At 41.5% G+C, this 72,089-nt stretch overlaps 1 protein-coding gene across 4 annotated transcripts; it reads left to right on the top strand.

Moving 5' to 3' along the window:
- The first annotated feature begins 14,058 nt into the window (after positions 1–14,058).
- DAPP1 (dual adaptor of phosphotyrosine and 3-phosphoinositides 1) lies at positions 14,059–71,808 on the top strand. 4 transcript variants are annotated; one of them, XM_055434663.2, is made up of 9 exons: positions 14,059–14,325; positions 37,240–37,362; positions 39,744–39,877; positions 57,072–57,202; positions 62,162–62,209; positions 64,281–64,343; positions 65,029–65,114; positions 69,211–69,280; positions 71,056–71,808. In XM_055434663.2, exons 1-9 carry the CDS (start codon positions 14,225–14,227, stop codon positions 71,122–71,124), a joined length of 825 nt encoding a protein of 274 aa, XP_055290638.1. In that variant the 5' UTR covers positions 14,059–14,224; the 3' UTR covers positions 71,125–71,808. The 4 variants fall into 4 exon arrangements, with proteins under 4 accessions (XP_055290638.1, XP_055290639.1, XP_055290636.1 ...); XM_055434664.2 differs by having other exon boundaries at positions 14,061–14,325; positions 71,236–71,808; XM_055434661.2 differs by having other exon boundaries at positions 14,062–14,325; positions 69,193–69,280.
- The last annotated feature ends 281 nt before the right edge of the window (positions 71,809–72,089 follow it).

The raw sequence follows: 72,089 nt of genomic DNA, 5'->3' as shown, positions 1-72,089 counted from the left end.
GGATCACCTAGGAAACAGTTACACTGAGTATCCCTGGGCCCTTCCTTCCAGGACACAAAGGGGCAGGAGAGTGAGAGAGATTAGGTTGAGCTGAGGCCAGGAAACACCACTGCTACCTGCCTGCATCTACCCTTGAGGACCCCCTTTCTTACCCCCTGAAATTCAACTTCTGCCCCTGTCAGGCACGTGTGTGTCTGAACCCTAAGTCCGCATAAAGTTCAAATTCCTTTTCATGGGTCTTTCAGTTCAGTTCAGTTCAGTCGCTCAGTTGTGTCCGACTCTTAGCGACCCCATGAATCACAGCACGCCAGGCCTCCCTGTCCATCACCAACTCCCGGAGTTCACTCAAACTCATGTCCATCAAGTCGATGATGCCATCCAGCCATCTCATTCTCTGCCGTCCCCGTCTCCTCCTACCCCCAATCCCTCCTAGCATCAGAGTCTTTTCCAGTGAGTCAACTTGTCGCATGAGGTGGCCAAAGTATTGCAGTTTCAGCTTTAGCATCAGTCCTTCCAATGAACACCCAGGATTGATCTCCTTTAGAATGGACTGGTTGGATCTCCTTGCAGTCCAAGGGACTCTCAAGAGTCTTCTCCAGCACCACAGTTCAAAAGCATCAATTCTTCGATGCTCAGCTTTCTTCACAGTCCAACTCTCCCATCCATACATGACCACGGGAAAAACCATAGCCTTGACTAGATGGACCTTGGTTGGCAAAGTAATGTCTCTGCTTTTTAATATGCTATCTAGGCTGGTCATAACTTTCCTTCCAAGGAGTAAGCGTCTTTTAATTTCCTGGCTGCAATCAGCATCCGAAGTGATTTTGGGCCCCAGAATTATCAGTGACGAACCCCTGACCCACAGGAAGGCTTGGAGCACACAGGGAAGATCTCCATGGGGAGGCACCTGCAGAATTCAGCTGCGCTACGGCCAAGAGACCTGGGCACAAGAGACCTCGGGTTCATGTTAGCTGCCTCCAAGAAAACAGGACTGGCCTTTTCTGTTTCTGGAGGTTCTCCTTTCTCCTCATCCCCAGCTCACTGCCAGCCAGTACAAACAGATGTCTCCAGGGAAAGACTGAGCCTTCCTTGGTGCAGAGTGTTGACCCATGTAAACACGAACAGGAGATTAGGTCACACCATGGCCAGCTTCTTTGGCTCAGGCTTATGGCATGCATCCTTTACCCAGAAGTCCCCAAATCTCTTGCCATATCACTCTTGGTCTGCAGGCTTGTGCATCATCTCCAAGTGTCCTCGACATTTGGAGGGCACATGAATCACCGGGGGTGACAGTCGAGGATGCAGGTTCTGGGCCCTGGGTGTAGTGGGGGTTCTGAGGCTGTGGACACCGTGGGAGAAGCCCAGCTCTAGCGCTTGATCTTGGTTATCCAGTGTGCGAGCACCAAGCTCTCCACCCTCGAGGGTCTTCTGGAAGGAGCCATTCAGTTTTCCTTCTACATGGTCTTTGGCTCCTTAAATCCCCTCCAGGTTCCTCCCTTTTGCTTCTGGTATTTTATTGTTTGGGGCTTCCCTGGTGGCTCAGTGGTAGAGAATTGGTCTGCTAATGCAGGAGACACAGGTTCAATCCCGGGATGGGGGAAGATCCCCTAGAGAAGGGAACAGCAACCCATTCCGGTATTCTTGCCTGGAGAATCCCATGGACAGAGGAGCCTGGCAGGTACCGTCCACAGGGTCACAAAGAGTTGGACGCGACTGAACGACTAAACTTTATTTCATCAGCTTAGCCAGGGCCCTCTTCTTTAGTTTCCCTGATTCTTTCATTTTTTTCCCCTAAAGCTCTCTTCTAGTTCCTCATAATTCCGCCCTTCCTCCTGCTTCCTCTCTCCACTTAACCTTCTAGAAAAAATTCATCTTCATAATAGTCCCCTTAATATAGACCAAAAAAGCCAAAAAACCAAAATAACACAAAACACAAACATTTTAAAGCAAACTTCTCTTTGTTATCATTATAATTTTTAAAACACCAAAAACTCCATATTTATATGATTAACTTATGGGCCGATGGAGCAGTGACACACAATCCAATTCAGAACTGTTGCTGACCCAATCAAAAAATGGGCCAAAGAACTAAACAGACATTTCTCCAAAGAAGACATAAAGATGGCTAACAAACACATGAAAAAATGCTCAACATCCCTCATAATCAGAGAAATGCAAATCAAAACCACGATGAGATACCATTTCACACCAGTCAGAATGGCTGCTATCCAAAAGTCTACATGCAATAAATGCTGGAGAGGGTGTGGAGAGAAGGGAACCCTCTTACACTGTTGGTGGGAATGCAAACTAGTACAGCCACTATGGAGAACAGTGTGGAGATTCCTCAAAAAACTGGAAATAGAACTGCTATATGATCCAGCAATCGCACTTCTGGGCATACACACCGAGGAAACCAGAATTGAAAGAGACACATGTACTCCAATGTTCATTGCAGCACTGTCTATAATAGCCAGGACATGGAAGCAACCTAGATGTCCATCTGCAGACGAATGGATAAGAAAGCTTTGGTACATAAACACAATGGAGTATTACTCAGCCATTAAAAAGAATGCATTTGAATCAGTTCTAATGAGGTGGATGAAACTGGAGCCTATTATACAGAGTGAAGTAAGACAGAAAGAAATGCACCAATACAGTATACTAACACATATATATGGAATTTAGAAAGATGGAAATATAAGCCTGTATACAAGACAGCAAAAGAGACACAGTTGTATCGAACAGTCTTTGGGACTTTGTGGGAGAGGGTGAGGGTGGGATGATTTGAGGGAATGACATTGAAACATGTATGTTGTCATATGTGAAACAAATCAGCAGTTCAGGGTCAATGCATGTTGCAGGATACTAGGGGCTGGTGTGCGGGGATGACCCAGAGGGAGGATAAAGGAAGGAGGGAGGTGAGAGGGGGGTTCAGGAGGGGGAACTCATGTACATCTGGGGCGAATTCATGTCAATGTATGGCAAAACCAACCAATATAATATTGTAAAATAAAAAAATAAATAAATAAAAAAACACTGTTGCTGTGGCCAAACCATGTTCTGTCAAGGCGGTGGGCGGTTGTGGTGGGGGGCGGTGGGGGGGACTTCTCTCAAATTGCTCTCATTGTGAGACTAAGAATCTTAAAGGTGTTGTCACTGTTCTCAGTTACTGATGGTGACTGGAAATGAAATGAGATTTCACTCAGTGAAGAAAGGAAATGTTTTGAAGATTTATATTTACAAATAAAATTTCATTCAGTGAAAGGATTCTGCTCTAGTAGTTTTAACAGTTAACATGTAGTAAAAAAAAAAAAAAAAGATTTCTGCTTTAGCAATTTGTCACCTACATGCTTTATTTTAAATGAAAAATGAAATGTTTTGAAGATTTATATTTTCTAAATGAGGGGGGAAGTAAGTTCTTAAAATATTTTGTAATCGCAGGGACAAAAATCATTTTGAGATAAAAACTGAAATTTTAGATTCAAATCACTTTCTACTCATTCAAATCCTTTTGGTAAAGGTCAGAAATCTTTAAAGGAAAGGAGGGCAGAATTACGAATTAGAATTAAAGCTTGATGAGACACACAGTGAACGATACTTGAATCATTTAACGGTTTTTAATAATCTTCTACAAATGAGGTGTTGGGTAGTAGTCCTTAAATTCGGCTTCTTTAATAAAGACCTATACTTGCTTTTTCTACTTTCTTTCTTTATACCTGCTTTTATAGATGAAGGAAAGCAATGGAGCTAATCTCCGCTCTGGATAAAGTAGCAGAGCCCCTTAACTGGAGCTTCCCTGGTGGCTCAGATGGTAAAGCATCTGCCCGCAATGAGGGAGACCCGGGTTTGACCCCTGGATCGGGAAGATCACCTGGAAAAGGAAATGGCAACCCATTCCAGTACTCTCGCCTGGAAAATTCCATGGACCGAGGAGCCTGGTAGGCTGCAGTCCATGGGGTCGCAAAGTGTCGGACACGACTAAGCGACTCGCTTTCCTTTCCTTAACCAGTGCAGTATGACTGCCACCTAGTGGCAGAATATCCTCATCACAGGCGTCCTGTCAAGCAGACGGCGAGGAGTTGGGTGCTGAAAGCTCCCCGACTGAAGGGCTGATCTGCAAGCTAAAAGCATCAGAAGACTACAGTAAAGTTAAACTTTATACCATGTCAACTCTTTCAGCTTCTATTTTAAGGTCTATTTTAAGCAATACGTCTTTATTGATATCGTTTTAAAGGGAGTTATGTAAGGACATGTAAACCTTGATTTTCACTCTTAGGGAGTTTATCTTATTTCATACAGGCTCCAAATGGACAAACAATATATATCATATATATATGTGTGTATAATATATACATTTATAAAGGTGGCTCAGAGGTTAAAGCATCTGCCTCCAATGCGGGAGACCCGGGTTCGATCCCTGGGTCGGGAAGATCCCCTGGAGAAGGAAACGATAACCCACTCCAGTCTTCTTGCCTGGAGAATCCCATGGACAGAGAAGCCTGGTAGGCTACAGTCCAGGGGGTCGCAAAGAATCGGACACGACTGAGCGACGGAACGGAACGGAACGGATAAAATATAAATCCCTATGAATTTAATTGTAGCCCAGAAGGCACTTTGTGACTTTAAAAAAGCCCTGAAGTTTGCTGACTTTTGTGTCCCTGGAATGGGTAAGGAGAGAACTATGAACTAAGTCAGATCCACTCAGCTCCACCACTGACCTCAGGCTGGACTGAGGCAAGACTGCTCAGGTCCAACTGCTGGACCTCAGGCAAGAACTTTATGATGTGCCAACCCACTTGCTCAGCCTGTTAAACAGGGGAGTTGAAATCGACTCTCTCCTAAGATGCTCTCCATGAAGTTTCTAAGACCTCTCATGTTGATTCATTTCCTCCTGAAGTGGGACCAAACGTTTTGAAATTTTAGCTGACCTGCTTCATTCCCTCTGCATGCTCCACCCCCATCTTATTATGGGTGATTTCAAGGCTGACCCATTTTCATAACCTAGTTCTATCCTGGAACCTCCAGGGAAACAAGAATATTTCAGAAATATCTCAGCTGGCCAGGTAGTTCAACATTTTTTCCTCTTTACTTTTTAAACCTATTGGTTCATATAGCAATCTTTTCAGGTAAACTCAGACCAAGAAGACAAAAAGGATTAAAATAAAGCCCACAAGAGTTGAAGGTGTGTAACCTGACATGGATTCATTTTGTTGAGTTAGCAGCTAATTTTGCAACTGAAAAACAAAAGCTGGTATGTTCAAGGTTTCATTTCAGTCGTGCTTTCACTATTCAGCAATGAATGGAAAGAAAATTAAGCATGACCTTTCTGTACAGATGGCACCACCCTTCACAAGCAAATAGCACCATCACATTAACCCTCAAATGCAGATATTTGCTTATTTTTGAGACTTTAATAAGGTACAGTGAGTGCTGAAGTAAAGGCATTGCAGAAGAAAGCTTAATATCATTTAATCTGCCTGTATCACTTGTGAAAAAGATTGCACTGCAGTTCTAGGAAATCAGGAGACACGCAAAACAAAGCACTATTCTTAAACCACACGGACATGTGTTTCTTCAGATTATTACAGACACCGCTCTATCTGAAGGTATGTTGATCCCTGTGATAAGCAGTGTTTGGTTCAATGCAATGGTCCCCGACTTCAATGCAAAGCATGATATGTACTGTGCGTGGGCAGGAGAGCTTCAGCAACTCTGTGGGACTGTGGGAAAGTCAGAAAATCTCAAAGTTCAAAGGAATCTTAAAAGCAATTTCCTCCAAACATTAAGAATCGTTTTATCAGTAGCTACAAAGTCAGAGTAAAGGAGAGCGTGAGAGCGATCTAACCCCAAGGATAAGAATTGAGGAACAGTGATAAACCCGAGTGAGAGACTTTATTTTGAGGGCTTCAAAATCACTGCAGACAGTGACTGCAGCCATGAAATTAAAAGACGCTTGCTCCTTGGAAGAAAAGCTGTGACCAACCTAGACAGCATGTTAAAAAGCAGAAACATTACTTTGCCCACAAGGTTTGTCTAGTCAAGGCTATGGTTTCTCCAGTAATCATGTATGGATGTGAGAGTTGGACCATAAAGAAAGCTGAGCACCAAAGAATTGATGCTTTTGAACTGTGGTGCTGACGAGATCCAACCAGTCAATCCCAAAGGAAATCAGTCCTGAATATTCATTGAAGGACTGATGCTGAAGCTGAAACTCCAGTACTTTGGCTACCTGATGCAATTAGAATTGACTCCCTGGAAAAGACCCTAGTGCTGGGAAAGATTGAAGGCAGGAGGAGAAGGGGACGACAGAGGATGAGATAGTTGGATGGCTTCACTGACTAGATGGACAGAAGTTTGAGCAAGCTTCAGGAATTGGTGATGGACAGGGAAGCCTGGCGTATTGCAGTTCTTGGGGTCGCAGAGAGTCAGACACGACTGAGTGACTGAACTGAACTGAAGAGGGCATGCGTGCCTGCTCAGTCACTAAGTCATCTGACTACTTGCGACCCCATGGAGTGTAGCCCACTAGGTGCCTCTGTCCATGGAATTCTTCAGGAAAGAATACTGGCGTGGGTTGATACTTCCTTCTCCAGTGAATCTTCCTGACCCAGCGGTGGAACCTCTGCCTCCTGCTTGGCAGGAGGATTCTTCACCCCTGAGCCACCAGGGAAGTCCGACTAAGAGCACACTTCCTTCTAATTTTTTTAAAATGGGTTCTCAACTTCCTATCTCCTAATTATTAAAGTGGTATTTTATATCTTAGAAGATATACAAATAATATTAAGAAGGATTTAAGAAATTGTATATAATTTCACATATTCATAGCTGTTTCCAGCCTACCTTTTGGAAAATTTCCTACATTTCCTTCTATCAAGTTTTTCTTTAAATGATTAGTATTATTTGTATATCTATTCTAAAGACTCCCTGGAAAACTGTATTTTTAAAGAGTATATAAAAATTCACTCTATGGCTGGGCGATACATTTCTTAACTATTCTCTCAATAATAGGCATTTAGGCTCTTTCCAGCCTGTCAGTCATGAACATTCCGTTCCGTTCCGTCGCTCAGTCGTGTCCGACTCTTTGCGACCCCGTGGACTGTAAGCCTACCAGGCTTCTCCGTCCATGGGATTCTCCAGGCAAGAATACTGGAGTGGGTTACCGTTTCCTTCTCCAGGGGATCTTCCCGACCCAGGGATCGAACCCGGGTCTCCCGCCTTGGAGGCAGACGCTTTAATCTCTGAGCCACTGTATTATTATTGTATTTGTCCATTTTGGGTTGAACCAAATTTTCAACCATTATTTGGGTTGAAATTCCTAGAAATGGAAATACTAGGTCAAAGATCATTAAGAAATTTTTACAAAACTTCCCCGATGGCTTCCCCAATGGCTCAGTGGTTAATGAATCTGGCTGCAAGGACTTCACTGGTGGACCCAGGGGTTGAGAACCCACCTTGTAATGCAGACGATGCCTGTTGGATCCCTGGTTGGGGAACTAAGATCCCACATGCTGCAGAGCAGCTAAGCCCTCTCGCCGCAACTACTGAGTCTGCGCGCCACAACTAGAGCGGCCATGTGCCACAGCGAGAGATCCTGCATGACCCGATGAAGATACTGCGAGCCACAGCTAACACCCGACACAGTCAAATAAATAGATATTCAGCTCAGTTCAGTCACTAACAATAACAACAAAAAGGAATCCACATGTAATTCAGGAGACACAGGAGCCCTGGGTTCGATCCCTGAGTTGGGAAGATCCCCTGAAGAAGGAAATGGCAGCCCACTCCAGTTTTCTTGCCTGGAGAATCCCATGGACAGAGGAGCCTGGTGGGCTACAGTCCCTGAGGTCACAGAGAGTCTGGCATAGCTGAGCGACTAAGCATGCACACACAGACTGTAGCCCGCCAGGCTCCTCCGTCCTTGGGATTCTCCAGGCAAGAATATCGGAGTGGGTTGCCATGCTCTCCTCCAGGGAATCTTCCCAACCCAGTGGTTGAACCCAGGTCTCCCGCATTGCAGGTGGATTCTTTATCGTCTGAGCCACCAGGGAAGCCCAAGAATACTGGACTGGGTGACCTCTGCCTTCTCCAGGGGATCTTCCCGACCCAGGAATCGAACCAGGGTCTCCTGTGTTGCAGGCAGATTCTTTACCAGCTGAGCTTGGAAATTAAAAATAAACTGCTAAATGGCCATTTTTCATACCCAGAGCAGTGCATAAAAATGTTCCTTTATACCAGACCTCACTGACATTGAACGTTGGCTTCCTGTGACCATGCAGAGCTGATGAAACACCAGGAATGGGCTTGGGCACAGAACACATGGTAGACACGAAGGACGAGTGACTGTAGTGTCCCGGGTTAGTGCTCCCTGACGTCTGCTCACGTCTAATCACTCACTCAGGCTCTTCCTAGAAGAGGCGGGGCCTTAGCCTCTATCCCTCACATCCTCCACAGTTACTTCCCACTTTTCAGAAACGTAGGCTAACATGTACAAAACCAAGTCTCCTGCTCTACTCTTGGTGCCAAGGGTTTTGCCAAAGCCCTTTAGCCCTCGTCCTCCTTAAGGCTGCTCTGTGTAGCACAGGACTCCACCTGCTCCCCAGAACACTACTTTTGGCTAAGCCAATCTGGCTCCTTGGAGGCAGTTAGTAAAGTGGACAGAAGCAGGTGAGAAGGGCTGGCTTTTGGGGGCATTTCAGCTCTCTTGTTAGGTAAGTGACTTTGCATAACTACCTTCAGTGGATCTGTGGTATCATTGTTTATAGGATACTCTTGGTGTGAGAAAAAAATGAGCTTGCGGTAGACCAGATGGACCCTTTTGGTGTTTTGGTAAGACAACACTTTGTTGTGTGGTGTGTGTGTGTGTTGGGGGAGGGGGTCTCATGCACTGATGCTCACTAGATGCCAGTAGCTCCCCAAGTTGTGAAACCAAACTGTCTTTAGATTCTGCCAAACTGGATGGCAATATTGCCCCTGTTGAGAACCATGGTTTTACAGCCTATGGACACTGTATTAGGATTCTCCGGAGAAACAGGGTCAATAGCATATGTATGTATATATCTATGTATCTGTCTATATCTGTATCTATTTATCTATCTACCTATCCATATATATAAAGAGATTTATTTTAAGGAGTTGGCTCACCTGATATTGGATGCTGGAAATCAGAAGTCTGTAGGATGAGCTGGTAGGCTGGAGACTCAGGAAAATTGACGTTCCAGTTTGAGTTTGAAGATTGTCTGCTGTGGAATCAGGGATAATGATGTTATGCATGAAGTCTGAGGGCAGTCTGCTGGAGAATTGTCTTACTTTTGTTCTGTGCAGAACTTCAACTGATGAGATGAGCCCTGCCAAATTCTGAAAAGCATTTTATTTTACTCAAAATCCACCAATTTAAATGTTAATCTCACTAAAAATTCACTCACTAAAATACTCAGAATAATATTTGACCAAATATCTGAACAACTTGTTGCCCAGTCATGCTGACACATGAAATTAACCATCATATACATATAGCTCACATGCATATGAAGACAGAGATCACATTCTGGGCGGTGACCAAGAGGGTAAACAAGTGTTTCAGTTATTGATCAGTGGGTAGCACACTACCCCAAACTCGGTGGCTTAAAACATCAGCCATCTTATCATGTGTGTGTGTTCCTTAGATCTGAAATTCAAACAGGGAGTATAGGGGAGGATTTATCTCTGCTCTTCAGTGTCTGGGACTCAGTTAGCAAGACACGGATCCCTGGGACTGACAGCTGGATGGAGGCTGGGGTCATCTGGAGGTTCTTCAGTACTGTTTGGAACTGGGACTGAGATAACTTGAGCTGGGTCTCCTGGGGCTGTAAACAGAGCACAGTCAGGAAGCATTTGGGCTTCCTGACTCAGGTTTGTCCCAGTGTTACTGCTGGGTTCCACAAGGGCACACTCTGGAAGGAGTGTCTGGAGAATGGGTGTTCGAAGAGATCAGGCTGAAGCTGCAACACTTCTGATGACCTCCCCTCGAAAGTCATGCAGTGTCACCCCCACCACATGTCTCGCTGACATCTTCACTTGTCTGTTTTGTAATTCTCAACCACTAAAATTTATCTCTATGTAATATTTCCTAAGCAACTTGGAGCCCACACCATGGGTCTGCCGGTGTTATTTTTTCAGAATTTTAAGTTACCCAGGAAACCATGTTTTCTCTAGGTGTGCACTAGGAAAGTAAAATCCAATGTGTTTATATTCTCCCTTTCCCTTTCAAGAGAAAGCTCCTTTTATTTGTTTCCAGTTTCCTGCTCTCCTGAGAAAGGAAAGGGATAGAGTGAATTTTATACCTTGATGTTGGTGAGTTATGGCCACATGTGTGTGTATGTGTCTGACTCTTTGTGATCCCATGGACTATAGCCTGCCAGGCTCCTATGTCCATGGAGATTCTCCAGGCAAGGCTACTGTATGAGGTTGTCATGCCTTCTTCCAGAGGAATCTTCCTGACCCAGGGATTGAACCCACGTCTCCTATGCCTCATGCATTGAAGTGGTGCTGAGCCAGCAGGGAAGCCTGAGATATAGCCACTTACAGACAGCTTTATCCAACAAAGAATCTAGTACTGCTTATCTAGACAAGAGAAGAAAATGAAAGGGTCCCAGTTAATTCACATGACCTTTGATATTGCATTAAGTGATCACACAATTGTGCAGAGAACACAGAGATGGTGGCTTGAAATAAAACTCCAACTGACATAGTTTTAAAAGCAATATGGCAGCTCTGAGCTTGCCACAGGGATAGAAAGACAGTGAGAAGCCTTCCTTTTGGAAAGCTGGCCTGCAGCCGAACAACAGTGGTTAGTTCTTTCTTCCTCTACTGCTCCTCTCTTCCAATTTTATATGAAATGATACTTTCTTCTTTTTCATGAGTGGGAAGAACAGCCAGTAAGAAATAGAGTTAGGGTCCCTCAAGCCCAAGCTACGGTAACCTCAGTCCATGGTAATTCCATATATTGTCTCCTTTTCCAGAACGTGTTATTTATTTCCCACCAACATAAATGATGGAAAAGAAGAGATCATGCTTATGTAACAGTTAATCAACCAAAGGAACCAAAGGACGATTCCCCTTGCCCTCTGAAGAGCATGGGTAGAGTTGCCATTGCTAGGTAACCAGGTGCAAGGCAGCATTGTGACATTTGAGCTTTCTGTAGAGAAAATAGAAAATAGATTAGGAAAAGATTTAAAAATTTCTTCAACCACATGGAGTTGTTTCTTTTAAAAAACTTCCTAGAGTAGTCCCAAATGTTAAAAACCTATTTTTATAGTAAATAAATTCAAATCTGGACAAAATAACTCTCTCTGAATCCTCTTAATGAGAATATTGATGATTAAAATGTGATAGTCATCCCGACGAAGGGTGATAAAGAAAATAATTTTCCGTCAAAGAATAAGATGTTCCAAAATTGTCAAAACAGCTCAAGACTGTTTATGCCCATTTCTATGTCCAATATAGTGTGGAAAGAATTCAGTTCTATGAACCAGCATCACTGAAAAGAGAATAATGAAATCAATATGAAGTGAGCTATGTGCTTTTAAAAATTATTCTTTGTGCCTGTTTGGGAGGTGTTTGAAAGCAAAGGTTACAGTTTCTTTAATAAATATATATGCATGTTGTTGCTATTATTTAGTTCCTAAATTGTATCTAACTCTTTTGTGACCCCATGGACTGTAGCCCGTCAGCCCCCCTTGTCCATGGGATTTCCCAGGCAAGAAGTGGGTTGTCATTTTCTTCTCCAGGAGATCTTCCCAACCCAGGGAGTGAGCCCATGTCTCCTGCATTGGCAGGCTGATTCTTTACCACTGAGCTACCAGGGATGCCCAAATATATATTATATAAAAAATTACAAAGATTTTATGACTGTTTAGGATTTGGTTGAAACCATCTAGTGATGATGTGGGAACTGGTCTCCCTACAATGCTTAATGCCAACTCAGTGGAGCATGGGGATGGTAGGGATGAGAGGGGTCCTGGAGAACACGGGATACGTGACCAAAAAAAGTATGACATCAAAGGCAAGAGCAGCGGATGGGACAGCAAGATGAGAAAAGGAGAGGGGAAGGAAGAGTGAAAAGGGGAAGACAGTCATCATAGTGAATGCTGCTACTTTCCTAAAAATTAAAAGGAAAAAAAAAAGGTTAGGGAAAGGAAAACCAGAATTTGCTAAAATGGGATCAGAATAGATACTCAAACCCTGGACAGAGAGCAGTAGGAATGGAACAGCAACTCTGCCCGACTGTCCACCATCTCTGCAACGCTCACATTCAGCACCTCCCTGGCCAGGACTGGCCTCTGTTCCGAGTGGACACTGTGCTTCTCTCTGAACGAACTGTAGCTGAAAGAATTTAAAATGTGGATGTAGCGCTCATTCCTGTGTGTTATCAGAGCTTAGTCTCCCCAGGCCACCTCTAGACACACAGCAATCCCTCCCCAGCAGGCAGGGTAAGTCAAGATCTCAGACAACGGGGATGAGTACAGGCCAGAGGGAAGGCCCGGGGGGAAAGCTAGAGTAATGTCAGGCCCAGGCTGACCTCTCCTTGCTGATGGTGGATTAGTCACTCAGGTGTGTCTGGCTCTTTACGACTCATGGACTGTATGTAGCCTTTCACGCTCCTCTGTCCATGGAATTTTCCAGGAAAGAATACTGAAGTGGGTTGTCATGCCCTTCTCCAGGGGATCTTTTCAGCCCAGGGATGGAACCGTGGTCTCCTGCATTGCAGGCAGATTCTTTTTTTTAATAATTTAATTAATTTATTTACGGCTGTGCAGGGTCTTCGTGGCTGCGTGGGCTTTCTCTAGTGGTAGCGAGTGGGGCTACTCTGGTTGTGCTGCACTGGCTTCTCGCGGAGGTGGCTTCTCTTGTGCAGCAAAGGCTGTAGGATGCTAGGGCTTCGGTAGTTGCGGGGCATGAGCTTAGTTATTCTGCAGCATGTGGGATTTTCCTGAATCAGGGATTGAACCTGCGTCTCCTACATTGGCAAGTGGGTTCTTTACCAACTGAGCCATGAGGGAAGCCCTTCCTGCTATCTTGGTTTCCTATAAAGCAGTCTCCTCAAACTTTAAGGCACTCCAGAGTCAGCTTAGGGAAATTGTTCAAATGTAGATGTTGGTTCGGAAGTGCTGGGATGAACCCAAATGCTACATTCTAACAAGCTTCTGGGGATGCTGCTGGTCTTCAGACAGCACTGGGAGGAGTGATTTATAGAGCACTGTGGCGAACCCTGATTGAGCTGGGTGTCACAGGAGGAAGGGAGAGAATAAGAGAGAGACTCTTTCCTGCAGGTTCCTATAGAGAGTATGCGGGAAGCAACCTATGTTCTTTGTTCCTTTATTACAGTACTTTGTCCACTTCCCCAGGATTCAGAGTGATGACAGTTTCCCTTTAGAACTTTTAGGCAGCTGGCATTCTCTTCCCATGAGACTGGACACAGAGCAATACCAGATGTGAGTCACCCAGGGAAGGAAGCCGAACTCAGAGATTCTGGGAGCTCTAACCTGCCCTCTTAGCTGGGCACCTGGCTGGCCCCCTGAAGCTTTTCTACTTCGTTCTCACTTAATCCTTCTTCCATGGAGGAGCAATAATTATCTCTGAATCACGTTCAACCTGAACATCAAATGTATGTTGGAAAGCTTGAATGATGGAAACAGAAATATTGAGAAAGTGATAAAAATCAGACTTTAGGACAGAAGCTAGTGGTTCAAGTCTGATTTCTTTACCCCCTTGAAAGATGTTTCTGACCTAGAAGCTACCTCCGTGTTTCTTGTGTGTGAGACAGAAGGCAGGGGTGATGGAATGCATCCCCTACAAACCAGAGGCAAACAGCTTTAAGAAAAATGATGGTTTGGCCTCGCGAGGAGAGTCGGAGTTACCAGTCAATCTCAGTTGGAGTACTTCCATCTTTATCTCCTTTGACAGTAACCGCGTGTTGCGTGCAGCAGTGTGGGCGTCCTCAGGGGTGTCTACCTAACTTTGCATGTTTCCTGACTGACACAACACTCCTGCCAGTGTCTCAGGGCCGGGGTGGTGAGTGTCAGTGGGAGGAGTAACAAGTTTCACTTCCTTGCTGGCTGGAGACTTGCAGCTACAGCCGGCTTGGGTCTCACCAAGGAGGGGAGACTGTGAGGAACAGCAGAGCCCTCCCTCTCTGCCTCTTACCCAGAGCAGCTTGGCAGGGGCTTCGTGGACGTGAGGGGCGTGAATGGGCAGAGCAGAATCTCTAGAAGGGAAGATGAGCACCCAGGATCCTTCAGATCTGTGGAGCAGGTCGGATGGAGATGTGGAGCTGCTCCAGGACTTGGGGTAAGAGGGCAGGTCCCCTTCTCCAAGCGCTTCTTGGGGGAACCTTAACTCACTGCTCCCACCTGAATGCTCAGCTTGATGAGTGATTATCCTTAGTACTGTCTCTCTCTGCCTCCCCAATCTGCTATCTTTTTACTTAAAGGACAGTACATAGTCACCTCTGTGTGGGGCCAATTCCACTGTGAAAGCATGTATCATCTTTGCAGATCTAAAAAATAAGTAGGTGAAGAAAATGGGACAAAAATAAAATATTGGACATTCTTTGAGATTACGGACAGAATTGGGGTGTGGTCACTGATGTTGCTGGGTTTCCTTCTTGTTATTGATCTGGTTTATAAATAAACATGCTGTTCAACAGTTCTGAGCTCCAAGCTGTGAAATAAACAGAAAGCCTAGACCCTGCTGAAAGGGAGAGGGACTTTTTCAAAAGAGAAAGAATGAGGAAGTGTGTGCAGCCGTGTCCCGTATGTGTCTCTTTCTCCCGGCGCTGCACTTGTGACCTGTTGTATGCATGCATGTCTGGAAGGGCAACTTTGAGCCTTTCAGATACTAACCATTCAGGAAGGGGATAAACTTTCTGCTCCAAACAGGCTGTACATTTAGGTAGGTTAAGTCATCATAGTCCTGTCTTTAGAAATGGACCAGATGAGACAGTTCATCAGGATACTTAATAAAAGAAGCAAGTATTGCACAAGAGAAGGGTGGGGGATTTCCTAGAGAAACTGCTCCTTTCCCCGGATGCACCAGGAATAGACTGGCGAGGCTGGTTTTGACACCTGTGATTCGAAGCAAGCCCTGCACCTGCTGTCCTGCTAAACAGCTCTGATCTTCACAAACACCCAGGGCAGAGGACCTTTACTCATCTCCATCTTACAAAGGAAGGGAACAACACCAAAGGGACTGAAGCAGTTCCAGTGGCCACCCATCAATTACGAGTCAGGTTTCCAATCTGCCAGGTCTGTGTTCTTAATCAGAGAAAAACTAAAGTAGGGATGAACTCTCTCTCCATGAAGACTGCAGAGATTGTATCTTTTGGAGTTGTATTACTATAAGAGTTCTCAGCAAGTCCTGTCTTTATTACTAGATTTTAAACTTGAGGCTTCAGAATTGAACTCTACCTTCATGAGGTAAGTCAGACATAACAGCTAGACTTTTCAATAAAGGAAACTCCCATTATGGGGAGCGGAGTCAGAGCTCCAGGACACTTCTAGCCTCCTGGACCAAATCCCCAAACAGCATAGGTAAAATTCCCCCTGAGCATCCAAAATAGTCATCACAAAGCCGAGGCACGAAAGTGGGAAGCTGGGCTCTCACTTAGATCTTTATTAATTTATTAAACTATCATTCTTTATGCGATGGGTTGTCTAGATTCCCAGCCCACAATTGGTAGGAAGCCCCAAAGGAGAAGAAACAAAAGAAATACTCAGCTCTGCTCCCTTAATTCAACAATCCTTGAACCTAGACTCTGTGATTGAGTACCCTTGGCACTTGATGACAAAGATGAGCTAATGCTGTCTCTTCTCCCCACCTTAGAGCCCATAGCAGGAAATGACTACAGGTAAAACCCACAAGGAAACAGGTGTCTTTCCTCTACATGTGGAGATGGACATCCACTGCAACTCACAGTTACCCCCAAAAGGTGCTTTTATGTCCAGACCTCTATATTTCAGGAGGCCTGGAAATGCCTTAAACATTGGAGGCTGGTTTCTGTAACAACAAGCCAGCTACAGTTGTCTAGGGAAATTGCTCTCCAGTTCTGTTTCTTGACCTTGGCCATGAACTAGAATAACCTAAGGAGTTTAAAAAAATTCCCTGCCCAGGCCACCCACCAGACAAATGGCATCAGTGTCTTGGGAGGTAAGCATTTTCTTTGTAAAGTTTCCAAGTGATTCCAGAGGGAGACTGAAGTTGAGAATCCCTGCACAGAACAGAAATCCGGCAGAAGCACTGAGTCAGTGTGCCCTTGTTTTTCATTTGTTGAGTATGTACATGAGGAATCTTAAAGCCATGAATAAATAGATACTGACATTTCATTTGTGGGTTTGGGAGCATTTGTTTACCAGTTTTTTACAGATCTATTTAACAGATCATAGAATTCACTCATTTCTAGTGTACAGTTCAATAATTTGCAGTGGCTTTAAAGAGTGCTACAACCATCACCATAAACCAATTTTATAACATTTTCATCATCCTGATAAGAAACCACAAGAGCATTTTTTGTTTTTTTAATACTCAGTGTTGGGTTAATATATCACCTGGCTGACAGATGGCCCTGTTTCCCAGGTATAAATACTCTGACCATGGGCATTTTCAAGCTGCCAAAAGTTTAACAACAAGCTTACAAAATTCCTGAGAATTTAATAATGGACTTGAGCTCTTGTCCCTCTAGGACAATCCTGATTCACTTCTCGTAGGTCATAGGATCTGAGAAAAGTTGAAAATGACTTGTCTCTGGCGGAATTCTGAATAAAGTGAAACTTCTTTGAACCCAAAAGCTACTGGTTAGGTAGAATCTACCCACAAGTGGGATGTAGAGGCTCAGTGATGTCTCACTCTTTGCAACTCCATGGATTGTAGTCCACCAGACTCTTCTGTCCTTGGAATTTTCTAGGCAAGAATACTGGAGTGGGTTGCCATATATTACTCCAAGCGATCTTCATGACTCAAGGATCGATCTAACCTGTGTCTCTTGCGTCACCTACATTGGCAGGCAGATTCTTTACTACTGTGCCACCTCAGAATCCAGCTACCCCTAAATTCTAATTAATTCAGTTTTTCAAATGCTCCCTAAAAACAAAATGATTTAATGCAGTTGGTAGATAAAAAGGGGCTGATTTTATTGCCTTCATTTTAAAGTTGTTTTTAAAGAATTATTTGAGAAGTTAGGTAGATTCTTAACATTTGTATTTTTGATACAGACAAACAGATAAGGTGATGGTTAAATTGAAGACATGTCATGAATTTTTGTTCTTTGGTCCCTATTTTCCTCTGGGCTCTGGAATCTGTCAGCTATGTAAATTAAACCCTGAATTGCAGCAGCTCCATCCCCTGCCTTTCTAGGACACACATGATTTGCACAGAAGACGCGTTTATTCTCTCTAAAGTACCTAAATCAAGCAACTTGGATGCAGTTCTGCGTCTCATTTTGAGTGTCAGCCTAAAAACATTTTTTTCTTCATCCTAAACATATTCACGCAGCTAGAAGCAAAGGGGAAATAACACAATCTGCAGTGGTTGCTCAGCTTCACTTACACACCAGCTGAATGGGGTGTGGGGAGGTGGGAAGGGAGGGGCAGTGGAGGATAGTCCGTGTGAAGGAGAAGGTGGACAGGGAACAGAGTGCAGGCTGTGTGAGGCTTTCAAAATTAAGTGATGGAGAAAGGAAACAAATAATGACTATTTGAGACACCACCTAGGGAACAAACTAGGCTAGAATTGCTAATCAGTTTCGTGTTGTCCAACTCTTTGGGACCCCATGGACTGTAGGCCCACCAGGCACCTCTGTCTGTGGAATTTTCCAGGCAAGAATACTGGAGTGAGTATTCCCTTCTCCAGGGGATCGTCCCCATTTAAGGGCTTCCCTGGTGGCCCAGACAGTAAAGAATCTGCCTTCAATGCCTGAAACCCAAGATTGATCCCTGGGTCAGGAAGATTCCCTGGAGAAGGGAATCGCAGCCCACTCCAATATTCTTGCCTGGAGAATTCCAAGGACAGAGGAGGAGCCTGGTGGACTGCAGTCTGTGGGGTCTGAAATGAGTCAGACAAACAAAGCAATTAACAGTTTCACTTTCATTTCAACCATTTAAAATTCCCACAATGCTTTTATTATAACAGAAGTTCCTACAAAACAACGGAGGAATGGTGAGGGTGTGTAGTTTGTTTAAGGATGCTCCCTTGTAAACAGTATAACTATAGACACAAAAGGGATACGGTGAAATAAAAATATTTTAGGGTATTTTAAAACTAAATATTCATGGGGACTTCCCTGGTGGTCCAGAGATTACAAGGGACGTGGGTTCAATCCCTGGTTGCAGAACTAGGATCCCACATGCTGTGGGGCCAAAATGTGAAAAGAAAATAAAAAATTATTCAAATTATCTAGTCATACATATTCCTTCAAGTGAGAAATATAGTAAATATTCCTTTACAAAATATTCTTTTGTTACATATATATACTTTCCCAAGTTTCAAATTTGATAAGAAAGTATCTGTGTTTGGCTGTGTTGGTCAAAGTCAAGAAAGTAGAGTCTAAGCTCTGGATATTAAAATAAATTCATTAAAAGGTCTCTCACTTCTCACCTCTAAGAGAAGGTTAGACCAGATGAAGGGTCAGCAAACCTTTTTGTCAAAACCCAGGTTATAAATATTTTAGACTTTGCAGGCTTTGTGACTTATGCTTCAGCTACTCACATCTGCCCCTGCGGGGTAAAAACAGCCATAGATAACACAAAAACAAATGACTGTGATGGTGTGCAAACACGATGTTATTTAAGGACCTACCCTAAAATTTAAATTTCATATAATTTTCATGAGTCACAAAATATTCTTTTTTTTTTCTCCCCTAACTGTTTAAGCATAAAACTCCCCTTGGCTCACAGTTGAAACAAAAGCTTGTACCTTGGCAGGAACTGGCCCTCAGATGGTGACTTACTGACCTAGGGAGTGAGTAATGACAACTAAAGCAAGTGCTCACCGCAAGCAGGCGTTTTGCATGCACTCACTCTGTACGATACTGATGTTCCAGCTCCGCATCCAAGGAGACTCATCAGCAGAGCAATCAGACTGCCTGGCAGCCTAGAGAGTCTGGGTCCCCAGTCCATGCTTATCCCATGGAACCAGGTTGTTCTCCTGTTCTGAGAGTCACGTGCCAGCCCCAGGCCACTCATACCATTTAACCTTCACAATATCACCATCAGAACAGTGTGATAATGCTCATTTCATAAATGTAGGAGGTGACTTCAAGTCAGTCAAGTGAACTGTTTCTAGGTCACAGACCTCGATGTTGGTGCCCTGACAGTGCGTAGGAACTTGCTCCAAAGCTGCTACTCCTTCCACGAGATGAAAGAAGGCAAATGTTCTAAGATGGCAAGTAGTCATTGCTGGATGCTCACCATATACCAGGCATTATTTTAAGCCTTTTGCTTGTGTGACTTATTAAATTAACACATCAATGTGGGATAGATACTACCACTTGCGTCATTCTTATTTGCAAACGAGGAAATGAAGGACAGAGCTTTTATTAATATCACATGCCCGAGTTTACAAGCTCACAAAACTTCGAATCCAGGAGTATGGCTCCAGAGCACACATTTTTCTCCACTAATATAACTTCCTAATTTCTGTCAAACTTCTCTCTTTTTACCTGCACTATTACTGCTAGTGAGAACTGAGGGGAAAAAAAAGTTCTGTGATGACTACCACCAAAACATTTTTTTTTTTTTTTACTAAAAGACATTATTCTCTCACATTCTTCATATAATAAATATGCACACAAAGTCAGATTAATACGTTAATTCATCAGAACTTTTAAAACTTGAGGGTAGATTCCTTTCTTCTAGGCTAGACAGATTGAGTAGGCTAAAAAAAACATGGTAGAGTCAAAGCTTTAAAGGAACCTGTTTACTTGATGCCACGTAGAGCAATGAAGCTTGTTCCTCTTCTGGCACAATTCTGTAATCTTGGACTCTAAACATGAGGGTGATCCTGTTGTGGCTGAGCAAGAGTATGTCACTTGTAGTGCAGTTTGACCTCTGCTTGAAGCAACCGCATTTCCTCTTTGCTTGTTGTGTTTCTGTTCCTCTGTGGGTAACGTTGCCTTCCTCCTACTTACATGCGGGAGTCTGGCCGCACAGGTTCTCCACACTGAGTGGGGTCACTTTGTCTGATTCATTCTCCCTTCTGTCCCTTCACAGAGCCGTCTGTGGAATGATGACATTATGCAAGGCGGTGTGGGAGAGGCTGGCAGTAAGGCCATCCCCTGGAGGAGCTAGAGTGCAGAGGCCAGGGAGTGCCGGTGTGGGTGGGCTTAGAAGGCAGGGTAGAGGGGCCGGGGCTTATCACTGTGTCGACGCAGGGCACACGGCAGATGGCCGCAAGGAAGGCGAGCCATCGGATTTCTGTCAGTGGCAGGCAGAGAGAGGGGCATTTTCTAAAGAGAAAATGGCTTGAAGAACACAGTAGAAGTGGAAAAACATGTGGATATTCAGAAAATGAAACCATCCACATGGGCTCGGACCCTCCCAGACCTGGGACCCAGTCATTACTCAGCGCTCAGCCTGACTCTGGTCTCCACCTCTGAGAGGTGCACTCCATGAGAACACTGCCACCTGGCTGTCCTCGTCTGGTTTCTAGTGTCATAACCTTACCCTTTTTTCAAACCTCGGTTAATTTCTTGTTCCCACCAACTCCCTCCCCACAACTGTCCCATCAGCTAGGATAAATTCCTGATCTGAGCCCACACACTCTGGCTCCTGCTCCCTGATGTGGGCCCGTATCTGAACCCTACCACAGCCGGGTAGCTGAGTCTTAGCTGTCGCTTGGTCACCTCCAGGCTCCCTGTAGTCCTGTGCCCCCAGCTCCCTGCCCACTAGTGTCTGCTCCCATTGTCTCTTGTTAGAATTGCTTTGTTTAAAAATCTTTAAAGTTTAAAAAGCATAAAGGCAAGAGTTCAATTTGTTTTGAGAAAAATATAGCTATGTCAGACAAGGTTACTTTTTGGAGGCATGTGCCGAATTACTTAAGATTAAAGTGCTGTGATATCTGTAATTTACTTTTAAATGTTCACCCAAATACATAGGAAGAAAATACGGCAAAAAGTTAAAAATTATTTTACCTAACATATGGGTATTATTTAAATATGTGGGTGTTATTTATACTCTTTTTCTACTTTCTTATATATCTGATATTATCCATCACAGTTTGAAATAATAATAAATGCATTAATAATTGAAAATTTGGGGAACAAAGAAAAGCACCCAAAATGACATATTAGTCACCTTCTCTCCAGTCTTTCAAAAGCGGTTTTCTGTAAACACACACAGATGGAATTGCGGTCATACCATGTATATAATTTTGCTCTGGCTTTCTGGTACCGTATATCTTCTTCATCTACTTTTGGTTCTTTCTCAAAGTGGATTCTGGCTCTGGTCTTTCCTCAGGCAGCCTGTTTCTCTATTTTAAAATCTGAATATTTAGACTGGTCCAAATTCCAGAAAGCCTTATAATAGATTAGGAGTTTGGACTTCGGTCAAACTTCATTTGACAGTATGGAAATATTGAACATTTACAGGAACATGGAATTGTGTGGCCACCATGCTTTGTTTTGGGATAGATTAATCTGGGAGTTGAGCATGATGCATAGCATTGAGTTCAGAGCCAAGAAAGCTAACGAGTGAGGGAGTTTACAGATCTGTGAAAAAGAAACTAGAGTGAGGACTTGGGAATAGTAAGGAAGGAACAGGGGTGAAGCCAGTAATTCCTCTGAGCTAAAAACAAGGGATTCATATCCAAATAAGAATGAGTTCTGCTTTTGTATAGTTTTTCAAAATGACATCAAAATTTTTTTGGCAGTCTTAATGTCATGAATGTCTTCTAATTCATCCATCGTTTGCTCTATCATTATAAAAATCTAAAGTTGCCTGGGTCTCATTTTACCGCTCATAGCATTCTGACTCACCACCAGTCTTGTCTATGTTTTGGATTAATTCTCCACATAGTCTTAGAATCATTTCCAGATGATGTCAGTCCTAAGGCCCTAAGAGGTTTGGACATCTGCTCCAGGCTGAGCACTGAGTACTCTTTTTGACAATGAGCAACCCAGGGGCAGGGCTGTAGGTTACACATCTTTGTCTATTCCATCCAAGCCCAGCACTTGACAAAGAGCAGATGTCTAAATATCCGAATTGTCTCAAGTTGGGTCAAAACCAAGACAAGAACTCAAGGTCCCTGACTTCAGTTTTCGTGACATCATCACGAACCCTGGTGATGTATTTGTATATATTACCCTCAGACTCACTCAGTCCTCTTAACAAATGGTTTATCTGCTGGGAAACATTGACCTTGGTTGGAATCATCATCTAAACAATGAAATAGACAGGAGATAGTGAAACAAGGATCTTTCTTTTTTTACATTCCCTGAAAATTTGGGACTTTTTTCCTATAGATCTAGCTTCCTGAAAGTGGCCATCTCTGTCTCCTGTCCCAGCCCACAATGGTAGGTTGTCAATGGCAACTACAGTCTGAAGACAATTACCCTCCCTGAAGCAGCATTTCATGATGTTTAGGTTGTAAGGGTAACCAGACCAAGTGCAGAGTCAAGCTTGCTTCCACTCAGATATGAGCCTTCTTGAGAGAGCCTCTAGTTTGGGATGTCTGCCCAGTCATTCAAGTCCCCCTCCAGCTCTTATCCAGGAAACAGTCTTTCTAGTCAGTCTCTGAAATTTGGTTCCCAAATCACACATTCCCTGATCCCCAGCCACGGGGAGAACAATGATGCTCTTTCAGTGTTACAGCCGTTTGTGCGCACTGCAGGAGGACCTGGGGACTGGACAGGATCTCTGCTGGGATGAGATGCACTTTGCACTCATCCCCACCCTCCCCATTCCTGGTGGCTCTGCCCTAGGCTCTCACATGTCTCTGATCTTCCTGGGTCCACTGACCCAAGTCAGGCTCTGTGGATCTGAGTCCTTCTGTCACTTGGGGTTCTTTACTTCTGTGTCCTGGATCACTGTCCTGTGTCCTGGATCACACTGGTTGGGTCTCTGTTAGTTCCTATGTATTTCTGGCTACCTACGTGAGCCTCCACATGTGCCTTTCTTGGTCAGTTCAGTTCAGTCACTCAGTCGTGTCCGACTCTCCGCGACCCCATGAATCACAGCACGCCAGGCCTCCCTGTCCATCACCAACTCCCGGAGTTCACTCAAACTCATGTCCACAGATTCAGTGATGCCAACCAGCCATCTTATTCTCTGCCGTCCCCTTCTCCTCCCGCCCCCAATCCCTCCCAGCATCAGAGTCTTTTCCAGTGAGTCAACTCGTCGCATGAGGTGGCCAAAGTATTGGAGTTTCAGCTTTAGCATCAGTCCTTCCAATGAACACCCAGGATTGGTCTCCTTTAGAATGGACTGGTTGGATCTCCTTGCAGTCCAAGGGACTCTCAAGAGTCTTCTCCAGCACCACAGTTCAAAAGCATCAATTCTTCGGCGATCAGCTTTCTTCACAGTCCAACTCTCACATCCATACATGACCACGGGGAAAACCAGAGCCTTGACTAGACGGTCCTTTGTTGGCAAATTAATGTCTCTGTTTTTTAATATATTATCAAGGTTGGTCATAACCTTCCTTCCAAGGAGTAAGCGTCTTTTAATTTTCTAGCTGCAATCAGCATCTGCAGTGATTTTGGAGCCCAGAAAAATAAAGTCTGACACTGTTTCCACTGTTTCCCCATCTATTTCCCATGAAGCGATGGGACCAGATGCCATGATTTTAGTTTTCTGAATGTTGAGCTTCAAGCCAACCTTTTCACTCTCCTCTTTCACTTTCATCAAGAGGCTTTTAGTTCCTCTTCCCTTTCTGCCATAAGGGTGGTGTCATCTGCATATCTGAGGTTATTGGTATTTCTCCCGGCAATCTTGATTCCAGCTTGTGCTTCTTCCAGCCCAGCGTTCCTCATGATGTACTCTGCATAGAAGTTAAATAAGCAGGGTGACAATATACAGCCTTGGCGTACTGCTTTTCCTATTTGGAACCAGTCTGTTGTTCCATGTCCAGTTCTAACTGTTGCTTCCTGACCTGCATACAGGCTTCTCAAGAGGCAGGTCAGGTGGTCTGGTATTCCCATCTCTTTCAGAATTTTCCACAGTTTATTGTGATCCACACAGTCAAAGACTTTGGCATAGTCAATAGGGCAGAAATAGATGTTTTTCTGGAACTCTCTTGCTTTTTTCTCTTGCTTTCTCAGTCTCCAGGTCTCTATATCTCTCTTTCTACAATTCTTGGCTTACGTATTTCTGACCCTTTGTGTCCCTCTGTGTCTCTGGATTTCTGAGTCTCTGTCTCTCTTTCTGGGTTTCCACCTCTGAGAACTTCTTGTCTCACTCCTCGGGTTGCTTCAAGAACAGGTCTGGCCTGGTTTCCAACTCCCACAGAATTATCACACCCCTCAGTCTGTTTCCTTTTAGCTGGGCCTTGACTCCACGAAAAAGCACTGGAGGCCCCACCATTAGTGCATTTTGTGACCAGAGACATACTCTGGCTCTGTCATCACTCAGGTATGCTTCCTAAAGCCTGGGGCAGCTAGCAGCCCCATTTAGCTCTGCTACTATCATTTGTAAATGTGGGCATTTAGAACGGCAATGGACAATGCCTCAGACCAGCTGGTTCCATCACAGAAACTTCCTGATTGGAAAGACTGTGGTGAGTCTTTCCACAACTGCCCCATGTATCACACTATGATACATAGAGCTTTCAAACTTCTTTGCCAAGCCTCTGCTTGGTTCTGTTTATTTGGATGTGATCCTTTGCCATGATCAATGGAAAGATGAGCCACATCTGTGAACAGCAGACTTAACGTGCTTGTGTGGACAGTATCACATTGTCACATAAAATATGCCACAGCCTGACTATGGTACCAATTTCACTACTGACATCTTCTGAGCTTATAAGACATTTTCTTTTCCTTAACCCATGATTTCTGATGGCCAAGTGCTTCATTTTTTCAGAAATTCAAAGTATCTAACACTACTCCTATGAAAAAATGAATACAAAAGCAATCCCATGGAGTGACTCAAGCACAGAGGATGAAGTAGCCTGAATTAAGATGGCTCAGGTTGAGATTGCCTAATAGATTAATTTTTTTGCTGTTCTATCGTCATTGTGTTCAGAAGGATTCTGAGGCCATGCATAAGCTTAGCAAGAAAGAAGACAGACCAATGAGCTATGTTATCCATGGCCGTAAGAAAAGGAGAGTGCAGAGACTTCCCTTGTGGTCCAGTGTTAAGACTCTGCATTCCCAATGCAGGGGGCTGACTCCATTCCTGGTCAGGGAATTAGATCCCACATGCTACAACTAAGAGTTTGTGTGCTTCACTAAAGATTTCAGATGCTGCAACGAAGATTGAAGATCCTGAGGGCCTTAACTAAGACCTGCACAGCCAAATAAATTAAAAAAAAAGAAAAGGGGAGTGCATCATATGTTATGAATTTGCCTATCTTTGATCTAGAGAGTTCCGAAAGTATGTCAGAGCCATTCAAAAGTGAGAATAATTTTCAGAACTGTTTCTTTTGCATTCTAAAGCTTCTCAAATATAATATATTTAAGTTTTTTATTAAGATAGCTTGCCATCTTACTTTTTGTCTAAAAAGAAATGTTTGTCATGAACACGAAAAAAAGTGAGCGTAATTTTGAAAATGAATAAAAAGTGAAAATTCTCTAAAGAAGAGTGCTTTTGTTGGCTGCTCAACTCCAGAGCCTATAAGCTGTTTTCATACAAGCAGGAATTTCTATTACTGTTTTGGGTTAAAATATATGTCCTCCTAAATCTGAAGGGACAGAATCTTATTTCTATGTCACTTCTCTTTGGCAGGAAGAGGGAAAATAGTTATTTAAATATGTGAATAATCTGTAGACGTGAGTTAGGAAGAAATTTTCTCCCCAAGATGTATATAATCAAACCCGGATGTATGGCTCATGTTTTAACATGCAAGACTGGTTTCTGTGTCCGCTTGTCCTTCCAGTGTTGTTTTGCATCATTCCTCAATATAGACCCTCTGTTCCAGGTAGGCATCGTGTTTTCTATAGACCCATTCATATGTCAACCCCAGTGCCTTTGCTTGTGCTGCTGCTCCTGTTGGAATGCTCTTTTCTCTTACACTTAACGAATTCTGTATCTATTCTTCAAGTTCCAGCTCATGGTCTTCCTCCTCCGTGAAGCTTTCCTTGATCATTTCATTTCCTCAGGAGCTCCCCCTTCTATATCATTTACTGCCATATCACTAAGATAGCAGCTAGCTGGGGATTTTTTTTTAAATTAAATTAGCCACAGACCTTTCTCTTTTCTTCCTAAGTACTGTGAAGCTACTTAGTACACTCTTTGCTCTCTTTGTCTCCCTCTTTAATACTACGTACAGTACACTCAAACCATCAAGATTGTTGAAGTGAATTAAAGTTTTTAGGACCAAGAGTACTTCAACTCTGTGCTTCTCAAACTCTAAACTCATACCAATCATGTAGAGCTCGTGATGAAAACAGATTATAATTCAGGGGGTCTAGGAATGTGAATGTGCTAATGTGAATTCCTAACTAAATCTCAGGGCTCTGAATGACAAAAGACTTCACATTGTTTTTCAAACATCAGGTACAACCCAAGCATGTCCTTAAAGTTAATTTAGTGGCTCACAATCAATATTTGTTAAAAAGAAGTAGAAAAGAAAATAGTAAACAGCATTTAAAAGGATAGTAGTGTTTCCTATAACACTCTTTGGGGTTTTTGTATGTATGTTTATAATGTAACTGTGTATACACACACACAGATACAAAGTTTACTTTATGCTGTTGGTTAATTCAAAGAGCTTGAAAGCTTGTCTTTCAAAGGACAGAGCAGAATGAGAAATAATTGTATTAACAAATTAAGTTAAGACAATTAAACTCAAAGGGATAAGAAACCATGAAGCCTCCAGTATGGTGGGGCAGTTTCCCAGAAGGTTCTAGCACGAAGGGCATTGGAATGAGAGAAGAGGCGGAACTGAGGATGGTGTTTCTGGATGGAGCCCATCTGTTTTGTCTGTGGTTGAGCTTATTTCCTGTATCTCACTGAGAGGCAGCTATGAAAAGGCTTTAGTGGGCCGATGTTTCCTGATTTGTTAATGTATCATGGAAGGGATAACGCCACAGTTTACTTCAAGGCCCGCTGTGGGTTTGAATAAGCCCAGTAAAATTATTCTTTGGAAGTTTAGTAAGCTTTTGTTGACTCTATTACCCCTGAGCCATTTATGACAACATGTGGACCTTGGGAGAAAAGAAAATACAACATTGTTTCAAATGTGTTGTTGTAAAGAGTAGTTTCAGGCTCTTTTTCACTTCTTCAGGGACAATGAGACAAAACTTATTTTTTGTAAGTTTCTGGAAAATGAACCTTATCCCAAACAGCAGAGGAGTTGTATTCCCAGCAACCAACACAATGTCTAGAATATTCATAACTGTTGTTGTTTAGTCGCTCAATTGTGTCTGACTCTTTGCAACCCCAAGGACTGTAGCCCTCCAGGCTCCTCTGTCCATGGGATTTCCCAGGCAAGAATACTGGAGTAGGTTACCATTTTCTTCTCCAGGGGATCTTATGGACCCAGGGATCTAAACCTACACCTCCTGCATTGGCAGGTGGATTCTTTACCACTAAGCCACCAAGGAAGCCCCATGTATGTTGTATAAATTGCAGAGATTATATCTTGCTCTCTTCTGCAAAAGTTAAAGAATCATATAAGAGGTTTATTAAAGAAGTCAATGTTCCAGCATGAAAATAAGAGAGTTTTCCTACCAGGTGTTATTATTAGTCACCTTGAGAGATGAGAAAGATGGAGGTTGCTACTTGCACGGGGTCACAACCAATGTGTCAGAAGTCACTGGGGCAGATGGACTCATCACTGAGGAAATGAGTGGAGATAAAGGCGTGCTCTTGCCTCACAAAATTTTCACAGCTACTGCATGGGTGTTTGTGAGCCAGGTTGACTGCTTATTAGCATTCTTTTTCGCTTGGCAGTTCCCAGCAGGAAAAAGGTTTTTTATTGCACTAAATTCTAAAAACGTCATTTAATGCAGCTGGCGGAGATGTGGGAGAGCCACAGAGGAACATGACTTATTTAGGGGTTTTAATCAGCAGTAGGTCCAGCGTGAATCAGCAGTGTGATGCAACTATTAAGAAACGAATGCAATCTTGGGTTGCCTTGCAATGTACCTGACAGCTGGAATAGGGAGATCTTCTGGGCTTTTGGTTTGCACATCAAATCTTACCTTGAAGACCGATTTTAAATATTTGGAAAGTATTCAGTGGAGATAAGTTCTCTGGGTGATCAAGGGACTGAAAGTCTGTCATAAAAGGAGAAACTGAAGATGATGAAAACAAAAATGAGAACATTTTAAATGCTTTTAACTATTTGTATAAGTGACATCTATATAACTCCCAGAAGTAACTTTGAGACCATCTGTTGAAAGCTGTACAGCAGGAAACAGTAAACTGATGTAGGCAAGGGTTTTCTGGCCATAAATCATAGAAGTATGTACAGGTTTGCCTGTACAAGTAGTGAGTTCCCTGTTACTAGCAATATGTAAACAAAGATTGATAAGAATCTTATTAGGGTTTAGACTTTACTCACACATTGTACAAAAATTAGAAATATAAACCAAGCCGTTGGAGATTAGGGACTAAATGTAGCTTTTATTTACTAAGTCAAACATTTTAATTGTTTACTCTAAAAAAGAAAAGCAGATGTGACTTTTATAATCACCAGAAGTGAGTTTACTGTGAAGTCAGTGAAGCTTCAGCTTCAGGGCCTCTGTCTTGCACAGACCCTAGTGAGGTAATTAAAATAAATGCATCAGTTGGAAAAATATTTAAGATTAGTCCCTGAGCATTAAAATTTTAAACACCCTTACAGCTCATTTATGAAAGAAATTTGATAGAGGTTCTCAAATTTTCCAACAATCCTAAAAACTTCATTATCAACATCACATTATGAAGTTGAAAATAACTTTTCTCTGCTATCAATAATTTAAAAAATTATAGGTGAAAGACAATTATTCTGTTCTCTCTATAGAAAATTACAGTAAAACATTGTTTTACATGAAAAAATAACTAAAGATGATATGGCCAAAATTGTAGAGAAAAAAGTATGGAGGGGTGTTAAACAGGTATTTAATGAATATAAGTTGTTTTCTCAGTTTGTCAGCTTTTTATTTTTTTAATTTGTGATATAATTGACATATAACATTATATTTGTTTCAGGGGTACAACATAATGATTCAATATTTGTGTATATTGCAAAATGACCACCACAATAAGTTCAGTCAACATCCATCACCACATGGGTAACAAATCATTTTTTCTCGTGACAAGAACTTTCAAGAGGAAATTTGGACTTTTTGATATTCTTTATTCATTTTACTACCCTCTCAACATGCATCTCCAGCATTTACCAATCTGTTCTTTATATCTGTGAACTTGGTGTTTTGTTTGTTGTTGTTTTATTTTTTCTTATTTTTCATAGTTAAATGTTGGTGTATTTCATTCTTTTTTAGTTGAAATATAGGTGGCACAGTGCTAAAGAATCCGCCTGCCAATGCTCAATCCCTGGGTCTGGAAGATCCCCTGGAGTAGGAAATGGCACCCTTCATTCTCCGCTATTGTTGCCTGGAAGATTCCATGGACAGAGGAGCCTGGAAGATTCCATGGACAGAGGAGCTTGGAAGATTTCACGGACAGAGGAGCTTGGCAGACTATGGTCCATAGCGTCACAAAGAGTTGAACATGACTGAGCGACTGAACACACACCCACATATAGCTGACATACACCATTATGTTAGTTTCAAGAGTACTACATAGTGACTTGATATTTGTATACATTATGAAATGATCACCACAGTAAGTCTAGTAACCATCTGTCCCCTACAAAGTTCTTACAATGTTATCACTGATATTCCTTATGCTGTATATTACATCCCTGTGGCTTATTTATTTTATAACCAGAGGTTGCTGCTACTGCTGCTAAGTAGCTTCAGTCGTGTCCGACTCTGTATGACCCCATAGACGGCAGCCCATCAGGCTCCCCCATTGCTGAGATTCTCCAGGCAAGAACACTGGAGTGGGTTGCCATTTCCTTCTCCAACCAGAGGTGTGTGAATCAGGTGTAGGCAATTAATTAAACCAGAGGTTCATTTCAGTTCAATTCAGTCGCTCAGTCGTGTCTGACTCTTTGCGACTCCATGAATCACAGCACGACAGGCCTCCCTGTCCATCACCAACTCCCGGAGTTCACTCAAACTCATGTCCATCGAGTCAGTGACGCCATCCAGCCATCTCATTCTCTCAGTTCAGTTCAATTCAGTTCAGTCGCTCAGTCATGTCCGACTCTTTGCGAGCACACCTGATTCACACACAATCCTTTCCTTTCTGGAAACTATACACTTGTTTTCTGGATCTATGAACCTGTTTTGTTCTGTTTCGTTGGTTGTTTTGTATTTTAGATTTCCCATATAAGTGATATCATACAGTATTTGTCTTTTTTCTGTCACAAGGCCCTTAAGGTCCACTCATGTTGATAATGGCCAGATTTAACTCTTTATGGCTTAATAACATTTTCCTTATCCATTCACCCATCAATGGACATTTAGGTTTTTTCTGCCTCTTGTCTATTGTAAATAATGCAGCAATTAACATTTTTTTTTTTTAACATATGTTTTCTAATTAGTGCTTTAATTTTTTTCAGATAAATACCCAAGAGTAGAATTGCTGGGTCATATAGCAGTCCTATTTTTAATTTTTTGAGAAACCTCCCATATGTTTTATATAGTGGTTGCATCAATTTACATTCCCACCAACCTTTTTTTCCACATCCTCACCAACACTGGTTAGTTCTTGTCTGTTTGATGACAGCCATTCTAACAGGTGTGAGGTGATATCTCATTGTGGTTTTGATTTGCATTTCCCTGATGATTAGTGATGTTGAGCATCTTTTCTTATATCTGTTGGCCATCTGTCTTCTTTGGAAAATGTGTATTCAGATCTTCAGTCCATTTTAATATTGGATTGCTTTGGGTTTTTTTTTTTTTTTTTTGCTATTCAGTTCTTTATCTAGTCTGAATATTAACCCCTTATTGGATATATGATTTGCAAATATTTTCTCCCATTCAGCAGGTTGCTTTTTCATTTTGTTGATGTCAGCTTTTAAAATTTGCAATCTATTATGATCTCTTACTCTAAATAGTTTTTCTCTTTTGATAATTTAATATTAATTTTTCTTAAAGAGACTTCCAAATTTTACAAGCTTCAAGTCCCTTAAAATTTGAATCTTCCATCTAAAGTCAGAATAACAAAATAAAACCACTTTAAACACAGCCCCAGTTACAGGAATTTTGGCCCAGGCAATCAGTACTCTATGTAATGAGCTGTTGTGTATGCATTTTAAGCCATAAAAAGCCCTGTAGACACCAGCCAAGGTACAGTCAGCATCCAGAGCCACGCATAAGATAGCATCAATATCCTCCCAGCTTCATCTCACCATGCCTGGCTGCTGCCCTCGGGCACTCAACTGGATGTTGCCCACCCCACTACGCAGGGCTCTGACCTGGTACATACCTGGTGTCTGCCTGCTTCCTGGCTTTTGCTCCTCTTATTCCCTTTGCACAGATAGCTCCCTGAACAATTGTTGCTCCAAATTCCACCAGACTTTAAATAGAGAAAAAGTCTCTCTCTCCCCCTCTCCATCCAAGTACTAGATCACTTCCAGAATTCAATAAACAGTAGTTGAATACGTACATAAAATAAAATAATTAATACCATAAGCATTAACAGGGCCCTGGAGGTTGGATTAAGGTAGAAATACTGTCTTCTCTTTTCCAAATTTTAGTTAATTAATATATGTATGTATGTATTCTTTATTAGAACTAAATTAGGAAAATTTAATCAAACTAAGAACTCTTAACAATACTCTCAATCATGGTTCTTTCCATTAAGGACCATTCTTATGAGTTTGGAGTATATTTTATCAGCTTCCTATTTTGTGCTTTTATGTACTTTTATATGTGTATGTGTTGTATTATTTGGAGGAGATGAGAGAGATTTTTCTTTAAGTGGCTTCATACTGTACCTGATAGTACGTTTTGGGATCTGTCGGCTCTGACATGTGTGGACAATAAGCATTCAGTGTTTTCCCATGGGGGTGCAACTGGCATTCTAAGCGTGACAATTCTCAGTTGCTCAGAACTACATCAGTCTTCACAGGGTGGTAAGCATTTTGGCATTCCCTCGTAAAGTGCTGGTTGCACCCAACCTTCTGCCCCAAGCATTTGGTGACCAAAGCACTCTCACCTTTCCAAATTCTGATTAACTTATTTCTTTTTTTCATAGCTTTAAAAAAAACAAACTGGAGGATAATTGCTTTACAACGTTGCACTAGTTTCTGCTGTACAACGATGTGAAACAGCTGTAAGGATGCATATATCCCCTCTCTCTTGAGCCTCCCCCCCAATCCCACCCCTCCAGGTTGTCACAGAGCAGCAGGCTGAGCTCCCTGTGCTGTACAGCAGCTTCCCCCAGCTGTCTGTTTTACACATGATAGTGCACATATGTCAGTGCTGCTCTCTCAGTTCACCCCACCCTCCCCTTCCCCACTGCGCCCACCAGTCCATTCTCAACGTCTGCATCTCTATTCCTGCCCTACAAATAGGTTCATCAGTACCATTTTTCTAGATTTCATGTATAATATATGTCTTAATACTAGATATCTGTTTTTCTCTTTCTGACTTACTTCATTCCTTGTGACAGACTCTAGATTCATCCACATCACTGCAAATGACCCAGTTTCGTTCCTTGTCTGATTAACTTTTAATAAAATCTCATCCTCTGAGCACTCAACTTTATCATCTCACTGTTGGTGGAAAATTAGGATGGCTCCTAATTTTTGCTCACAAATGCTCTCCGGTAAACATCTTCATTCACACTTCCTTCTGTGTACTTGTGTTTCACTAATTAGACATCAGAAGTGGAGTCACTGGTCATGTGGGCATGTCCAGTTATACTAGATATGTAAGTTCCCCTCCAACTTAAACACCTGCCAACAGTAGATGATAATATCCATTGCCCCTAAATTCTCCAATACTTAATACTAACCAGTCTGGTGGATTAAAAAAATACTACATTATTGTTTTAGTTTGCATTTCTCTGATTAATAGTGAGACTATATATTTGAAATACATATTTTCTCTTCTGTGAATGACTTTCATTTCCTCTTCTGTATATGTACATATTTTAATTCTTATTACATATGCTTTGTTACCAGAAAAAAAGCACAGTTTTAAAATAACTTGTGTGTTCTTTAAGGCCTGCTTAGATGTTGGGCCTTTCAAAAAATGGCCTTGATCTTTACTCTCTCTTGGGTGTAGGTCACAAAGTACTTCTCTTACCCTCTTGACTAGGTTAATGGTTTCTTGAAGCCCAGCCTGGGTTTTTATTCCCTTTGACCTGCGTAGTACAATGCCTTGCGCAGATTTGTACTCAATAGATAAAGGTTTATAAAGTCGAATGATAGAAAGTAGAAAAGGTTAACTATGGGAAAACTAGTTTTCAATCTTTTGATCTTTTTTGAAAAAATTGTTATTTGTTTGTTGGTTTGTTTTTGGCTGTGCTGGGTCTTCGTTGCTGTACTCGGGTTTTCTCCAGCTGCGGTGAGCCGGGGCTGCTCTCTAGTTGCAGTGCATGAGCTTTGCAGTGGCTTCTCTTATTGTGGGGCTCAGGCTCCAGGGTGCATGGGCTTCAGTATTTGCAGCGCACAGGCTTGGTTGCTCCACCGTATGTGGAATCTCCCTGGACCAAGGATCAAACCCACATCCCCTGTGTTGGCAGGTGGATTCTTAACCACTGGACACCAGGAAAGTCCCCAACCTTCCACTCTTTATGAACACAATCTTGAACCATCCTTACCAAAGATGGACATATTCCTACAAAGGATATGTAATGCTGTTTGGCTTTATAGTCACTTCCCTGAAAGATAACCTGATCTAAAGTTTCTGGGAAATGATGCTTAACTCAATGAAGAGAGGAAGTTTAGGCATTTGTGGAAGAGTTGTTTGGGGAGTGAAGATCCTCATTGCCATGCAGACATGGTGAAGTGTAGGTGGCTGCCTGGCAGGCTCTGTCTTAGATTTGCCCGGGCCCAGGACTCCATGAAATCTGTGATAGCCATGCTGACTCTACCAAGCTGCTACCAAGAAATGGTACCAAGAAATTAACAACTCTACCAAGAAGTTAACCCCTGCGATGTTCCAAATTACAGCACAGTGTAATGCTTTATATTCAAGGATTCAAGGATTTCTTATGTGCTTATGATATATAGTTACTGTTTAAAAGATTATCATAAAAAAGTTCTCAACTGGGACTTCTCTGGTGGTCCAGTGGTTAAGAGTCCATGTTGCCAATGTAGGGAATGTAGGTTGGAATCCTGGTCAGGGTAGTAAGTTCCCGCAAGCCTTACAGCACAACCAAGGGATTTTAAAAAACAAACAATAAAAACTGCTGTCAAGATGTAATTATCAGAATTCTATAAATGCTTTAAACAGACATCATTAGATCTTATTGAAAAGAATTCCAATGTATAATTCTTTAAATTTTAGAATTTTGTTGCTTCAGATGAGTAATTTATTAACTTAAACAGAAATGTCCATTCAAAATATAGTTATTGGCAACATGCATTTAAGAACTTGTGACCTCATAAGGATTTCATTTATCAAACAAATTAGTATTCTCCCTGTAACCAAACCTGAAGTTTTTGATAGCCTCAATTCTAGCTCCTCCAATTTTCCTTTTTTTTTTTTAAATTCAAGTATCATTGACATACAGCATATTAGTGTTAGGTTCCAACGTTTAAAGAATTTGGTGCTGAGAAGAATTGAGCACATTTGGGAGTTAGTCCAGTGAAGGGGTAAATAACTCAATGGGATTTCTTATAAAAATGCTTTTCCTTGCCATTGTTTTTAGTTAGCAAGTACATTTCTAACTCAGGACGGAGGCATCTCTGCCCCAAAGAGGAAATGTGCTAAAGAAGCAGACATGAGGACATGCTGATTTAGAAAACAGATAGCTCCGAGACCTATGTAGAAAACTCTCTGCCTTTGGTCTTATGTTTAATTTTTATTCTATAGCACAGGACATCCCAGCAGATCCATCACTCTCAGAGCAGGGCACTTCCTTGTACGCCATGCACACCTCTGCAGTAGTACTGAGTTCACTGACATGATCAACAGTATTTGTGTAGCTGCCCCTGTCTCGTTCCCCTTCGCTGCCCTGCACTGTAGCTCCTGACAGCAGCTGCTACCCACCACGACCTAGCTTCCCATATCTGAAAGAAGCTGACAGTAATCAGCAAGTATATTTGAGCAACAAGAAAATCACACCTCAGAGGAAACATCACAAGTTATGGCTTTGGGGATCTCAACAGCTTCATGACAACTAATGTGTTTTGAGCTCAACTGTTTGCCAAGACTGTTTTGACCATTTTGTGTGTGTTACAGCAAGCAGAACTTACTGCTGGCCCATGAGGTACCGCTATTATTGATTCTATTTTAGAGGTGAGAAAACTGAGGCTTAGATTGGTTATATAACTTGCCCAAGGTGTTACAGCTTTAAGAGGTTTCACGTGGATCAGGACTCTGACGCCAGAGACCACAGTCCTAATCACCACACTGAACTGTCTCTATTGACTCATTAAAAAGAACGGGAAAGGAAAAAGGGGTGAGGGGCAGAACAGGGTGCCTGGGATGCTCTTGTCTCCATAGAGCTGGGATTGGGGACATGCCTGGATGCCTCTGGACACAAAGGATTCCTCTCAGGAGGAAGCACAGAAAATGGGTAACATCGGGGTCCTCTGAGGAAAGGAACAGGGGTGATATGGATTAAAGGGGAGAAAAAAGCTTCATTTTCATTATGCCTTCTTTTGAGCTATATAGATTTTTTTTACCATAGATATATGTTACCTTTTCTAATGTGTTTTTGGAGTTTATTTATTTGTTGTTTTAAACACATACATTAGTCTGAATATCCTTGGGACTTTCCCAACTCTGCAGGTATTTGTGAGTTTTAAACAATTATTGAACGGGGTTTGCGTCTCTGTATAAAGCGTCTGAATTCCTTGTGTTCATCTTCATTTCCCTCATGACAATGGACTCTGCTATAACAACTCAGCGGTTGTAAACATTACAAAACATGGTACCACATTTTTAAAAGAGAGTGTGATACATCAAAAGAAAGAGAGAAAATTGGCCCAAGCCTATTCTTATGGTTATTTTTGACTTGAAATTTTAAAAATCTTTCTGTCTACAAAGTAATGTATGTTTGTTTGCTAGGACTTGCATGAATAAGTACCACAAAATGGCAGCTTAAACAGAGGAAACTGATTGTCTCATGTTCTGGAGATGAGAAGCCCCAAATCAAGGTGTCAGCCCCAAGTAGGGTTGGTTCCTTCCGAGGGCTATGAGGCGGGATCTGCTCCAGCTCACCCTCCTTGACTTACAGATGGCCGTCTTTAGGGAGAGTGTTCACAAGGCACTCTCCCTGTGTGCAAGTCTGTCTCCAAAAGTCCCCTTTTTATGGTCCTATTGAATTAGGACCCACCTTGAAAATGGAAGTGTTAGTCAGTCAGCCGTGTGTGACTCTTTATGATCCCATGGACTTTATAGCCCACCAGGCTCCTCTGTCCAAGGGATTCTCCAGGCAAGAATACTGGAGTGGGTTGCCATTCACTTCTCCAGGGGATCACCCAGGGATCGAACCCAGGTCTCCTGAACTGCAGGCAGATTCTTCATCATCTGAGCCACCAAGGAAAATCCCTAGGACCCACCTTAAGAACCTCATTATAACTTGCTAAAGACCCTGTCTCCAAATAAGGAAGCATTCTGAGGTACTCGGGCTCAGCACTTCAACATAAGAGTGTTCAGGATACAAGTCAACCCATAACACTCTGGGATAAGGCAAATCCCTCCTGTCCCCTTCAGCCTCATCCAGCAATTTCCTTTTCCTGATGTTTTGGCTCAGAGTTAGGTCTCAGGGCTACCAGGGTGGAGAATATTGCTGAGGTAATCTCTGAGAGGAAAACCCAGTGCAGGAAGAGTCCCCCCGTAGTTCACTCTGAGTAAAAGTGCTGCTCTCTCCTCCCCAGGTGGTACCATGGCAACCTCACCCGCCATGCCGCTGAGGCACTGCTCCTCTCCAATGGATGTGATGGGAGCTACCTTCTGCGGGACAGCAATGAGAGGATTGGGCTCTACTCTCTCTCTGTGAGGTAGGATTCTTAAGAACTCTATGAATTTAGTGGGGTCCCATCTCTTACTTACATGGGCACTGACTTCAGCATCACATGCAGATTGCCAGAAAATGGAATTCTCTTGATTCTTGTTAGATCAGCAGGTCCAAGGATGCCAAGCTCTGAGTGGTGAGACTGCAAAAAAACATACCTGCTCCTTCCATTAGCAGGGAAAATATTATTAGAGCTGGGACAAAAAAAAATGTTAAAGCTGAAGGAGATTTTATGAATTATTTAACCCAAAACTCTTGCTTGACTGATGGAGTAACTGAAGCCTGAAGTGGTAAAGTGTCTTCCACCCAATAAAACAGTGCTAGAAACAGCACCAGAATCCTCATCCCTGGAACCTGGCCCAGTCCCCTTTTCACTGTTCTTTCCTTCCTCTGGAAAATCAAAATGACTTGTGGCTATGCAACTTTCATAACCACAAACTCAAGGCAACATGCAACTTTTAATTTTTTTCTATAAACAGAATTTCTCAAAGCTCCATTTGCCCTAACTGTTAAGAAAGTTAATCTAGTCCCCACCAGATACGCCTGGCTCAAAACAGTGATTGGCCAGCCCTTTCAGGGTTTCTCTCCCACACTTTCTCCTGTCTGACTTCCCTTCCAGAGAAGGTGACCTAGCCACCTGATAATCAGGCGGAGTCATTGGTTATCTGTTAGCATCTGTCACCTTGGCTTCCGCTGACATATAGCAAGTTTCGCTGGGTTCACCGGCAGTTGCTAGGATATAAGGACTCCATGAAATTGCCCTCGGCCACCCACCCATTATCCTCAAACCATTATTATTTTATTTTGTTTATAAATTTTCTAAACAACATCTTTGGGAACATTTTTAATCAAAAGTGGAATTCTGCTTGAAGTAGGAATTCAATTCTGGGTTGAAGCAGGAATTGTGCTTTCTCAAATCAACAGCAAATGTTAAAATTTTATTTAATGGTTGGATTGTTGATCCTTTATTGCATGGATCACTCCAAAATGTCAGACAAACCTGTGCAATTGTTGGCTCAAAGAAAGTTAACTTTTCACTTATACATGTTTCATAAGCCTTACAAAGAGATAACACATATATATACAAATTTAAAATATAAATTGCTAATTTCCATTACAAGCACTTGGAAATGCTTTAAAAAAGTAATAACCACCAGCAAAAGTAAGAACCACAGACCAGCTCAGGAGAATGGCTGTTTTTATTCACTTGTTCATTCACTTCCTTAATAATATTTCAGAGCATCCACTCTGTGCCTACCACTTTGATAAGTGTTGTAGGAGATTCAAAGACCTTGTCTTCAGGAAGTCTAGCCTCACAGGGGCAATAAGACCATATATAAATACTTTACTACAAAGGAGAGTGCTATAAATGATGTGAAAGACAGCAAGGTAAGTGTGTGGATTGTTGAGAAGAGAAAAAAAACAAGTAACTCAAGCTGAAATATCATGCAATATTTGACAGAGTAAGTGGCCTTTGAACTGACATAATCAAAAACAAAGCGGAAGAAGTCATAGGTGAAGGGAACAGTACAAGCTAAGGGACAAAGGCAGAAGCTCCTAGGAGAATAGTACAGCTGGTTGGATTATGGCAGTTGCCAAAATGTGGTCCCCAGACCAGTAGCATCACTTCAGAGCATGTTAGGAATGCAAGTCTTGGGCCCAGCCCCAGACCTAATGGATCAGGAATTCAGGGGGTAAGGCCCAGAAACCTGCACCCTCTAGGTGATTCTGACTTCCGATTTTTGGTAAAGGTGGAAAGTTACCTGAAAGAGAAGAATGTGGAAGTGAAGCCATGTGTGTATGTGTGTGTGTGAGTGTGTGTGTTTATGGTTATAGATATAGATATATATACACTTTAATTTTCTGCCTTGTTCCAAAAATGGCAATGTAGAAAAGTTGGTGTTTTATTCAGCAGGGAGTGAAACAGGTGTGGGAGGCAAAGGACTGGGCTCACATAGCTGATTAAGTGAAAAGAGGCCGAGTTTGTACTGACTCCCAAGTGAGGAGGACCAGTCACAGAGGAGAATCTGGGGAGAGGGTGACCTGCCATTTCTATCACCTCTCTTCCTGTCTCTCTCACACTTATGCCCCCAGCAAAATACAAACAACCCAGCTGAAAAATGAGCAGAAGACCTTAATAAATGTTTCTCCAAAAAAGACATACAGATAAGCACATGAAAAGATGCTCAACATTACTAACAATTAGAGGAGTGCTATTCTTTAAATGCCAGTGGTTTTGGTGATTGTGTCATAACTGTTTCGAGAAGGGTTCCATGGTGATACTAAAGCCTAAGGTTATGTTTCCCCTCAAAAAAGATACTTGTTTCTTAAATATCATTAAGGTTTTTTTCCCTTTGTTTCTTTTAGAGCCAAAGACTCTGTCAAACACTTTCATGTTGAATATACTGGATATTCATTTAAATTTGGCTTTAATGAATTCTCATCTTTGAAGGATTTTGTCAAGCATTTTGCAAATCAGCCTTTGATTGGAAGTGAGACAGGTAAGCTATGCACATATAGTTGACCTGAGAGATATTGTTTCAGAAGGGAGGCGGGACAAAATGGATTTCAAGTGAATGGTTGTCACTTCTATTGGATTATGTGCATACTATATACAATTGGGTATTTTTAGAAACATATTTTTTCAATTACTGTGCCATATGCTACATAAATAAATTATATATATATATACACACACACATTTCAGTATTATCTTTAGGACAAATAAGGTGCTTTGTACAAAATAGATATCTTTCTCAGGATATATTATTTAGCGGATTTACTGAAAGCACACATTTTTTAAAAAATGGCCTAATGATGTACACAATAAACAAAGAAAGAACAGAGGAAAGAACAACTTTTTGATTCATCAGAAGTTTAGGTAGGGACAGTTTGCATATCTGGGAGACACAAAATGGTCATTTTGAACAGTTTTTGAGCATTTAAAAAAATGAAATTTACACTTAAATTTCACAAAGGTCATTGAATAGTGAAAATACTGACTAAAAATTGTTCACCTGAGTCTTGGTTTCTTGTAAATTTTTAAATGGGGCTTAAGTATGCCTGAAAAAGTTTGAAATTTCCTTTTTGGGTGGTTAGAGTCAAACCAGAAAATTCAAATTAAAAACAAAGCACACTATCTTGAATTTTTAATTATCTAACTCATTTGTCTATCCTATTTAAGGTAAGTAAAAGATTTCCTTTGTATTTGTGTTAAAAGTAGCACATTTTTATATGTCCTAAATGATGATAATTCTTAGTTACTCAAAAGTTGGACAATTCCAAGAACCAAGCACAAAAGGAATTCAAGTGTTAATAACACAGTCAGTTGCTGAGAATTTGTACATGCTCATGTTCATGGTAAGCTTGGTTAGTGGGCTTTTTCTTAACAACTCTGGGGAGAGATACCACGATTGCCTTTTCCTCTTCTGCTATTTCTGTGGCCCGAACAGACCCTGATATGAATCATACAGTGTTGAGCAGAGACGGAAACCACAAAATAGTTGCCTTACCTTATACTGACCGTACAAGGTCTTTAATCGAATATTCCAAATCGTACAACTGAAGCGATCATCTTTTTTTTCCTTTTCTCTGGTGGAAATTCTCCTAATCAACCCTGAAAATTACCATTTAACCAGCAGTAGTTCTCATAAATAAATAAAGGGCAAGTGGGGATGAATTTATTTCCATTGCTACCTTGGCCCTGCTGTTGTTCAGTTGCTTAGTTGTGTCTGACTCTTTGTGACCTCATGGGACTGCAGCACGCCAGGTTCCCCTGTCCTTCACTATCTCCCAGAATTAGCTCAAATTCATGTCCACTGAGTCGGTGATGCTATCTAATCATCTCATCCTTTGTCGTCCCCTTCTCCTTTTGCCTTCGATCTTTCCCATCATCAGGGTCTTTTCCAATGACTCGGCTCTTCCCTTCTTGTGGCCAAAGTAGTTGGAGCTTCAGCTTTAGCATCAGTCCCTCCAGTGAATATTCAGGGTTGATTTCCTTTAAGATTAACTAGTTTGATCTCCTTGCAGTCCAAGAGACTCTCAAGAGTCTTCTCCAGCACACTGCAGTTCAAAAGCTTCAATTTTTTGTGCTCAGCCATCTTTATGGTCCAACTCTCACATCCCTACACGACTACTGGAAAAACCATAGCTTTGACTAGACGGACTTGTGTCAGTAAAGTGATGTGTGTCTGCTTTTTAATATGCCATCTAGGTTTGTCATAGCTTTCCTTCCAAGAAGCAAGAGTCTTTTAATTTCATGGCTGTAGTCACCATCTGCAGCGATTTTGGAGCCCAAGAAAATAAAATCTTTCACTGCTTCCACTTATTTCCCCTTCTGTTTGCCATGAAGTAATGGGACTGGATGCCATGATCTTAGCTTTTTGAATGTTGAGTTTTAAGCCAGCCTTTTCACTCTCCTCTTTCACCCTCTTCAAGAGGCTCTTAGTTCCTCTTGAATTTGTGCCATTAGAGTAGTATCATCTCCATATCTGAGGTTGTTGATATTTCTCCTGGCAATCATGATTCCAATTTGTGATTCATCCAGCCTGGCATTTCTCATGATGTACTCTGCTTATAAGTTGAATATGCCAGGTAACAATATACAACCTTGACGTAATCCTTTCCCAGTTTGGAGCCAATCTGTTGTTCCATGTCCGGATCTAACTGTTGCTTCTTGTCCTGCATACAGGTTTCTCAGGAGACAGTTATAGTGGTCTGGTATTCCCATTTCTTTAAGAATTGTCCAATTTGTTGTGATCCACACAGTCAAAGGCTTTAGCATAGTGAATGAAGCAGAAGTTTTTCTGGAATTCCCTTGCTTTTTCTATGATCCAATGGATGTTGGCAATTTGACCTCTGGTACATCTGTCTTTTCTAAATCCAGCTTGTACATCTGGAAGTTCTTGGTTCATGTACTGCAGAAGCCTAGCTGAAGGATTTTGAGCATTATCTTGCTAGCTTGTGAAATGAGTGCAATTGTGTGGTAGTTTGAACATTCTTTGGCATTACTTTCCTTTGGGATTGGAATTCAAAACTGACTTTTTCCAGTCCTGTGGCCACTGCTGAGTTTTCCAAATTTGCTGGCATATTGAGGGCAGCACTTTCACAGCATCACCTTTTAGGATTTGAAATAACTCAGCTGGAATTCTACCACCTCCACTAGCTTTGTTAGTAGCAATGTTTCTTAAATCCCATTTGACTTGACTTCACACTCCAGGATGTCCAGCTCTAGGTGAGTGACCACACCATGGTGGTTATCAGGGTCATTTGGACAATTTTTGACTTCCTTGGAAGTCACAGAGTCAGCACTGTGACCTGTGAACAGTTCTTCTGTGTATTCTTGCCACCTCTTCTTAATCTCTTCTGCTTCTTAGGTCCTTACCATTTCTTTTCTTTATCATGCCCATCCTTGCATGAAATGTTCCCTAAATATCTTCAATTTTCTTGAAGAGATTTCTAGTCTTTCCCATTTCCTCATTCAATCATTTTCCTCTATTTCTTTGCATTGTTCACTTAAGAAGGTCTTCTTATCTCTCCTTGCTATTCTTTGAAACTCTGCATTCAGATGGGTTTATCTTTCCCTTTCTTCCTTGCTTTTTGCTTCTCTCCTTTTCTCAGCTATTTGTAAATCCTCCTTAGACAACCACTTTGCCATTTTGCATTTCTTTTTTGGGGGGATGGTTTTGGTCACCACAACCTGTACAATGTTCTGTTCAGTTCAGTTCAGTCGCTCAGTCGTGTCCAACTCTTTGCGACCCCATGAATCACAGCATGCCAGGCCTCCCTGTCCATCACCAGCTCCTGGAGTACACTCAAACTCATGTCCATCGAGTCGGTGATGCCATCCAGCCATCTCATTCTCTGTCGTCCCCTTCTCCTCCCACCCCCAATCCCTCCCAGCATCAGTCTTTTCCAGTGAGTCAACTCTTCACATGAGGTGGCCAAAGTATTGGGGTTTCAGCTTTAGCATCAGCCCTTCCAATAAACACCCAGGATTGATCTCCTTTAGAATGGACTGGTTGGATCTCCTTGCAGTCCAAGGGACTCTCAAGAGTCTTCTCCAACACCACAGTTCGAAAGCATCAATTCTTCGGCGATCAGCTTTCTTCACAGTCCAACTCTCACATCCATACATGACCACTGGAAAAACCATAGCCTTGACTAGACGGACCTTGGTTGGCAACGTAATGTCTCTGCTTTTTAGTATACTATCTAGGTTGGTCATAACTTTCCTTCCAAGGAGTAAGCATCTTTTAACAAACCTCCATTCATAGTTCTTCAGGCACTCTATCAGATCTAATCCCTTGAATCTATTTGTCACTTCCACTGTATAATCATAAAGGATTTGATTTAGGTCAAACCTGAATGGTCTAGTGGTTTTCTCTAACTTCCTTCAATTAAGTCTAAATTTGACAATAAGGAGTTCATGATCTGAGCCACAGTCACCTCCCAGCCTTGTTTTTGCTGACGATATAGAGCTTCTTCATCTTCAGCTGCAAATAATATAATCAATTTGATTTTCGTATTGGCCATTTGGTACTATACATGTGTGGAGTTGTCTCTTGTGTTATTGAAAGAGTGTGTTTGCTGCGATCACTTGTCAAAACTGTTAGCCTTTGTCCTGCTTCATTTTGTACCAAAAGGTCAAACTTGCCTGTAACTCCAGGTATCTCTTGACTTCCTAGTTTTACATTCCAATCCCCTGTGATGAAAAGGACATCATTTCTTTTTTCTTATATTAGTTCTAGAAGGCCTTGGAGGTCTTCATAAAACCATTCAACTTCAATTTCTTTGGCGTTAGTGGTTGGGGCCTAGACTTGGATTACAATGATGTTGAATGTTTTGCATCAGAAACAAACCGATATCATTCCCTCAGTTTGAGATTGTACCCAAGTTTTGGACTCTTCTGTTGACTATGAGGCCTACTCCATTTCTTCTAAGGGATTCTTGCCCACAGTAGTAGATATAATGATCATCTGAATTAAATTCACCCATTCCCGTTCATTTTAGTTCGCTCATTTCTAAGATGTTGGTGTTCACTCTTGCCATCTCCTGGAAAGTTTTTAAATTCCTTAAATCTCTTCCCTTCAGGCTTATTTCCTACTTGTGTTCCAACCTACACTTATTTTTGTTCAATTCTTGGGCACTGGCAATGGACAGTAGATGTTGAGTCACCGACTTAGGTTTGTGTCCTTCTCTTTGTCTCCCAGGTGCTGGGACAGTGAGTGATACTTGGGTGAGTGAAGGAGTGATGACTATGAGCTGCCACTCTTTGTGTCCTTCAGAGCCACTATCATTGTCACTCTCAGCCTTCTTTTCTCTCTCCAAGCAAAGCTGACTCCCTTCTTTTAAGCTCTCCCTCTGGATTCTATTTTCAATCTCTTTGGTCATTCTCCATGCTCCTGTCTGGATTTTCTCCAAGTTAGGAAAAGGTACATGTACTGCATACCAGCAGATTTCAAAAATCATTTTAAGTTTTTTTTTTTTTTTAACTAAAGTGTAGTTGATGGATAGTACTATATGAGTACATATAGTGATTCACAATTTTAAAGTTTACTCCATTTATAGTATTATAAAATATTGGTTATATTCCCTGTTCTATACAATTATCCATGAAGCTTATTTTTATGCATATGGTTTATACCTCTTAATCACCTACCCCTATGTGCCCCTCCCCTTTCCCTCTCTCCACTGATAACCACTAGTTTGTTCTCAATATTTGTGAATCTGCTTCTTTTTTATTTTATTCAGTGTGGTGGTGGTTCAGTCGCAAGTCGTGTCCAATGCTTGAGACCCCATGGACTGTATGTAGCCTGCCTCTGTCCATGGGATTTTTCAGGCAAGAATACTGGAGTGGATTGCCATTTCCTTCTCCAGGGGATCTTCCCGACCCAGGAATCAAACCTGGGTCTCCTGCATTGCAGGCAGATTCACTAGTTTGTTCTATTTTTTAGATTCCACATATAAGTGATATACAGTATTTCTTTCTCTGTCTGACTTACTTCGCTTAGCCTTAAGACCTCCATCCGTATTGCTGCAAATGGCAAGCTTCCATTTTTATGGCTAAGTAGTATTTCATTGTGTGCATATATGTGTGTCTTATTTGAAATGAATGTGTTGCAGTACTTTCTGGCTGAACCTTCCTGGCACTGATCCAATCACTAGGTGATCGGGACAGTGTTGGAACATTGGGACAATTTGGGACAGCCTTGGGACAATGTTAAGCTTTTCCAGCAAATACAGTCATCTGAATAAATGTCTGTGGCTAATACAATAGGGATTATAAAGATTTGTAACCCAGACTCCTATAGCAGATTTCTCCAAATCTAAAGCTTACTGTATCTCTTGTCATTACTATAATATTTATTTTATTTATTGCAATAAAACTTGGGAAACTGAGATTTTCATCCTCTCCATTGCCTCTCCTCTCTTCTATTCTTTACCAAGTAGGGAATTTGCTATTTAAACCTCTGCTTAAAAATTCCTCTTATCTGTCCCTGCCAGCTGAAGGCAAAGCCATCAAAGCTGGGAACAAGAGGCAAAACCCATAACTTATAAGTGTTTCTATTTTGTCCCCTGGGGGTAATAGGCCTCAGCAAACAAGATAACATGCACAACTGTGTTGAAGCTGTAATGGCTCTTAATCCCAGATGATCCCTGGAAGTCCCAGAGTCAGCACTGTGATCTATGAACAACCGTGAACAGAAACTGGGATTCCATCTCCTAAAAACTGAACTCTTGTTGTTCATTTAAGACTTGCCTCCTGCAAAATTGTAATTCAAGAAGATTCGTGTGCCCTATATTCATAGCAGCACTATTCACAATAGCCAAAACGTGGAAACAACCTAAATGTCCATTGGCAGATGAATGGACAAAGATGTGATATACACATATCACACACACACACACACACACACATACTGGAATACTACTAAGCCACAAAAAATGAAGCAGTGCCATTTGCAGCAACAAGATGCAACTAGAGATCATCATACTAGGTGAAATAAGTCAAAAAAAGAAAGACAAATGCCATGTGATATCACTTACACATGGAGTCTAAAATATGGCACAAATGAACCTATCTATGAAACAGAAACTGACTCATATAGGGAACAGACTTGTGGTTGCCAAGGGCGGCGGGGAGTGGAAGAAGGGTGAACTGGTAATTTGGGGTTAGCAGATGAAGGCTATTATATATGTAATGGATGGGCAACAAGGTCCTACTCTATATCACAGGGAACAAATATTCCATGTCCTGTGATGAACCATGATGGAAAAAAACATAAAAAGAATATAGAACCATAATGGAAAAGAATATAAAAAAGAATATATATATATATATACACACACATATATATGACTGAATCACTTTGCTGTGCAGCAAAAATTAATACAAATTGTAAATCAACTTCAATAAAATAATACTTCAATAAAAAAATTTAAAATTAATAAAAAAGAATTGGCTTCCAGTGATCAGGAGACTTCCAGCTAATGATTCCTTGCTCACTATCAGATAAAGTGCAAATTCTTATTAAAATTTTTGCTCGGTTAAGGATCACCTGGGGAAGCATTTTCCTGAATCGTGGATGAGATCCTGTCAGGGTCCTGACATCCAGATCTCTGGAATGGGAAGGACTAGAGTTGGGTATTTCAGGCCTCTCAGCCCAGAGCCCACTCAGGCCAGCCTCACTCGGTAGGGCCTGGGAGTGAGTTTATTTAAGAGAGACTTTATCTTTGAGGGCAATGGGAAAGATAATCAAATAATGAACAACTGTAAGCTTTTGCTTTACAGTTTTCTGTCTATATAATGTCTTTGGTAGAGTGAAACCAGAATGCTTGGTTCTGGGTCATCCGAAAGTATTTGCACTCAAGATAGGTAAAAGTGTTAACCTATAGGGATATATACTCTTTTAAGATTATGTCCCTATTTTATTCTTATTTTATTTTCTTTAAACTCCCAGGATTTCGGTTTCCTTAATAAAGAATGATGATTCTTGTGAACAAGATCTAACCCTCTTAATAACTTCAGGATTCTATTAATCTTAATTCTCCTTTTCCCTTGTTGTAATCTCTCTAATCTCCATTAAAGTTTCTGTTCACTGTGATTTCTTCTTATTTCACTCTTAAGATACTTCTCCTTCTCAAGACCCAATCGTCTCCCAAGTATATCATAGAGATATACAATGTACCCATTTGCTTTTACTGTATTCAATAGTCCCTTTACCTTTTAGCATATTTTTATAAGATATTTTAATTGTTTGATGTGGACCGTGTTTTAAGTCTTTATTGCATTTGCTGCAGTATTGTTTCTGTTTTATGTTTTGGCCACGAGGCATGTGGGATCTTAGCTTCCCAACCAAGGATTGAACCCGTATTCCCCTCATTGAAAGGTGAAGTCTTAATCACTTGACTGCAAGGGAAGTCCCTAACTATTTTTAACCCACTTATTTTTTAAACATCTTCACACTCATATATAAACTCTATGAGAAGAAGGATTCTTGTCATTTTTTTTGCCCTGTTATGTCCCATCACCTAAAAGAATAAACACTAATCATGACCCACAGCATTCCGTGGACAGTATACCAATACCAACGTCCACATTGCAGCTTTTGGGACAACATAACAACTAGCAAGCTGCTGGCAATTTTTACTTCCAAAATATGTACAAAGCACAATTTGAAAATGATTTGTGTTGTATGCATACTCAGTAATTATTAAATTCAGGCTCTACCTTTCATTTGTAATAGTAAAGTGAAGTGGCTCAGTCGTGTCCGACTCTGTAACCCCATGGACTGTAGCCCACCAGGCTCCTCTGCCTATGGGATTTTCCAGGCAATAATTCTAGAGTGGGTTGCCATTTCCTTCTCCAGGGGATCTTCCCAACCCAAGGATCGAACCTGGGTCTCCCGGGCTGCAGGTAGACTCCTTACCCTCTGAGCCACCAGGGAAACCCTGTAATAGTAAGATGCGACGTGAATCTTCCACTCATGTTTGTACATGGCTTCTAAATTCAACTCGAATAGATTTGAAAATATGAGTTTATTTTTAGTATGGACAATTTTGCTTCTTTATTAATTTTTAATTAACCCTCTGGTATTTGATTTTGGAGAAGGCGATGGCACCCCACTCCAGTACTCTTGCCTGGAGAATCTCAGGGACGGAGGAGCCTGGTGGGCTGCAGTCTATGGGGTTGCACAGAGTCGGACACGACTGTAGCGACTTAGCAGTAGCAGCAGCTTGTGTTTGACTAAGATTTGTCTTGGAAAATGTACCCAGCATTTATCTCTATGCTTACACGTCCAAATAGTATTAAAATAAAAAATTGTCTTTTCCATTACCTTTTCTCTATATTGCAATACTTTTGTACATGAAATTGTCATGTATAATTTATTATAGAAATTACTGTGTTGTGACTTTAATCACCTAACTAGCATGAAAAAAAGAATAAGTGCTGTGTTTGTGCTTACCCTTTATAGTGATTGGTTCTCAGTTTTGAAGATCCTATCTGGTTCTATGTTAAATGTCAAATTTCCACTTCTCTTTTTGCTCTGATGTGGGGATTCCCAACCTTTTGATAACTGCTACAGTTACTATTATTTTATTTTGTAACTCTAGCCATTTCATCCAGGTGACACTTTAAAATAATTAAAGTTAATTTTAATTTGAGAATTATGTGACACTTCTGAAAATAATTGGTGATAACTTGGAATGTTGTCAAACCACAGCCAGGAGTCACTTTTTTTTTTTCTTAATAGTTATATTTATTCATTTATCTTTGGCTGTGCTGGGTCTCCGTTGCTGCTTGGGCTACTCTCTGGTTGCGGGGCACAGGCTTCTCAGTGCAGTGGTTTCTTTGTTGCAGAGCACAGGCTCTAGGGCGTTCGGGCTTTAGTAGCTGCAGCATGTAGGCTCAGTAGTTGCTTACTCCTGAGCTCCAGAGCACAAGCTCAATAGCTGTGTGCACAGGCTTAGCTGCTCCAGGGATGTAGGATCGTCTTGGATCATGGGTTGAACTGGTGTCTCCTGCATTGGCTTGTGAATTCTTTACCACAGGGCCACCAGGGAAGCCCAGAAGTCACTTCTTTAGTTTATGTTTGCCAGAAAATACAAATCTTCATCTGTAGATGAGGCGTGTTTGCAAAAGTAAAAAGCAGGCAAGGAAGAGAATGAAACAAACCTTTGCAGAATTTTACTAAGTTCCAGGCATGCTATTAGATATTTTCACACATACCAAGTTATTTAATCTTCTGGACCACCCACAATAATGGGTAAAGTCGTCCTATTTTCAGATTAAGAAATAAAGACTCAGAGATTTTATTTGCCCAAGTTGCAAACATAGAAAACATTAGTGCTGAGATTGGAATCCAGGCTAAGCTGGTTTTAAAGCCTGTGTGCTTTCCATTCACTTTGTGTTCTCCTAAAGCTGGTGTCCCAGTGACACTACAGGCAACATTGCCACAGCACAGCATGGCTTTGAATGGATTAGGGTGGAGAGAGTCCATGCCATGTGACACACAAAATGCTTGTAGGCTATGGCAGGACTACAGTACACGGTTTAGTCCTCAATCTCCTTAAAGCCTATAATAATATTTCTGATAAGATATAAAACCCTTTTTCTAAAGAATATGACTCAATTTAAACTTTGTATTTATTGTTATTCTTAATTTATTAACATGAATTTTTACTGGGGAAGTTATTCTAGAAAATAAAAGAACACAAAAAAGTTGACTAGGCCTTCCCTGGTGGTCCAGTGGTTAAGAATACACTTTGCAAGGTAGGGGACATGGCTTCGATCCCTGGTTAGGGAAATAAGATCCCACATGCCATGGGGCAACTATGCCCGCATGCCACAACTACTGAGCCCACGCACCCTAGGGTGCATGCTCTGCAACAAGAGATGCCACTGCAAGGAGAAGCCCACCCTAGCAACTAGAGCACCAGCAATAAAGACCCAGTGCAGCCAAAAATAAAATAATCAAATACATTAAAAAAAAAGTTGACTGGAACATATCCCCCCAACACTTAGGTCTATCTCATGCATGCCTCTCCAGAAAGGATATAAAACAGCCTATGTAACTACAGTAAAGTTAAATAAAATTTAAAGTTTGAAGATAAGGGGGAGGAAAAGAAAAATGAGAGGCAAACATAAAATGACATCAGAAGTGAAGTATATCAGATGAATACTGCACATTTACTGAAACAGGATAAACATTTGGTTACTACGCATTCTAATATTTCTTCACCTTCAGTTGGGCTTGTGCAGTTAACTAGGTTTACGCAATGTTGGAACTGGAAGGGAGCTCAGAGGCCATTTAATTACTCCTTTACGAATGAAGAAACTGAGGTCTGGTGAGAAACACTGAAGTAAAACTCTCCTTTTCTTTTCTTAAGCTGCTTCTTGAAGAATCCATTTCATCAAATTTTGATTGATACATGTGATTCACTTGCCCACAATAGCCAAAGTACATTTCATACCCCACAGAGAGTTTCCATGGTGGTGATTATCACCAAGGCTAAGAAAAATGGATGGTATTATGTGTAAACATGTGAACCTCAGGTCTAACTCCAGCCTTTGCTGTGCACCAGCTGTGAGTCTTCAGGCAAATTATGTAACCTCACTGAGCTTCAGTTTCATCATCTTATAAAACTGAGCTGATGGCAATAGTTGATACCTTAATGACTTGCTGTGAAGACTGAATGAGATTAGGCATGTAAGATGGTGATATTTATAACAATTCTTAGCATGGCAGAAATAATCATTATTAATATTACTTTAAGAAGCGCTTTTATGGTAATTCATTCCAATAATTATATGCTAGAGCTATATATTTTTTGACATATCATGAAACATTGGTTTAGGGACAATTGGATTAATGTTTTCATTAAATCTTTGTGACGTCTTCTTCAAATTTTAAGTCAGTTCCATAGTGCACTTATATGAAATGTAAAATCAAGTACTCCAAAAAAAGTGACCTGATTTGACTTGGATATTATAACAGAATCTTCTCTTGCCCTGGCTGTCAGGTCTGCTTTTCTTAACTCAGTGTATTTCTCCCTATGAGACTAGAAATCAAGTATTAAAACTCCTTCATGTGTAAACAAATGTGATTTTACTAGCACCATTTTATGATGAGTTCAAGTCCATTTGCAGAGCAGGTAGCAAAGAAGAAAACAGAAAGATCTTCAATATTCTTGTAACACCCCTAGAAAGTTACCCTGTATTAGCAGGAGGAGATGGAGGGATCTACCATGCAAATGCAGTAGGAAAGCTTGTTTTCTGAACCTGAGGGCAATAATAAAACATAGATAGATATGATCTTATTTTAATTTAAATCATAATTAATCATCTGTATTGAGAACCAGTTGTGAGCTGGGCACTGCTTGCCACTGATAATATAGTGATGAAACAGGTATCATCCTTGCCCTCCAGCCATCTTACAGTCTAGGTGGGGAACCTGGTGGCAGCACTCACTTCAGTGCAAAAAAGAAATATTCTAAACAAAGTTTCTTTCTTAGTAGCTATGTGTGCCTTGCACTATAGTTTAGATATCAAACCAGTGCCTGAGGCTTGAGACTGTTCTTATTTATTTTCTGAATTCCTGCTGGAATATAAGATAAGGAGTGTTTCAATGCAAACTCATAGTACTATACACTGAGTAGTTGTCTGTAAGTTACAGTTCAAAAATATTCCCCCACCAAGAATTTCTGATACCAGGTTTCATGTCAAAGGCAGGAAACAACAATCTCCTTCATGTAGTTCAGAAACTGAAGTGAAACACAGCCAGGGTTCCAACCTGTACTTTCTTTTCTCTCTACCAGCCCCTGCCTCCTGTTTGTTGCCCTTTGTCAGAATCTTCTAACAAAGTCCTGGAGTTTGTTTGGTCTGAATATTACTAACCCAGAGTTCTTTCTTATGGAGTCAGCATGCTGTCATGAACCCTGAATCTTCTAACTTAATAATAAACCTGTGATGTCTACATTAGATAAGTTTCTTTCAATTGCCAACGATAGAAACTAACCTTAGCCAGCTGAACTTCTTTAAAAAGAGATACGGGGAGAAAAGTGGGAATTTTTTGGAAACATAATCGTATTCCCATTCAGAATTTAAGGGAAAGAGAAACAGAAAGAGACAACAAGGAATCAGCCAAGTGATCATGAGGCTACTCTAAAGCTTTCAGCACATTGAAATACCTGCCTTCCTCATGCTCTGATCAACTCAAAACTGTGCCTTCATGGAGCTGTTTCTGAAACCAGCTTTCATGTCAAAGGCAGGAAACAACAGTCTCCTTTGTGAACTCAGAAACTGAAGTTAGTGACCTGTCTCTCCAGAGAAGTGACTAAGCAGATCCCTGGGTCGGTCCAATGAGTGAATCCAGGTTAGGTGTTTATAGGGGAGGGATAGGATCTCTGGGGGTCTACGTCTGTGTAAGGGGATGGGATGGTGTTTAGAAAAGAGGAAATCATTGTAGGCCTAGAAGCCATGCCAAGAAGTCCATATATTGGCCTTTCCTTGGCAAAATGGTTGGCTAAGGAGACATGTCTCTCAGGAGACCAGATTTTTATCAGTGGAAGCTAGCATTTTATAAGTAGCTTTTTATTTTCTTCATGACACCATTCAAACTAGCCTCACGCATGGTCTTAGTAGCTAAAATTAATATGTCAGTTCTGCTTTCCTGGTTGACTCAGTATCATTTACCTTAGTTTAGCTATTCATTGATTAAACTTCAGAGGAAGTTTTCAAAATAGAATTTGAGTGCTGCCAGTGGAGATATGGGGCTTCCCTGGTAGCTTAGCTGGTAAAGAAACTGCCTGCAATGCAGGAGACCCCAGTTCAATTCCTGGGTTGGAAAGATCCCCTGGAGGGCATGGCACTCCATGTTACCCACTCCAGTGTTCTTGGACTTCTCTGATGGCTCAGTTGGTAAAGAATCTGCCTATAATGTTCAAGACCTGGGTTCAGTCCCTGGGTTGGGAAAATCCCCTGGAGGGCATGGCAACCCACTCCAGTATTCTTGCCTGGAGAATCCCCATGGACAGAGGAGCCTGGCAGGCCACAGTCCATGGGGTCACAGAGAGTCAGACATGACTAAGCACAGCTCAGTGGAGATTTGGAGAGCTGAACTTGGGTTTGTTGTCCTGTCCTGCCCTTGCCCTGGTCGAGGTAACCGTGGACCTGGAAGCCTGGTTCATTTCATGTTCTTCCCTGCCTTACACCTGAATTACTGTGGCATTTGTTCACTCATTCACTCATTAAGCTTTCCTTATGTCAGAAACTCTATCAGGAGGTAGGAATACAAAGATAAATTTGACACCATACCTGCTCTGAAAGGACTCACAGGGCTTGGAAATGTGTGTGTTGGAAAGGCAATGGCTTTATTGTCCCAAGTGATTACAGCACTGCAGGCTCCAATCAAGGAATGCCGGCAGCCTACAGAAGCTAGAAAAGGCAAGGGAACGGATGGTCTCTGAGAGTCTCCAAAAGGAAAGCAGTTCTGCCAATATCTTCCCTTTAGATTCATGATACCCACTTCAGACTTCTGACCTCCAGAACTGTAGGATAATCAAGTCAAGTTACGTCACCATGTTTGTGATGATTTGTTACAGCAGCAATCAGTTCAGTTCACTTCAGTCGCTCAGTTGTGTCCAGCTGTTTCTGACACCATGAACTACAGCACGCCAGGCCTCCCTGTCCATCACCAACTCCTGGAGTCCACCCAAATCCATGTCCGTTGTGTCAGTAATGCCATCCAACCATCTCATCCTCCATTGTCCCCTTCTCCACCTGCCCTCAATCTTTCCAGCATCAGGGTCTTTTCAAATGAGTCAGCTCTTCGCATCAGGTGGCCAAAGTATTGGAGTTTCAGCTTCAACATCATAGGAAACTAGTATAGGCAAGTATATACCTAGGTGATGCTTCGTTCTATGCAAAAGGACAGAGGATTGACCAGGGGCATCTTTCTAGGGCATCATTTAAAATATTATTTTCATATTAAGCATATGAATAGGATGATAATTTAGCATCAACTTTGAATTTGAATGGCAACCCACTCCAGTTTTCTTGCCTGGAAAATCCCATGGAAAGAGGAGCTTGGCAGTCTGCAGTCCCTGGGGTTGCAAAGAGTCGGACACAACTGAGCGACTTCACTTCACTTGAAGATGAAGCACAAGATTTCACCTTTTTTTTTTCTCTAATTTGTGAGCTGCATTGAGCCCTGAGCTCCGGTCTGCTCCTCTACTGTCAGACGGAAGTGTTCAGAGGCATCTGTCTGAGTGCTATAGTCAGTGACTATCTAGACGACTGCCATTGTTATTCTTAGCACATAGTTACATTTAGGTCTTTTTACCTAATTTTAAAATCCATGTTCCCAAAGATGGCGCTCACTGGCATTGCACTTAAGAATTTAAAAATATATCAGAACGTAGCAACATCTAACATTTTTATAATCCTTTTGCAAGCCCTTCTTTATTTGGTGCTTAAAACAGCTTCATGAAGAAAGGGTAGTCATTCTCACTTGTCAGAGGAAGAGAGTGAAGCTTGGAACAGAATGGCCCCAGCCACTGAGTGGCCACGGTGGCTCTTCCCACAGAGCCGGGGCGGCTGCCGGAGCGTGTTTCTCTCGGGCGGCCCCTGAGTACCCAGTCCCCAATTCAGCAGGCATCTGCTGTGTCACAGCTGCATCCACGCGGCCCTGGACCTGCACAACGGCTGCTCGTGGTTTGGGTTGCTGCTTTCATTATGACTGTAAACCTGTAACCGGCCCCTTGTCCCAATATGACTGGATCTGTTCTCATGAAAGAATCGCCTCAACAAAAAGGGGTGCAGGCAGTGTGCAAGAGCAGGACTAGGCCTTCTGAGAACTGCCATTTGTCACTGTGATCCCGGTGTTCCTGAGATGAGCTGGGTGCAGAGCGAGTAGGAGGCCGCTGTTTGGGGGCCAAGATGAGTGTCCCTTTTCGCTTTCCAGCAGGGCGTTATCCGGGCCCCTGTGTCAGAAGGCACTGTTATGTCTTTGCAGTCAATTCATTATCTATACTCAAACCTCATAGAAAGATTTTGCTTCGTTTGTAGGTTTATCATTATTATTATGGGTTGTTTTTTTTTTAACTGCAGAGGAGGTACTTTCCTTTCCTTGTTGCGTCTTTTTCACTCCAATTCAAAGTCTATACTTTCTATGAGCTCTCTGTCACTCCATCAAAGATTTCCCTGACCTGATATAAATACCACGCTACCCAGACCCCTTTCTCTTTTCACTCTTCATTCTTTCACTTTGCTTTGTTAGGGTTTTCATAACAATTCTCTCACCTGACTTTTCTTTTTTTCCAAAATGTTTCTGTCTCTGCGGCCACGAGAGTGACTGCTACAGCTCCTGGGTCTGCTGCTATATCCCCAGGGCCTGGACAAGTGCCTGGCACTCAGGAAAGCTCAGGAAATATGTGATGAATCAACTACTGAAATCTTTGCATGTCACCCAGGGTCTGGTACAATCCTGGACCTTCTATATGAAAGACCCAAGTGAAATTAAAAAAAAAAACCAAGAAGCCAGAGCAAAGGGGAGAAAACCCTTAACTTACTCTTTTCGTAGTCACTTTCTAGTTTCTGATTGACTGACTAATCAAGCGAAGGGAAGGAGGCAGAAGGGGGAAATATTAGTCCTGAGCTGAAAGCTCTCAGTTCCCAATTCCTGGTCCCCCCAGGCTGGGGGTGAGGTGGGCTTTTTCTGCCTGTACTACCTCCTTCACATGGAAATGAAGGCAATTGCACAGTGGCCTCAGCCTATTCACTTCCTATCCACCAAAGAAAAACAAAGCCTTCTTTTCCTTCAGCTGTCAATGGGGTGGTAGGAGACAGTAGGGAAAATGCTATAAGCTCATATTTTTTAGGTCCACGGATTTGTTACAAGTTGTTCTGAAAATAGTACAAAGAAGAACAGTGGAATAAATCCTTCTATACCTGGTACACTGCGGTTTTGTTTGCACAACTTTTGTAAAGTCCACCTGGAAAACCAACAGTTATTGCTAAGGTCTAAGTCCATGGGATCACTAAGAGTCGGACATGACTGAGTGACTTTACTTTTACTTTTCCCTTTCATGCATTGGAGAAGGAAATGGCAACCCACTCCAGTGTTCTTGCCTGGAGAATCCCAGGCACGGGGGAGCCTAGTGGGCTGCTGTCTATGGGGTCGCACAGAGTTGGACACGACTGATGTGACTTAGCAGCAGCAGCAGCAATGGAGGTTAGTGGTGTTGCCTCCCCTAGGAAAGCATTTCTAAAGCATTCCATAGAACTGCACTTCTTATGCATGATCTTTTTGTCTCTGTGGAACTTTTTATACCTTGCCACCTACAGACATCTCTCCTAGAAAGCAGAGTTACCACATGGACACCCAGCATGCTTGGTTCACACTGCCGACGGTGATCTCATCACCCTCTTCAGTCAAATGACTATATTCATGGCTAATTCTGTCCCAGACTAGGAGGGCAGAAATTATCTCATAATGCTTTATATCTCCAGTGTCCAGTTTAAGAGCCTGGAATGTAGTTTGTACTCGATAAATGTTGAGACAATGAGTCAGTGAATCCATGAAAAACAAGAAACTTTATGATCCAGGCACAGTGATCTGGTGTTAGCATTTGGACTCTCTTTCTGGGGGTTATATTTGACCTTTTTTTTTTTTTTTTTTTGTCTACGTTCAGGCACTCTGATTGTTCTGAAACACCCCTATCCCAAAAAAGTGGAAGAACCATCCATTTATGAATCCGTCCGGGTTCATACAGCAATGCAGACGGGAAGATCAGAAAATGACCTGGTGCCCACTGCGCCTTCTGTAAGTGGCCATCCATCTGCCCACCGGGCTCACTGTCTAAAAGCAATAACATGCAATAAGTTACACACATTTTACAGTACTTTTATTTACATAAAATTCTACCTTGGGATATAAAACTGGAAAAGGAACGTAATCTAAGCCTATGGCTCATCTGGTCCAGGGTAAATTGTAAAAAAAAAAAAATTACAATGCGATAGTGATAGGATTTTAAAGACCAGAAACGGCACTTAAATCCTGTCCTTACTTCACCAAACAAGTTCATGGCAGACTGTGCGGAAGATGCTTATGGTCACACAGTTGTCTAAACGGTTATTCTACAAACTCATTAAATTTTTTAAAAAAGTTCTTTTACATTTCAACTTTCTCTGGAAGAAAAAGATTCTCCACCTTTACTCTAAATCAGGATATTATTTTTTCCCCTGGCCTTTTTATTACTTATGCTTTTCCTTCACTGAATGAAGAAGACATTTGGACTCCTTTGCGGCATGTGAGCCACTGTTCACTTTCAGTGCAATGGGGGCTTTCATTGCTCTCCTTGGAGTCCACTGACGTTTGTTCTGTGAGTTGTGACCCTGAAAAGATTTCTCTCCAGCACCTTCTTCCCTTCACTGTGCCAGGGCGTCCTGATTCTCTTCCTCTTTCTCATTGGCTGCATGCTCTCCTATAAGGTATGTGGCTGTGTCCTCATGATAAAGAGGATCACACCTAAATGAAACGTCAAGCACTAGTTCTAGATAGCAGTCATTATACTTAACGATATTTAGCTACAGATTAAATAAAAACATGCATGGCCTTTTTGTCTCCGCGGCCGTACTTCTTCTACCCTGACACCAGAGACATCTCTCCTGAGAAGCAGATTTACCGTGACTTCCAGCTTAACAGCTTTCGGTGGATGCCCACTGTCTTCACCCGCCTGGATCCTGCTCTTCTCCCTGGCCTGCCCTTATGCTTCTCCCACATTAACGCTGGAGGACCCCGCGTTTCTGAATGCTCCTCCTCTCCTCCCTGCATCTGAAAGCCTGCCAACATCTCTACTGTTCCCTCATCCTTAGAAGCTTGCCTCTGGGATCAGTCTCTTCCAGAAAGCCTTCTTGACCCCTTCTGGCTTCCTCTAACACCCCGTCCTCTGTGCACGCTCTGCTCACCTTTATCCTAGACTCATCGGACAGGAGACTGCCTACCTGCATGGAGTCCGCCTTCCCAGGAGCCTGAGACTTTTCCCGGAACTGGTATCATAATCAGTAGCTTTATAGGCTAATCAGGTTCACGACACATTACATTGTTACTACGCTGCCTCCATTCAAAAACAAAAATTCTGGAAATTGACTGAGGAAGATGTTTTAGCTTTGTTACAAAGGGAAGTAGAAGACCTCTGAACTAGAGAAACTTACGAATGCAAGATAGTAAATAGCCTCAAGTCAAAACAGACCAGAGAACACATCAAGATCTAACCAAGTCTTTGTTTTCTGGTCGACTGTGGTCTTCCTGGCCTTCGTCTTTACCATCCTACCCCACCACCAATCACTTCACCATCATTTTCATTTGTACTCTCAGTTTTACTTTACATCCTTCTCTGTTCAGTTCAGTTCAGCCGCTCAGTCGTGTCCGACTCTTTGCGACCCCATGGATTGCAGCACGCCAGGCCTCCCTGTCCATCGCCAACTCCCGGAGTTCACGCAAACTCATATCTTCCCCTAAAGATCTCCACTCAAGGTCGATCAAGCCAGACCGCACTGCGTGCGCCCTTTTTCAGTAGTAGAATGCAGATAAGACCGAACTTGTGGAGTCGGTGTGAGCATGAGACAGGGGGCATACTTAGGTAGAAACAACCTTCTTGGGATCACATTCTGCAAGCTTTATTGCTTGCCTTCTTTGCCCACTCCAGGTGTCAGGTGGATTCACCTGCCCAAGTATCCAGCAATGACCATATGCAGAAGGTTCTGCATAACGGCATTTTAAAAACAGTGGTGAATTCCCTGGGGGTCCAGTAGCTTGGGGGTTCAGTAGTTAGGACTCAGCCGTTTTCACTGCCCAGGCTGGGTTCAATCCCTGATCAAGCAACTAAGATTCTGCAAGCCAGGGACAAGGCCAAAATTAACTAATTAAAAAAACCGAAACAATGGTGAGTGGATAAGTTGAAAATGTCTTCACTCACACTGTATAATGAGGAGGCCATGATATTTATTGTGCATTGATATGGACAGAAAACTAGAAAGGTTTTCTAGTGGATTCTTGTGTCATAGTACTCCTCACCACGGAATGAATGGACCAGCCAGCTGGGGAACAGTTACCCTCTTATCAGGGGCTCTCCTCCCCTAGCTGAACACAGGAGTTCACAGCTTTGATTGAGGGCTTCTGGGCTTTTGCCTTCTCTGGTGGAGATGCCCTTCTTGCACAAGCACTAGCAGTGGAGGAAGGGGATTAAGTACTATTTACAGGAAAAAGAACTTCTTGCTTGAAGTGAAAATGAAAATAGGTGTCCTATTGCCCAGAAATGTAGATGCTTCTGTAAAACTGTTTACCATCTTTTGGCAACTGCATTTGGGGAAGTGATTGTTTATATATTTCATACACAACATAGGATTGGGCATCTGAGATAGGATGAATTTAATTAATTCATTTGCTTAGCAAACTTTTTAAAAAAGTGCCTACAATGCCCCAAGGACTGTTTTAAGCACTGGAGGGTTGGCAATAAATTAGGCAAATGCTCTGCCCTCATTGAGCTCACACTGTAGTAGGGGGATCATGACAATCATCAACAGAAGAATAAAAACCCAGATTCTAATAGGACATTTGCCTGCAGGACCACCCAGAGACATTCATATTAGGAAATTAACGTTGATACAGTGCCACACTCCCATCCGCAGATCTCATTTAGGCGTCAGTCAACAGTTTTCTTAGTAAGGCGCCTTAGAGCATAAGGATGCAATCCAAAACCACAAGTTGCCTTTATCTGTCCTGCCTCTTAAGTAGGCTTCATTCTGGAACACTTCCTCAGTTTATCCCACCTGATGGCTTTGGACTAAAATTAAGGCAGGCAGGGCTTCCCACGTGATGGTGCTAGTGGTAAAGAACTTGTCTGACTATGCAGGAGACAGAAGAGATGCTGCTTCGATCCCTAAATCAGAGAAGATCCCCCAGAGTAGGAGATGGCTACTCACTCCAGTATTCTTGCCTGGAAAATTCCATGGACAGAGGAGCCTGGAGGGCTACAGTCCATAGGGCTGCAAAGAGTTGGACATGACTGGCATGAACACACACAAGGTAGGCAGATAGGAAGGATGATAGGCAGGCTAATGCTTTAATTTTAAAATATTTAGGTTGTTTCCAATTTGGGGCTCTCTCTTCTTCTAGATGAGAAGACTTAAAAAATAAATCTGCTGCTATGTTTATTTTCCTTTCTTACCTCCTGAGACCATGAATAAAATTGGTATTCTCAGCTCTTTTCTCTGCAGCCTTCCACTTATCTATCAAATCCTTAGAAAAATACTAGATTTATCATATATTGTTTGGATGGAGGTAAGATGGAGTCAGTAGCATGATTTCTTAGTGTGATTTCAATTCTATCAGTATCTTCTACAAAATAACTTATCTTTATTTTGCCTCTGTAGACTCAATAATCCAAAATGGTAAATTTTTTGTTTCCATAATATAATATCCAAACTCAATTCAGTCAGTTCAATTTCTTTTAATGTCAGAATGAATCAAATTGATTATTCAATATCAAATTCACCAATGCTATTAACCATTATTTAAATGAATACCTGGGAATTTGATTGTTACTTCAATGCCCTAAGAATTTTAAAGGAAGTGGTCATAGTCATATGTTATTTCTGGCTTTAAATCTTTATTTTGATGGTTGCTGTTCCTCTTTTCCTTTGGTAGGGAGAATTCATCTCAGGAACAAATACTGTGGAAACTCCCATGAAAAAACATTGACATCAACCAAATCATTTCCCAATTTTTATTCATTTTTTTTCTTACTAATATAAGATGTATTATGACATCATAGAACAAAATAGACTGCCACGAATCTAATTTCTTCAGGAATGTACGAATTTTGAAATTTTTTCACCTAAGGGTCCTAGCTTTATGCAAATTGCTATTCATACTGTTCCCCACCATTCCTTATACTTCATAGGTGCCAGCTATGTGTCGTGTTGTTACCCTTGAATTATTGATAGGTGAAATTAAAGAAATGACTCATTCTCACTTTAAATCCCTTCTGGATGAATCAAGTCTAAATAGATATGCACTCTTGAGTCTATCCCATGGAATATAGGTCTCAGGAGATAGTCTGTGGAAAAACAAAGGGGTGGGGTTGTAGAATTATATGATAAATTGTAGAAAATGTGATTTCTAATTCACAAAGCAGTTTAGCAGACTACAGACTGGGAAGTACAGAAATCCCTCTTCTTTGCTTTATCCAAAGTTGCCCATGTATTGACCTTATGGCAGTGTGTGTGGCCATGTTTATGTGCGTAACACCCCAGCAACAATCCAAGCAGCTGGGATGCACAGATGCCCTTTGCCTAGTGCTGCTGCTGCTGCTGCTAAGTCACTTCAGTCGTGTCCGACTCTGTGCAACTCCATAGACGGCAACTCACCAGGCTTCCCCGTGCCTGGGATTCTCCAGACAAGAATACTGGAGTGGGTTGCCCAATGCAGGCTCTTATAATTGGTATAACTTATATAACCTGGTTGACTGCAAAGTGCTAACTCACGTTAGAGGAGAATCTGTGCACTGTTCTCTGTTGCTGCAAAATCACACCGGACAATCTGGTGTGAAAACAGACTTTACCACACGGGAAGGATTTTCAAGTGCCTCGATGAAGAAGGAAAGGCAATTATTTAAAGATCAAAGGCAAATTCTTGTTTCATTTTAAAATAGGACATAAATAGACAAAATTCAAGTTGTGACAGTTCTGGACTTCACTTGAGTGTTTCTTTCTTTTTCAGCTGGGCACCAAAGAAGGCTACCTCACCAAACAGGGTGGTCTGGTCAAGGTAAGGAAGCCCATGGCCTCCAGCATCAGCCACAAAGAGAGAGAACGCATCCTGGGGGCTTGGTCCTCATTTTGACTTTTAAAAAGCAGAACTACCTACTCATTTTGACCCAGTTATAACGTTTGCCTGTTTACAAAATTCATCTTGATGGCTAATGTTAGTTAAAATTCTATAAAATCACTTGACTATTCTTTGGTAAAGTGACATGTATGAAAATAGCCTACCTATCATTAATACTCAAAACTTAAAATCCTCTTGATGCAATAATTGAGGCTTAAAGTAGCAAACTAGCTCTGCTGCTGCTGCTGCTGCTAAGTTACTTCAGTCATGTCCGACCCTGTGCGACCCCATAGACAGCAGCCCACCAGGCTCCCCCGTCCCTGGGATTCTCCAGGCAAGAACACTGGAGTGGGTTGCCATTTCCTTCTCCTCTAGCACATATCTTTTTTTATTCAATAATTTTTTTACCATATTAATCATTTTTTAAACCTTTAATTTTGTATTGGGATATAGCCAATTAACAATGTTATGGTAGTCTCAGGTGAACAGCGAAGGAACTCAGCCATTCATATACATGTATCTATTCTCCCACAAACTCCCCTCCCATCCACGCTGTTATATAACATTGAGCAGAGTTCCATGTCTAGTACATACCTTTGCTTTCTAAGATTGTTTTTTAGTAAAAAAAAGTCAAAATTTTATGAAATGTTTACCTAACAGTAGACAAAAAAACAAACAAAAAAAAACCCAACCATCTCACTAGTACTAATGTAACTATCTTATAAAATCCCAAAGAAAACAAAATTTTGGACCTTACTAGTTGGGAGGTATCCAACTGTTTTCTGTTTATGTGACTGTACCTTTCAGTTCAGTTCAGTTCAGTTCAGTCACTCAGTCATGTCCGACTCTTTGTGACCCCATGGATTGCAGCACGCCAGGCCTCCCTGTCCATCACCAACTCCCGGAGTTCACTCAAACTCATGTCCATAGAGTCAGTGATGCCATCCAGCCATCTCATTCTTGGTCGTCCCCTTCTCCTCCCGCCCCCAACCTTTCCCAGCATCAGAGTCTTTTCCAGTGAGTCAGCTCGTCGCATGAGGTGGCCAAAGTATTGGAGTTTCAGCTTTAGCATCACTCCTTCCAATGAACACCCAGGATTGATCTCCTCTAGAATGGACTGGTTGGATCTCCTTAAAGTTACTCAATTTCATGTTCGTGGGCTGAGAAGACCTTCATGGAGTGTCTGTTCTTTCTCATTTAAAGTATCAGGGCACTGAATCTCTCAAGGGTACTGGACTGCTTGAATTTAACCTAAATATTTAGTTATTTTGTCCTGACTCAAGTGGATTATTCCTGGGAGGAGGAAATATTCATGTTCATAGCATTATTTTTAAATCCACTGTTAGTTCCTTTAATTGGGAACATTGCCACCAAAGATGATGAGCATTCAGTTAGTACTGAAGAAGGAGACCAAAAAAAAAAAAAAAAAAGAGAGAGAGACAGAGGCTAACAAGACAGTGGGTAACATCTTTCCACCAATGCCCTGGAATTTCTAGGCAAGGTTTAGAACAGCATGTGGTTTGAGATTCCTAAACCTCAGTTTGTTTGTTTGTAAAACAAGAATAATAATATTTGGTATTGTGTAAGGATTGTCTATAATGTATATAAACCTCCAAGGATGGTATGAAGTTTTCAATAGATGCTCAAAAATTATATCTATTCTTACCATAGTTTAAGATTATTAAGTCTTACTAAGATGGAAATGTTAGTGGTTTATTGTAATGCAAGTCACCTTAAATATTTACAATAGGTTATTTCTTTTTACTTGCTTAAAAATGTTAATGATATCTTTGCTTCTGTAATGAGCTTAAGGCATGGAATCATTTTAATTTTTTAAACTTTAAAATTTTAAGGTTCAGTTTGAAAGTTTTTTTTTTTTCTCAGAAATAACACCACGAGAATATTTCATTGTATCTAATCTTTTAGGTACTTTTACAACAAAAGGAAATTATACGGTCCAAGTATTATAGTCGTGTATGCGAAGCCTACATGTTTCATTTTTTTTTTCCAGACCTGGAAAACGAGGTGGTTTACTTTGCACAGGAATGAACTGAAATACTTCAAAGACCAGATGGTAAGAAACATGATCATATATTTTCCCTTTAAAAATGAGCTCTCTAAATGAAAGGAATATCTGCCTTTAAAATCCCTGAAAGTTATAAGAAACATCCTATAAATGACTGGAGATGAGAGTTCTCGATTCCTGATATGAGCAAAGCTTTCTTGCATAAATGAGACGTGTATAGCAGACACTGTTCTGTCTGGCTAACCTCTAGCTCTCTGGGCGTGCCACCCCCTCTGTTTAGAGCATGGAATTGTTCCCTTACCACATTGGGTGGACTGACTCTGTAGCAGTGTCCTCCTCTATTAAAAATATGTCCATTTATCAGGTCTAACTCATTAAGCAAATTTAAAATTATTTCGTCTCTTCTCATTTTTCCTACACAAAATTTCTGAGAAAGTGGATGTCTAAAAACACGGGAGAAAAATGACTCCCTTCCACGTGTTAAAAATCCTTCTCCAGCAAACTTGAATTGACAACAAAAGTATCTTCCTAATGTCCAATTTCTTGAAAAGCCAATCCCCAGACAAGCATGTGGCTTCCCTTAGGAAGTTTTTCTATTATCAATTCCTGTAGTGGAAGTAAAGTTAACAGTCACTCATAGTGGAAACTTGTTTGGGGAATCAGTGATGAACAGATTTGTGTGTGTATGTGTGTGTGTGTTTTATGATGACATAGTTTGTCCTTTTGTTTTAAGTCACCAGAACCGATTCGGATCCTAGATTTGACTGAATGTTCAGCTGTGCAATTTGATTATTCACAGGAAAGGGTAAACTGCTTTTGGTAAGTTGTTTTATAGAGGAAATGTTTTTTAAAATCTTCTTGCCAGACACTTATTTTAGCAGAATAAAAAATTGTATGTCTAATGTATACAGATGTTTTGATCTGAGGCTGTAAATGCATATTAGGAGCCCTTTCAGCTGAATGTAACATAAAATCTTATTTGTTGTTGTTTAGTTGCTAAGTTGGGCTTCCTAGGTGGCACAGTGGTAAAGAATCTCCCTGCCATACAGGAGAAGTAAGAGACTGGGGTTCAATCCCTCGGTTGGGAAAATCATGAAGTTGTATCTGATTCTTTTGTGACCCCATGGACTGTACCTGGCAGGCTCCTCTATCCATGGGATTTCCCAAGCAAGAATACTGGAGGGCGTTGCTATTCCCTTCTCCAGGGTATCTTCACAGCCCAGGGATCAAATCCACATCTCCTGCATTGGCAGGCAGATTCTCTACTACTGAGCCATGTGGAAGCCCTATACTCATTTAAAGTGGTGCAAACAAATAAGCAGTTCTGCTGGGTTTGCTTCTTCACGTCGTACACTGCAACAAGTATACTGCACATGACAGGATGCCAGTCACGTGTCAGACAGCTTCCATTCCTTTGAGATGTTCTATTCAATTTTAGTTATAACTTTGTTGACTCCAAGAATGAGTGATTTGTGTAACTATGACAACTCTTGCAGATGGCACAAAAGTGTTTTATTCTAACACTATCAGTGTATCATGATAATTTTCTAACTGGGAGGAGTAAAGTGTCTTGAGAAAAAAGTGTTTTATTTCCCACCAACATTTATTTTAAAGTTTTTAAACATATAAAATTTAAATAAACAGACTTACATGGACCTCTGCTCAATGTTATGTGCCAGCCTGGATGGGAGAGGGGTTTGGGGAAGAATGGATATATGTACATATATGACTGAGTCTCTTTGCTCTTCATCTGAAACTATTATAAAATTGTTAATCAGCTATCAGTCAGTTCAGTTCAGTTGCTCAGTCGTGTCCGACTCTCCGCGACCCCATGAATCACAGCACGCCAGGCCTCCCTGTCCATCACCAACTCCCGGAGTACACTCAAACTCATGTCCACAGAGTCGGTGATGCCATCCAGCCATCTCATTCTCCGTCGTCCCCTTCTCCTCCCGCCCCCAACCTTTCCCAGCATCAGAGTCTTTTCCAGTGAGTCAACTCGTCGCATGAGGTGGCCAAAGTATTGCAGTTTCAGCTTTAGCATCAGTCCCTCCAATGAACATCCAGGATTGATCTCCTTTAGAATGGACTGGTTGGATCTCCTTGCAGTATAAGGGACTCTCAAGAGTCTTCTCCAACACCACAGTTCAAAAGCATCGATTCTTCGGCGATCAGCCTTCTTCACAGTCCAACTCTCACATCCATACATGACCACGGGAAAAACCATTGCCTTGACTAGACGGACCTTTGTTGGCAAAGTAATGTCTCTGCTTTTTAATATACTATCAAGGTTGGTCATAACTTTCCTTCCAAGGAGCAAGCGTCTTTTAATTTCATGGCTGCAATCAGCATCTGCAGTGATTTTGGAGCCCAAAAAAACAAAGTCTGACACTGTTTCCACTGTTTTTCCATCTATTTCCCATGAAGTGATGGGGCCAGATGCCATGATCTTTGTTTTCTGAATGTTGAGCTTCAAGCCAACCTTTTCACTCTCCTCTTTCACTTTCATCAAGAGGCTTACTCCAATACAAAAGAAAAAAATTTGAAAAAAAAGAATAAAAAAAGTTGAAAGACTTATATACCCATATACCCTTCACCTGGATGCATCAATCATTAACATTTTGCATATTTGCTTTATCTCTATCTATTCACTTTCTTTTGTTGAACCAATTGAAAGTAAGTTGCAGACATCATGGCACTTTCCCCGTGAATATTTAAATTTGTATCTACTAAGAATAAAAATAGCACCTATAGAACAATATCATTGTCCCATCTAAGAAAATTAACATCAACTATTGTTAATTGGGCTTCCCTGGCGGCTCAGAGGTTAAAGCGACTGCCCGCAATGCGGGAGACCTGGTTTCGATCCCTGGGTCAGGAAGATCCTCTGGAGAAGGAAATGGCAACCCACTCCAGTATTCTTACCTGGAGAATCCCGTGGATGGAGGAGCCTGGTAGGCTACAGTCCATGGGGTCGCAAAGAGTCTGTCACTGAGTGACTTCACTTTGAGGCTTTCACTTCACTTATTGTTAATTAATGATTGAATAGTATCAGCTAATGATGGAAATCTTTTTTAAGTTCACATAAAGATACCGTTCACACTAACAGGGGTTTATATTTCTCGTATGACAAGCAATCGGGAGGCAGGCAACTACACTGACACGGTCCTGTCCAATGTCTATATAATTCTTCTGGTCTTTTCCTCATGCTTACTTCTTCAGGGTCCAAGAGAGCTAGTCCAGCTGTAGGTCTCATATTTTCATGTAAGCCATGAAGAAAGATGCTGGGATGGGATGAGCCAGGTCTGCCCTTTTTATCAGGAAAGCAGACATTTTCTCAGAAACTCGTCTATCATATTTTCCCTCCTATCACATTGGCCAAGACTGCAGTCAGGAGCAAGGGAAGCTAGAAAAGTGTACTATGATCATGATTGGGCTTCCCAGGTGGCTCAAGTAGTAAAGAATCTGCCTGCCAATGCAGGAGACACAGGTTCAATTCCTGACTCGTGATGATCCCCTGGAGGAGGGCGCAGCAACTCTTTCCAGTATTCTTGCCTGGAGAATCCCATGGACAGAGGAGCCTGGCAGGCTGCAGTCCATGGGGTTGCAAAGAGTTGGAAATGACTGAGTGAGCATGCACACATGATTATAATTGGCTCCAACTAATCGTAATTTATTGCCTGGGGTTCTGTTAGCAAGAAGAAAGGAAAAATGATCTGTATTAACAGGTAATTAATCATGTCTCTCACAAGGAGTGCCAAACAATGACAATTCCAGCAATCAGTTTTGTACAGTGTGTGCCCAATATCACACCCCCTCCCCGATGTCCCTTGTCTACTAATTGCCCAACTGGACTTCACATCAAGTTTTACCTTTCATACACAGAGACTTACCTCTTGTCTATTCAACATTATTTACTGGTGTAAACAAGATATGTCCCTTTCGTTTTAGGGTATAGAAACCCTTATGGTTTCAGTTCAAGGCTCTTTTTTTTTTTTCATGAAAAGGACAAAAATTTTTTTTTAGTGTTTTGTGTCTCAACTGTTAGGACAGGAAGTATGGGCAAGATATAAATCAGATGATTTTTTAAGTTAATTAATTAATTATGCTGCATCAGGTCTTATTTATGGCATGTGGGATCTTTTAGCTGCAGTGTTCGAACTCTTAGTTGCAGCATGTGGGATTGAACCTGGGCCCCCTGCTTTGGGAGCTGGGAGTTTTAGCCACTGGACCACCAGGGAAGTCCATGAGTCAAATGATTTTGACTCTATAACCCAAGACACAGTCAAAGGAGTTAATTCTATTCCTAGAACAGTCTTTCATGCCAGTAGGCAAGTTTGTCTTCCCTTCAGCAAAGATTAACTCATGGCAAGAAGGAGGCAAAGTGAATAGTTGAAGAGATTTGTTGTCTCCTTTCCTGCTCTGAAAAGTTAAAACTGCCTTCAGCCACAGAGGCCACTGTCTTCCTTGTTGCAGCCAGGTAACACAAATGAATTCCTTCAGCAAACTCTTTTATTTGTGTTGCTTGCTCTTTGAATCGTAGCACAAGTTCTGAGTCATTTAACAAATCAGAGGAATAAACACATGTGTGTATTCAGCCTAGATCATGAACAATAAAAGGATCTGGGTTTGACCTGGACCTCTTCCCCACCTCCATCCCACCGTTTGGACTCATTAAAATATACAAATCTGCCTGTAAAAATAATAATGTGAATCTTCAACACCCTCAACATTTCTGCAGTTTGCCAGCAGGACTAGCTCTATATGTACCATCTCCTGAGGTTCTTACCCAGGTTCTATGTCAATTCTTTTTCCACTTGGAATACTTTAATGAGTGCTCAACTAATAGATGTTCAACTGTCTGGAATATCTTGCATTCTTTCTTTTGTCTTATCAGCTTAGTATTTCCATTCAGGACATTTTACCTCTGTGCAAAGACAGGAGTAGAAGCTGATGAGTGGATCAAGATATTACGCTGGAAGTTGGTGAGTTATTCGTGTCTTTGAATGCCTAGTACTCCCAAATCACATGTTGATTATTTCAAACTTATTTCTATTGGAAGAGTCAAGGTGTTAGAGTCCGGAGTCGCCCTTCCCTCAAAGGAACAGAGGACACTCACGATAATGCAAGACACACTGCAAGGTTTATTTCCAGCTAGCTGGGGTCCAAGTGTCTGCCCAACGCAGCGGGTTTCAACAAGGACCCTGAGCACTCAGAGCCAAGGGGTTATATAGCATTTTCAAATCATAATATTTCTAAATTACCTAACTCACAGGAATTTTCCACACACACACACACACAGCTGTGCATATCTCTATCCTGGTGTCTTAACGAGATAAACTTATCAGACCTGTTTACCTAATTTTCAGTATCGCAGCCGCCCACATTCTTGGTACTTAAGATTAACTCGTCTCCCAGGTTTTATCTAGTTCTTCTTCCCTCAAGTCACATACTCAGTAAAAATGGTTTTTCCGGCCTCAAGATGGCCGTTCTTATGCTAACCCATTCTTACAAAGGAACCCCTGAAAACCTACGGGAAATCGACATGCAGGCTTGTGGAAGAGTCTGTTCATTCTTCTCGAACATGGAAGGGTTGAGGAAAGGAGTAAAGAGAGACGAATGAGGCTGCACTGGGGTCTCATTGCCAGAGCCGAGCCTAGGGTCTGTCAGACTTCTGATGTCTATCAGGCTTCTGTTAGTGTGTGGGTGGTCCAAGTTGTCCTGGGGGAGGACACGTGGTACCAGAAGGACAGATAGAGGAACGCTGACATAACTCTATAGCAGAAAATCGTTTTATATTGTCAGAGAAGGTGGGCTTGCCAGAAAGACTTAGCTTAGTGTCCTGTATAATCATTACTTTGTGCAGGTCAAGGACAAAAGTTATTTTAATTTATCTGCTTTCCATATACCTCCCGGGAGGAAGACAAAGTGCTTATAAGAACATACTAGTCTCAAGCAATTTCTGTGCATGTGTGTGTTTGCAAGACAGTGAGTTGTTAGCCAAAAACTTGTCAAAGCTTTCTCAAATTTCATATAAATACCATCTTGAATCCCTTGATGTTTTCAGCTGTAGACAGTAATCTCCAATTTTCAAAATGAAATTAGCTTATAGTTAGAATCTTACTGAATAGTCCTTTCTAAATACTAGGATTTTTGCTTTTGGTTGTCTTTTCAGTTTTAGATCCAAAGAACTATAGCCTTCCCTTTGAGATGGTTCCAATGTATTTGACATTCAGTGGGGAAATACTTTGCATATGAAGTCTTTGCTCGAATATGAATTATTTTTTATTGTTTCTGTTTCATAACTTTGAAAGTGACATATAATCATTATAGAAAATTTAAAGTAAAAACATCAAATGAACATTTCAGATTTCTCCCTTTGCATATAAACATTTAAAACAAAATTTAATCATTCTGTAGTGTTCTTCATCTGCTCACTTAACAATATATCATGAACATTTCCCCCATATCAATAAATTTAGATTTATATCTTCATTTTGATTCATTAAATACTGTTGCTATTACTAAAAGTGCTAGGACAGTTCCCAATTTGTGCATGTTTTAGCAACCACTTTATAGTATCTCTCCTGAGAAAAAAACAGAAAACAAGAATAAAACTTGGGGAAGAGGGTATATGATAATTACGTGTTGCATAGTTTTCTTACCAGTCAGCATTTCGTATTTAATATTTGTTAAAAGTCAAAGTTTGTTATCTTAAAGTTGCTCAATAGTCCATACAGGTGAGTGTGCTTTCTTACAGTCTCAAATAAGAAAACAGCTCGATCAAGGGGATGGCACAGTCCGATCTCGGTCATTCATCTTTCAATAGACAGATCTCCCTTGGTGAGGGAGACCCTGACTGAGGAGCAGGGTGGAATGCTCCCAATGCTGGGATCCATGGCACGCTTCATATGAAAACTGACTGAGGGTTTTTCTGTAGAAACAAATCAAAAGCAGATGCAGATTTGGACCGTTGAGAAGACACCACGTTTGCTGACTCGTGGAAAACTGCTGCCCTTCAGGATCCTGCCATCTCCCTGAGACTACCGAAGCATCCTCATTCTGATGGGGATGGACAGACCACTGCAACCAGGCATGCTGGCTCTTAGAACACACAGTAGGAGATGGTTCTGTATTCCCTCATTGTTGTCCCCAAGCTGGTTGACATTAGTTACCCGGAGTCCCACTCTGCATCATAGTCAGCTCATCTGAGTTCCAGATTGTGCTATTAACCAGGAAGAAAATGGCTATGTATGTAGCCTGAAGCTTAAGATTGCTTCTTCAGAAAGTATATTGGGATAGCAAATGTCCAAGACTGGTGAGAGGGTGGTGTTTTTGTTTTTAATTTTTTCCCTAATTTATACAAAAAACAAAGCAATTTCCAAAACAAAAATGGAAAATATTTGTAATATTTATTTTCTCTTTGTAAACAGCTCAGATATCTACTGGGTCCTGTCTTCCCTTCTAATGATAAACCCATGAGAACCAAATCTCCTGTGGGCTATGAGGCAGAATGATAAAGATAATAGCAGGTACAATCTTAAAAAGTCACCTCTTTTAGTCATTTTTGGGGAAACGTTATAAAGAATGAGAAAACAAACAAAGGAAGAGTGATAAAGTCGTAGGTAATTTCTAGTTTAACAATAATAATCATGATAATTATTATTGTAACAGTAAGAGAGGACTTGTAAGCACTAAGTTATCTTCATCCCACACTTCTCAAACAGCCTGAAAGAGACTTCTCAAGGAGAGTGTGTTGTAACAATGCCTTCCAAAAAGTGAGTGGTAGTTACT

This window comes from Moschus berezovskii, chromosome 5, assembly GCF_049115385.1.
Source record: "Moschus berezovskii isolate FMDL1 chromosome 5, NW_MosBer_1.0, whole genome shotgun sequence".
Classification (NCBI taxonomy): domain Eukaryota; kingdom Metazoa; phylum Chordata; class Mammalia; order Artiodactyla; family Moschidae; genus Moschus; species Moschus berezovskii.
The sequence above is the reverse complement of the archived record's forward strand: the minus strand, read 5'-3'. Positions and strand labels throughout refer to the sequence as shown.

What these genes read in the sequence shown, in the direction of transcription:
- DAPP1 (XM_055434661.2), top strand. Translation starts at nt 14,225, where the DNA reads ATGGGCAGAGCAGAATCTCTAGAAGGGAAGATGAGCACCCAGGATCCT. An exon ending in CTCTACTCTCTCTCTGTGAG is followed by an intron (nt 37,363 to 39,743) that starts GTAGGATTCTTA and finishes TGTTTCTTTTAG; the next exon opens with AGCCAAAGACTCTGTCAAAC. An exon ending in TTTGATTGGAAGTGAGACAG is followed by an intron (nt 39,878 to 57,071) that starts GTAAGCTATGCA and finishes GTCTACGTTCAG; the next exon opens with GCACTCTGATTGTTCTGAAA.